Source organism: Cajanus cajan, chromosome 4, assembly GCF_000230855.2.
Source record: "Cajanus cajan strain Asha chromosome 4, NIPB_CcT2T_4, whole genome shotgun sequence".
Classification (NCBI taxonomy): domain Eukaryota; kingdom Viridiplantae; phylum Streptophyta; class Magnoliopsida; order Fabales; family Fabaceae; genus Cajanus; species Cajanus cajan.
Window position 1 is genome coordinate 66,198,615 of NC_138520.1, and position 72,089 is coordinate 66,270,703.

General features: G+C 31.4%; 4 protein-coding genes, 2 long non-coding RNA genes and 2 other non-coding genes across 10 annotated transcripts; 4 read left to right on the forward strand and 4 right to left on the reverse strand.

Moving 5' to 3' along the window:
• The first annotated feature begins 6,919 nt into the window (after nt 1-6,919).
• LOC109802076 (uncharacterized) lies at nt 6,920-9,465 on the forward strand. Its single transcript, XR_014433317.1, has 2 exons — nt 6,920-8,514; nt 8,992-9,465. It is a non-coding gene; the product is annotated as an uncharacterized LOC109802076 (long non-coding RNA).
• Nucleotides 9,466-10,267: 802 nt separating this feature from the next.
• LOC109802075 (ferritin-1, chloroplastic) lies at nt 10,268-12,984 on the reverse strand. The gene is made up of 8 exons (XM_020363285.3): nt 12,563-12,984; nt 11,883-11,966; nt 11,726-11,786; nt 11,539-11,626; nt 11,320-11,381; nt 11,119-11,184; nt 10,630-10,693; nt 10,268-10,498 (listed from the first exon to the last, which is right to left on the reverse strand). The coding sequence occupies exons 1-8, from the start codon at nt 12,856-12,858 to the stop codon at nt 10,449-10,451; spliced, it is 771 nt and encodes a 256-aa protein (XP_020218874.1). The 5' UTR covers nt 12,859-12,984; the 3' UTR covers nt 10,268-10,448.
• Nucleotides 12,985-24,183: 11,199 nt separating this feature from the next.
• On the forward strand, nt 24,184-24,254 carry TRNAG-GCC (transfer RNA glycine (anticodon GCC)). Its single transcript has one exon. It is a non-coding gene; the product is annotated as a tRNA-Gly (tRNA).
• A 1,982-nt stretch (nt 24,255-26,236) lies between these two features.
• On the reverse strand, nt 26,237-32,848 carry ILP1 (GC-rich sequence DNA-binding factor-like protein). The gene is made up of 6 exons (XM_020363442.3): nt 31,562-32,848; nt 30,086-30,253; nt 28,091-28,758; nt 27,576-27,864; nt 27,087-27,376; nt 26,237-26,675 (listed from the first exon to the last, which is right to left on the reverse strand). Exons 1-6 carry the CDS (start codon nt 32,684-32,686, stop codon nt 26,492-26,494), a joined length of 2,724 nt encoding a protein of 907 aa, XP_020219031.2. The 5' UTR covers nt 32,687-32,848; the 3' UTR covers nt 26,237-26,491.
• A 3,342-nt stretch (nt 32,849-36,190) lies between these two features.
• Nucleotides 36,191-36,261, forward strand: TRNAG-GCC (transfer RNA glycine (anticodon GCC)). Its single transcript has one exon. It is a non-coding gene; the product is annotated as a tRNA-Gly (tRNA).
• Nucleotides 36,262-36,593: 332 nt separating this feature from the next.
• LOC109802522 (uncharacterized protein At5g01610) lies at nt 36,594-40,534 on the reverse strand. Its single transcript, XM_020363919.3, has 3 exons — nt 40,367-40,534; nt 38,055-38,109; nt 36,594-37,203 (listed from the first exon to the last, which is right to left on the reverse strand). Exons 1-3 carry the CDS (start codon nt 40,451-40,453, stop codon nt 36,833-36,835), a joined length of 513 nt encoding a protein of 170 aa, XP_020219508.1. The 5' UTR covers nt 40,454-40,534; the 3' UTR covers nt 36,594-36,832.
• A 6,302-nt stretch (nt 40,535-46,836) lies between these two features.
• LOC114916109 (uncharacterized) lies at nt 46,837-50,728 on the reverse strand. Of its 2 annotated transcripts, XR_014433319.1 has the most exons (7): nt 50,096-50,727; nt 49,954-50,009; nt 49,829-49,875; nt 49,544-49,738; nt 49,164-49,209; nt 47,249-47,315; nt 46,837-47,103 (listed from the first exon to the last, which is right to left on the reverse strand). It is a non-coding gene; the product is annotated as an uncharacterized LOC114916109 (long non-coding RNA). The 2 variants fall into 2 exon arrangements; XR_014433318.1 differs by having other exon boundaries at nt 49,829-50,009; nt 50,096-50,728.
• A 15,304-nt stretch (nt 50,729-66,032) lies between these two features.
• On the forward strand, nt 66,033-69,420 carry LOC109802826 (abscisic acid receptor PYL4). Of its 2 annotated transcripts, XR_003804386.2 has the most exons (3): nt 66,033-66,728; nt 67,177-67,249; nt 69,192-69,420. XR_003804386.2 is itself a non-coding variant. In XM_020364221.3 (2 exons), the coding sequence occupies exon 1, from the start codon at nt 66,172-66,174 to the stop codon at nt 66,715-66,717; it is 546 nt and encodes a 181-aa protein (XP_020219810.1). In that variant the 5' UTR covers nt 66,033-66,171; the 3' UTR covers nt 66,718-66,728; nt 67,177-68,024. The 2 variants fall into 2 exon arrangements, 1 of the variants encoding a protein (XP_020219810.1); XM_020364221.3 differs by lacking the exon at nt 69,192-69,420 and having other exon boundaries at nt 67,177-68,024.
• The last annotated feature ends 2,669 nt before the right edge of the window (nt 69,421-72,089 follow it).

A 72,089-nucleotide genomic window follows, 5' to 3' on the forward strand; every position in this document is an offset into this window, starting at 1 on the left:
TTATTGCCGAGTTCCTCAGCTTGGCCATGAAACATGGACATCGGAACACCACATCGGCCCAAAGAGGCCACATCATCAAACAAATAAAAATATAATTTTGTCACCGTGCCACAATCACAAGGTAAAACCTTAAAAATGCCAATGTGCCGGTAGACAGTAAAAATCCTAATATCACCAAGGTACGTCTGCTATATATACGAGACGTTTACACTATCAAACACTAACTTTAACATCGGAGTCTTTTTTGCAGGTACCACCCCTATCTTGGAGCGGACAACCTGCGAACCAGTGGAGGCTCACCAATCTCATCAGAGAGATCGTCACCGATCCAATCTCAGGTGAGAACATCTTGGCGCCCACCGTGGGGCCGAAAAGAATTCCTTTCTTTCGGCCAATCTTATGTTTTCTACCTGAAGCCATAATATAAGAGTAACAGACAACGCAACTAAGAACGTGCCAAGGATGGAAGGAGATGCGACAATTCGACGTTTGATCTAGCAGATCGAACAGATGCGACGATAAAGTAGAGAAGCCCTTGAAGCTATGCGTGCCCAGCACCAAGCTGACCTGGCGGCTCTACACACAAAAAACGAGCACATTCGTGCCCAATTTCACCAACAACCCCCAACCAACCTCCTCAGCAGAACAATCACCATGAGGAGGAACACCAATCACCCCCACCGCCGCCGATGTCACAGCGATCACATGCATCGACACATCACTCTAGTCACAAGGTTAGCCATGCAACCACCCAAGCTTTCCCACATTGGTCGGGTGTCAGACGCCATCCTTTCGTCGACAGCATCATGGATACACCTCTCCCCTTAGGTTGGAAGTCTTTGAACATCGACTGTTATGATGGCTCGTCCGATTTAGATGAGCACATTGATGCATACGTCACACAGATGAACCTGTACACTAATGAAGACACCCTAATGTGTCGGGTTTTCCCAACCTCGTTGAAAGGCCCAACATTCACTTGGTACACTCAATTTCCAACAAGATCGATCGATAATTTTGAGACCTTGATGAGATAATTCATAGCATAATACGCGACGAGTCGACCTCATCACATCACATTTGTCGCCCTAGCAAACCTCAAGCAGGACGAGAACGAGTCGTTAAGAAAATTCATGGAGCGATTCGCCAATACATCCATCCAGATACATAACCTCAATCCTGAAGTTGCCTTGCACTCCATGCTCATGGCATTGAAGCCAGGACCTTTCATCGACAGCCTTTGTCGATGACCTCCTCCCGACATGGAAAAGCTCCGAGCTCACGCTGCTGGATACATTCAGATGGAGGAGCATGCCGAGTTTCGCGAGGCAATTCACGACAAACCACAAGGAAAGCAAGACCAAGGTCAGGCCACGAACATTTAGAGTTGGCGACCTTGTCTGGCAATTACGGGGAGAAGCAAGAATAGACCCCTCCGAAGGGAAATTCACAGCTAACTAGGAAGGACCATTCATAGTCACCGAGGACCTCAACAATGGTGCATATCGGCTGGAGGAACTAGGCGGCAAAGCTCTCCCAAGAACTTGGAATGCCACCCACCTCAAATTTTATTTCTCTTAAATTGTAATTTCAGGTGATGTACTATTTTTCCTTGTCAGCCTTTTTTCCCACTGAAAGAAAGAAAATGATTTTTGGTCGAGGAAGGTTTTAACGAGGCACACCCAAGAAATATTAATAAAATAACTTTATTCCCACATACTTTTAGTATTGGAACACTGGCGTTTAAAATCACGATAACCTACCAAGGTCGAGTTCAAACCTTCAAGTGCCAAGGTCGAGTCCGAACCTTGAGACTACATTTTCTTAGTCAAGGTCGAGTTAGAACCTTGACGAGCCAAGGTAGAGTCCGAACCTTGAGATTACATTTTCTTAGCCAAAGTCGAGTTCGAACCTTGATGTGCCAAGGTTAAGTCTGAACCTTGAGATCACATTTTCTTACCCAAGGTCGAGTTCGAACCTTGATATGCCAAGGTCGAGTTCAAACCTTGAGATTACATTTTCTTAGCCAAGGTCAAGTTCGAACCTTAATGAGCCAAGGTCGAGTCCGAACCTTGAGATTTCATTTTCTTAGCCAAGGTCAAGTTCGAACCTTGATGTGCCAAGGTCGAGTCCGAACCTTGAGATCACACTTTCTTAGCCAAGGTCGAGTTCAAACCTTGATGTACCAAGGTCGAGTTCAAACCTTGATGTACCAAGGTCGAGTATGAACCTTGAGATCACATTTTATTAGCAAAGGTCGAGTTCGAACCTTGATGAGCCAACCTTGAGATTACATTTTCTTAGCCAAGGTCAAGTTCGAACCTTGATGTGCCAAGGTCGAGTCCGAACCTTGAGATCACATTTTCTTAGCCAAGGTCAAGTTCGAACCTTCATGTGCCAAGGTCGAGTCCAAACCTTGAGACTACATTTTCTCAGTCAAGGTCGAGTTCGAACCTTGATGAGTCAAGGTCGAGCCCGAACCTTGAGATTACATTTTCTTAGCCAAGGTCGAGTTTGAACCTTGATGTGCCAAGGTCGAGTCCGAACCTTAAGATCACATTTTCTTAGCCAAGGTCGAGTTCGAACCTTGATGAGCCAAGGTCGAGTCCGAACCTTGAGATTACATTTCCTTAGCCAGGGTTGAGTCTAAACCTTGAAGATCACATCTACTTAACAAGGTCGAATTCGAACCTTCAAACAAAAATTGTGTTGCCAAGGTCGAATCCGAACCTTGTGTTATATCCATGCAAAGAAGGTCGAGTTCGAACCTTCCAATAAGATTTGTGTACTGGCCTAGCCGAGTTGTGAACTCGTCCCTTACCAAACTTTCAAACTCGGCCAAAGGTCTATCGACCTGACTAAACAACAAATTTGGGAGCTCCTCAAAAGTCCCTTCGCTCTTACATCACTTGGTGCTTGGGGGACAAGTGTAATGGCCAGCCGAGTTGCCAACTTGTCCCTCACCAAGCTGCCGACTTGGTCAAAGGCCTACCAATCTGACTAAACAGTGAACTTGGGAGCTACTCAAAGCCTATACGCTCTTACATCACTTGGTGCTTGGGGGCAAGTGTACTGGCCAGTCGAGTTGTCAACTTGTCCTTCACCAAGTTGCCTACTCGATCAAAGGTTTACCAGCCTGACCAAGCAGTAAACTCATTATTGTCGAGTTCCTCAGCTCGGCCATGAAACATGGACATTGGAACACCACATCGGCCCAAAGAGGCCACGTCATCAAACAGATAAAAATACAATATTGTCACCGCGCCGCAATCACAAGGTAAAATCCTAAAAATGCCAATGTGTCGGTAGACAGTAAAAACCCTAATATCACCAAGGTACGTCTGTTATATATACAAGACATTTACACTATCAAGCATTAACTTTAATATCGGAATCTCTTTTGCAGGTACCACCCCATCTTGGAGCGGACCTGCGAACCAGTGAAGACTCACCAATCTCATCGAAAAGATCTTCACTGATCCAATCTTACGTGAAAACACTAACAAAATTAAATCAATTCAATTTTCAAATTATTATCCATAATGCCTAATATTGTCATGATGAAGTACTTAATATGTCATATGATAACAAGTATTCATAACAACACTACTACTAGTTCATAGATAAGTTTAAAGAACCTATAACACTACAAAATTTTCGTGAATTAGAGTTGAAAAAATCCGAGTCTAATTAACTTGCTGGTGACTCTAACCGATAAACATAACACCCTTTACTCCTCCGGTATTTATTAACAATATATATATATATAAAATTAAAAATAAAAGTAAAATAGCAGAAAATTTCCAATTTCTTTCCTAAAATGGATAAAGGATTCATATACACAATTCAACTCAAATTCCAAATATTCTTAGTGAAAGAAATAAAAATGATGAATAAATACAAATGTCAGCCAAATATTTTAAAAACCAAAACTAACTTTAAATAATTAAAAGCACTATATTGCAACTTAGTCATTCTAATTTATATAGAGGGAATTATAAATTTTTAGTCTCTAAAAACATAAATAAGTTTAAATTTTGATCTTTATTAAAAAAATATTATTCTTTTAATTTTTTATTTTAATTCCTACAAAATATTTTTTTTTAAATTTTCATCCTCTAAAATCTGAAATCAATATTTTTTATCCCTATATATTTTTTGAAGTTAGATATATACGATTATATTAGAGACCCAGAAAATTGTAGGAGATGTCAAGAGTAAAAATCATATTACATATTACAAGCCACTTAAGATGATGATTAAACTTTTGGTTAAACACAAACGAGCATTACATAACAGCAAGGATAAAAACAACAGTTTCATATTTTGAGCATGGAAAATAAAGAATTTTTTTTTTATAAAGATTAAGTATAAAACTCATTTTATAATAACTAAAAAAATTTAAGTCATAATTTAACTTAATCAACAAATTATACTTATTTTGAGCGTGAATAAATAAGTAATTCGAAAAAAAAGATGTGCTAAAAAAGACATTGTTCAATTATATTAAATTATTCTGACAAATAATTACTTATCCATCTTTAAAAATCAAAATTTTCAACAGAATTTTCGTAGAAAGCAAAGACTGTCAAAAAAATTGAAAAGTCTGTTAGCATATTGAGGAGCCATGTTTAATTAAGAGGTGGATTACCCTTCTCAACTTTCAGGACTTCAAATTGTCTGATCTCAAGTTCAAATTTTGGAATGGAGGCAAAGTCAAAATCCATTCAACTAAACTCAATTATTCACATGACAACAAATAGTAATTGACAGTTTTATTGTTTTCGACAAATTGTACAAGTAGTTTTTTTTTCCCTATCGAATAACCAATATTTTAGAAATAATTAGTCAAATGCACAGAATTTTTTTTTAGAGATCAAATGCATAGACTTATTCTCAAAGAAAGGTGATTATTGGAATCATTCTTCATAAGAGCATTTTTAATTAATTTTTTTAACGATAATCCTTTTTGAGATTTTCTTAATTTCTCATCTCATTTAATTTATCAGTTTAATCTTTATTTATAAAAATAATTAATAAAATAAGAGAAAAATGCATAAAAAAAATAAGAAAATAATATTTGAATTATGAAAATTATTTTTTTATTAAATGGATTTGAACATTTGCCTATAATTAAATTTTTCTTAAATATATTATTTGTTCATGTAAAATTAGCGAATTTTAATTTTGAACCTTAAAATTATTTTTTTTGTTTTAATTTTATTCTTCTAAAATTTATAAACATTATTTTTTATCTTTTGTAAAATAGTTTTGGTCCTTATAAAAGATGTATGTTTTGATTTTAATTTTTATAAAATATTTTTTTTTATTACTACAAAATCTAATTTCAATATTTTGGGTCACTAATGATGAATTTAAGGTAGATAAAAAAATTGTTTTAAAAATCTATAATAAAAAAAAATCTAAAAGTATCACACACACTAACATGATATCACTAATATTTATAGGTTAAAATGATTACTAAACCTTTTAATAAACAAATAAGTAATTAAAATAATTACATATTAACATAAACTTAAAATAATAATCCTAAATTTTAGATACATGAAGAACAAAGAAATATTTTTATAAAAATTAAAATCAAAATTTGTTCATTTTACAAGATTAAAAACATATTTAACCTTATTAAAAAACATTTTATTTGAAAGTAAGCTTTTGTATTTGTTAGTTGTGTCTAGAGAACATATTTCTTATCATTTCATCTCTACCAAATTATTTCTCTTAATCTGAAAAATGAATTAGTGAAAGTTATCCACAACACCAAGAATATGCACCAAAATAGAAAAAGAAGGGAAAATAGTTTTTAAATTTATTGGTTTTTATAACATTTATATAGCTGTACTTTTCTATGTCTTCTTAATAAAACATTATATCGTGTAGTAATTTTTTTGATTTGTTAGATTTTGTGTTAAAAGAACTTTACTATCACTATTTTTTTCTTTGTTCAATCTCCTCCCTTTCAATATTTTTTCTCAATCAAATAAATTAATTTGTGAGCATAATCTAAAACACCAAGAATATGCACCAAAAATATTCCCTCTAGACGTCTCCCCCCAAATAAAACACACACACTAAGACAACAAGAGAGATAAAATCAATTTGAAAGCATATAGGTGAGATGTCATAACAAGCGGTTGACAAGCAAAAACTAAATAAATAAATAAATAAAAAGTTGCCAAACATGCCATCAAACCCCAAGCGTCTGGTTCAGCGGTAGGGGTTGATCCACGCTTAAACAAGTCAGGAGTTCGAATCTTGCTTTGTGTATGCAGCCGCGTTAAATCTTGGAGTCAATAGATACTCCAGGAATGAACAAAAAAAAAAACATGCATGATTCAATGAAAATCTCTTCTTTAAATTTTTAAGTGAAACTCATATATACATAATATGTATTTTTATTCTTTTTAATTTAAGTATTTTTATAAATATTTTTTTTCTCTAATTCAACATTTCTCTTTTAATTCTTAAATAGGTCTCACAAAATTATATAACGTTAATATATATAACATTAACAAAGAGTGTAACAAATTTTACAATATTTTATTATATAAGTTTAACTTTAATTTAAAAAAAAATTGAAATAGACGTACTTTTGTAAGATCATATAATTTAATGGGTATTACTCGCGATGGAAGGTTTTCAACAATTAGATCTTAAAATAAAATATAAAAAAAAAAAAAACTTACAGGTCGTATACATCAACCTTAATTGCAGCTTACTTAAGTTTACTTTATTTGGTTGAGTAATTACTTAATTCTAGTCGTTAAATTATTTGAAAAACGTACGTGAGTTACCACTAAATTCGATTCTTATCAATAAAAGAACAATATATTGGCATCGAAAGTGATTGAAACAGAATCCTAAAGCTTGTTCAAACATTAATCACTTTTGTGGTCCTACTAAATTGTGCCAATTCAAGCACTGTGGATGTTAAGTCTCTTCCATGGCATAATAATGAATCTTTAATTTGGTGCATAAAATAAAAGTGAAAATACAAAGGCAAAGACATTGAAGATAAACCAGCCAACCGCTTCAAAAGGGGCCCACACACCTACCTCTAATTTCATCATAGATTAGATGCAATTTAGTGAGGTCAATAAATAGGGAAAGCAAAATCCAAAACAATTTCCTCCACCTCATTATTTATATGTTGTTACCATGCACTATGTGTCATGAACTCATTAAAACACCTCCAATTACAACCGAATGCTTATCACCTTTGAATATTTCTCTTTTTTCGTGCCCATTATCATCAATTTACTATTACTATAACTTGTTTTTCTACAAATTTAACCAAACCCATATATTCTTTGATATCATTTTCAATTCAACATCTATTTTTCAATTTTTTATGCATTTTAAATGGATTTTACTATTGATTTTTCTATAATTTAAACAACTCTTTTCTCTAGTCTAACAACTTTAAAAACTTTATCAAATAGATTTTACGGTAAACATTTAAGTCACTTTAGTGATATATAAGACACCGAAATATATAGTAAATACATGAGATTGTAAATTTCAATTTTAATGCGACTTTTGTACAACCAAAAATAAAATCTCACAGCTAACTTTACACCGTTATATTTTTATATTAAATTAAATGAATGAAAACAGCTCTCTATTATACTGTATAATTTTTACTTTTATATATCCTCAAGCACAGGAACTCGAATAACTGGTGCTTAATAAGCGCAGGCTTGTTTTTCAATTTTGTATTTTTTTTTTTAAATCAAAATATTGCTTAACCGAAAGTTAAGAAATAATTATTTGAAGTATTAATGTCTATTTAAAATATTATATTTTCTTGACAAATATTTTTATGTATACATAGATCAAAAGTCGAACACTTGACGACTACATATTTTAAAAAATAAAATTATTTATCAAACTTATGATGTTGCTTTAATAACATTAGGACTTGTTAACAAATATGATAGAGATGTCCCAACATATTTATTTTAATTATAGTTTTTATGTCGATTAAAATATATTGAAAATTAGAAAATTATAGATAAAATTCATCAAATAAGAAGTCAATCTTTCTAATTCTTTTTATAAACTATAGCACTATAGCTGATAATAAATTGTGTGTATAAAAGAGTGTATACTTATCATTTGTATTTAACATGAATATCTTTACTTTTAAATAGTAGCAATATATATATCAGCTTGGATAGGATATCCAAGCAAATTTCTTGAATATTTTATACTACAAAATAGAATAATCAGGAGTACACAAAAGGCCTTGTCTTCTATTTTGTTGGCTTCTTGTTTGGCAGGATTCATCTTGTTGTTTTGCTTGAAACCATTGCATTATTTTTTGAAGGGCATACAGTTCACATATAAAATAGATGGTGGAAGGAAGAGAAAGCTATCTACTCCAGAAAATGGGGAACTGGAAGGGATGGAGGTACTTCAAGAGGCTGTCTATCTACCCCATTAAGAGTGTCCTTCGTAAAGTGACTTCAAATTTCAGCTTCAAATCCGAAGGTAAGACTACTTTGAGATTCAGATGCCATCATTCTTAAATGATTCTGGATCACAAGTATAAGCACCTTTACATATATAGTAGAAGCAACTATTTTTTGTAAGAAATTTTCAAAAATACTTCTAGAAAAACAAAACAAAAAGAAAAGATGAAATAAGTTTTGCATAAGTAGAGTATCATTTTTTAAATTTTTATTTTTTTAATTTATAAGGAATTTATTTTAATTTTATTTTTTATTTTTCTATCATTAAAGTGATTTTAGATAAATTTATATAATTCGATCTACTAAAAAAAATATAATTCTAATATAATTCTTTATTTTCAGTAAAAAAGTTCTTAAAAATTCTTCAAAGATTGCATCCAAAAATAAGTTAACTTACATCACTTACATCTGTTGATTGCATCCAAAATAAGTTAACTTACATCACTTACATCTGTTTTGTCTTTGATAATTTGTTTATTCATGGTTTTGAATACAGGTGGGAGAAATGGACTTCTTACTCTTTACAAGGACATGGAATCTTGTGGGGAATATGCAGATATCCAAATCATGTGGAAAATTATTGAATCTTCTTCTCCTAAATATGCCTGCCACAAGAGAAGGATCAATAGGTCTTCACATTGGGTGGTCTGTTTCCGGCCAACTTGAATTGTTTAGGGGTCATCAGTTAAATGGTCATAGTTTTTCTTGGTGGATGAGTCCACAGGTTGAAAGTGTGGTAGGTAGGTGTATAAGAGAAGGGGAATCAAAATTTTCATGTCAGTTCCATTCCTTCAGCCTCCACTCCTTCCATCACATTAATTTTGTTACTGAAAGATATCAAAGTGAATGATCAGAATCTAAAATTGAATCTCTTGTAGAAGCCAGTATCTGCTGAGTTTAGCCTATGTTTTGATTCTAGATTTTGCTTTTCATACATTGGAATGAACAGGAGACTCAAAGTTCATGTTTAGATTAGAGAGTTTATGAATTTCATTTAGCAAACTTGTGTTTCAAAAAGAACTTTAATGTTGCATTCATTTAGAACTTAGTTTGAAGCAAAACTTAAGCACGCAAAATTACTGAACAGGAATCCACACATATCTCCAAACTTAAAACTGAACAAAATTCAAACATATCATTAAACCGAGTTGCTTACGTGATCAAGTTTAATAAGGAATCAGATCAAAATTGATGTCAAAGTGTGCTGCTATAGATCATCCAACCAAAATTGATGTGAATTTGGTTTTGGATCCAAATATGCTTACGACACAAATGTATGTTCAAAGCAGTTGTACATAAACCAAACCTAGCCACGAGCATTACTATCGAGTAAAATATCCTCCATAAACTTTTGATCGGGAATGCAGACGACAATCACGACATATATCATCAAGTTAATGTACATGTGATCGATGCATCTCTTACCATTGCCGATATCCAAATTGGCAATTTCCATTTATGCGTCGTTTCTTTTGGAAAGCTGACAAATTTATGTTCATTTTAAACCATAATAACCTCTTTTAAGTAATTCAATGTAGCGGTATCAACAAGGAGGATGGTGCTTTTCATACTTTTGGTTCGCTGGTATAGTGGCCATGTAGCCTTCAATTTAACTTTTGGGGACATTTGCCTCTCTGGTATTATGTAGTATCAATATAACAAAATATGAAAATTTTCAAATCATCAGTGTTTGTTTCATTCATTAAGACCAAGTAGTAATTAAGGACATTATTACGGCAGAGATTAAAAGCAGATATTGCATAGAGAGATCCTTGAAAAGCAGATACTAAATGTTATAGCATAATAGGCCTGCAGCCTTTTACATGTGATACTAGCAATTACGTTACAACAAGTTCCTAAACCTCAGTACATAAGGAAAAACATTTAAATACTACTCTGAAATAGAAAACAACACAGAAATTCACAAAAGACTAGTGACTTGACTATTCAAGATCAAGCAGCATTTCCCTCGTGAAGAAGTCTTTGATCAAAGTGCCAAACACCTGCAAGCCATAAAACATCAATTGAATCAGACGCCAAAGGTATTAGAAAGAAAGTATCACACTAATGGAAAGGCGCGTCTAAGGTAAATTTAGTGGGCCAGTAGAAGAAATGATTGTAGCTATATACATACCGTGACCCTTTCCAACCCTTCTCAATTGAGCCACATACTCTGATATCTTCTTAATTGCTTCAACCTGTACAAAAGAAAACGACCACATCATTAATGAAAGCAAATATACAGAGTCAACTTGTAAATTCATGTTCAATGTTCACAGCATAGATGCACATGTAATGCTTCTCACTTTTCCTAAGCTTGTGCTAGCTGTCTTTCCTTTATTACCAGGATAACATACAACACAATAGCATGGTCAAATTGAAAGTTAGCTTTTGACAAAACCCCAAAAATTATAGTCCTGAATTTTTTTGTAAGAAAACTTCTTATAAAAAAGAAATAAAATAAAATAAAATAAAATAAAGGTCAAAAATTTGGAAAGCCCATACACACTCACTTCCTCTAAATTTCCTATTTTGACAATTTCTCTCTGTTTCTTAATTTATATTTATAAATCCCTGAAGTTTCTACCAACCCATAACTATTCTACGGCTTAGATGAATTTACCTGTTCAGACAAAAACTCACTTTCGATGAAGTCAGCCATTTGAGGGTCATTGTTGAGGTCTGCCACCTATTAGTCACAAATCTTCAATTGATTAGCCTTAAAAACTATTAGATCAAATCATCTGTGAGTTACTCAGAAAGAAAGAATTAAAGAGAAAATAAAATAAGTGCGACCAAAAGCGGAAAAGTAAAGAGGCATTACACTGTGCACATTCAGAAGTTTCTCATTCACCAACTTCTCCAACGACAAAGCCAATTCCATTGCTGAACAAAGCAATAGGGGAAAGTCAGCATAGATATTGATTTGAACAGATATGAGAAACCATAATGCACAGCTTTACAACTATACAGTGTCGATCTACAATTAGGAAAAGATGAAGGCATTGAGAAACAAAACAAGTAATGAAATCGGGAAGCTCACCATACAATGCATCCCCCTTTTCCTCGTGCTCAAATTCAGAGGGAACATTCTTGATGGGGTGAAGTACAACTCTTCCACCACGTGTGTTCTAAACAATTTAACAAGATCCATATACATCAGAACTTTAGAGAAGTTACTTCTAGCTGCTAGATCAGTAGTTAGAAAGTTATCTACAAAGTAATTTAACCTGATATTTCATAAGCTTTTCAGCATGCTCTCTTTCTTCTTCGCTAGATTCCTTGAAGAACCTGTTTTCAACAACAGCACATGAATATGAAAACCCGTTGGAGAAACGAAAGAAACATCAAGAGGAAGGAGGCATAAGGGGTTTTTATGTTAGTTACTTGGCAAGTCCCTTGAGAGCGATGTTATCCCTGTCAAAGTATGCAAACAAGGAGTGGTACACATAGGAAGCATTGTATTCCACACTGTGAAACACAAGTAGCAAAGGAGCAGCGAGACTATTAGATGACCACAAAAAGCAAAAATATAAACAAACACACGCACACAGATATATTCTCTTTTGATAGTATTAAAGGAAGATCCTAGTGCTCTATTAATAAGGGGGAAAATAAGGATCCAGCTTAGTTTCGGTCGCAGATCAGACAATTAAGAACAAATGTGTATTAAGTCGTTCAAGATTTTAAGAAAACTGATTTTGTTCCTTACATTTTAAAAAGAGTGATTTTGGTCTTTGTAATTCTGCAATGCAAAAGACTTAGCCCATGACCCAGTATAACATTTTCGTCAGAGACGGAACCCATCATATATAAGACTAAAGTTTTTGCCTTTTTGGTATCAACTACAATTGAAAGCACTCTCCACTCAATAAAGCAAATTGTTCACCTTAGAAAAGCATGCCCAAAAAGAATCTTTATTTAACCATAATATCTACCGACTTCATTTATAACTAATTTCTACATAAAAAAAATTTATGAGCACGTTTGATCAGCTTATATTAACAACAAAAGAAACTACTTTAACCAAAAAAAAATTAAAAAAAAAAAGGGGATCAAGTGCTCACTTTATCTGCTCGTTAATTGCAGATTCACAGTCACCAGCATAGTTCTGACGAGCCAACGAAACTTGGGGAGCGGTGGGAATAGCAAGCTCACCCTTCTTGACCTCTTCAAAGGGTTCAAAAATGACCCCAGTAAGAGGCGCAGTAGAGGCGGAACAAACCCTGAGGCTTCTGCTTCCGAATTTCTTATTCACGAAGCTCAAATAAGAAGAGCAAGTTGGGTTTTTGGGAACATCCCCACCACTGGTTGTGAGAGATAACCCTGAAAAGGAGGAAACTTTGGAAGGAGCGAGAGCCATGAGGGCGGAATAACCAAATGGGTAACGGAAAAGAGTCGAGAAATGGGAGAACAAGAGGAAGAAGAATCAATGGCGGCTGTGGGGAGGAGAGTTGTGTTTGTGGTGGATGAAGCTTGCGTGGGATAAAGAGGGTATAAGTAGCGGGGGTTAGGGGTAGTTTGGGGATTTCGCATGTGAGATCTGGGATTTTGGATCGTTGGATGGGAAACAGGTGGAGGGGTAGGATGGAGTGAGGAAAGGGGCGTGTGGCGAGCTCGTGCTGTGTGGAGTGTGAAAGGGAAATATTCGATCCACGTAGGAATTCTGGAATTATTAGAAAAAGTGGGGACAGGTGTCTCCCACTTTAAGGAGCTTCGCTATTGTGTTGCGTTGGCTTCTCAAGCTCACGGGAAGGGAAGGTAGGGAGTGCCACTGGTCTCGCTCATCGCATCCAATAGTTGTAGATACTTGTGACAATATTTATATATAATTTAATATTTTTTTAAAAAAATAAATATATTAAATTATTTTTAATTTTTAAATTTAAAGTAAATTTATTTTTAGTAGGAGCATGATTATTCTCTTTTAGCATCTTTTCTTCCAATTATGTTTTTTCATATACAAGACTTCAATCTAAGATCTTGTTTAAAGAAATTAAGTCCAGTATCACTCAAACCAACGACTTATTGATTATATAATTATATGAATATATAATTTTGGTTCTAACTATGTAATTATATATTTTATGTTTGATTTTAAAATAAAGCAATATTAAATTATTGGTCTATTTTTAACTTTAATTACATATTTAAATAAAAGTTTTTTCTTGGGTTTCACCCCAAAGGAATGGTACATCCTTCTTAACAAGTTCATTAAGAGGGGATGCAAGTGTGGAGAAGTCTTTTACAAACCTTGTATAGAAGCTATGAAAACTTCTAACTTCTCCAACACTCTTTGGGTGGGTATATATATTGGATAGTCTTTTATTTTCTCGGGGTCAACTTGTACTCCCTCTTTACCAACTATGAAACCCAAAAAATTTACTTGTTCTTAACAAAAAGTGCATTTTTCAAGGTTGACATAGAGGTAAATTTTTGAAAATCACCAACAATCTCAATAATTGATTATTTATAAATAATATTTTAATTATTAGTGATTTTTAAAAATTTAAACAAATAATATTATCAACTATAACTTAAAATAATTATTTATCACATGTTAATTAGTATGAATAACAAATACATCAATACTTTTTATTTATCTTTAAATGTTAAGCCAATTGTTAATTAATATTATTTAATTTTAAAAGTGTGAAAAACAAAAAAGAAATAAAAAAATTTATAGGAATAAAAATTTTACATTTTTTAAATTATAGGAATTAAAAATAATTAATTTTAGATATATTTTTAAAAAAATATTCAACTCAAATTAATCTAAATCTCTCTCTATTATATATGATTAAAAATTTTAAAATATATAAAAGATGTTCTTTCCCTTATTTTAACAAATAATTTTTTATGTCTTAAGTGGTGACAATTCACATGCCAACATTAAAATTTAAAAATTAATAGATATTAAATTAATAATAGACTAAAATTTCATATTTTTAAAACTAAAAAATTAATATCTATATTTTAAATTAGGAAGATCAAAATTATAAATTATAAAAATAGAAAGATTAAAAGTTAAATTTATTATTATTATTATTATTATTATATAATTAATAGTATTTGTGTATCATGATAATTAGTGCAATAATTAATGCCTGTGTGGTGGCTTGCTGCTTATGAGTTGTGCTTCATGACTTGATGGCTTAGTGCCTAAATGTTTCATGACTTAGTGGCTTAGTGGCTATGTATGCTGTGCTTCATGAATTGGTGTCAATGTGTGGTACTTCATGGTTTGGTGCCTTTGTGTTTCATGGCTTGGTGGTTTAGTGTGGTGCTTGAGTGTTGATTTTATAGTTCTTAAATTTTATACCTTTAGATATATTTTAAATCCATGTAATATTTATGTCTTGTTTTAGCCTGGTATAACTTTGTTTTTTTAGATCTTTTACATTTTTTTAGTGTTCTTTTTTTAGCCTATAATTCTAGTTAGTTTAAAACGTGTATTAGATTGAAATTTCATAAGATTATTTTAGTATGAAAAGTCTTTTAAATTTTAAAAGACTTTGTAAGAATATAATAATTTTTAAGTTTTTTTTTAAAATAATTATAATAAAAATTTTGTAATATGAATTTTAATGAATATGTATCATAAGAATTTATAAGTGTTGAAAGAATTTTATGAGATTTCAAAGGATAATATAATTTTTTTAAAAAATAATATAATTAATAAAAAATAACATAAAATCAATACAATTTTTTAAAATTTTTAATAAATAATTAGTTCTAATTTTATATTCTCATAAATAACATTTTTCAAATTAATCTTTTATATATTTACATTTTTTATTTATATTATTAAATTTGAATAATATATTAAAATTTATAATATTCATTAATTGATTTACTAGGCCAAGTGCATAATTTCTTCTCCAATTTTAAGCTCAGAGAGTCTGGTATGAAACAAAAGTGGTATTCTAGATTTTGGAGAGAGAGTCTGGTATGAAACAAAAGTGGTATTCTAGATTTTGGAGTACGGTGGAAGGACAGTTTAACCACCAAAGCTATTGCTTCCACACACCATCTGAAGTAGATTCAATACTAGATTTGCAGAAGTGGCAAATCATCGTTCTTCCAAGTGCACATTCTTTCTTGATAAATTTTCAGTTGTTGGAAACTTGGAATATGTCATTGTAGAACAACCTCCACATGAAAAATCAAGGTTTGGAGGAGCCACAATGTTCCAAATATGTGAAAATTTATGGTCAGTTTGATATTTCTAAATAGCTCAAGCTGAATTGCTCTATATATCGACTTCATTGCAAAGGCCCCGAAATGTTCAGGCTGCCATAACCAAGAGTCTTCCTCACCTTTTTGTAAACATGCATTTGTAAGCAACTGTTGTAAAGATTCTACTTGACTTTTGTCCCATTCCAACCAATTTCGATGCCACAAAACCTCTTACACCCACCTGCCATCAATCCATTCTCCAAATGCTTAATTAGATGTTATTGTTGTTGTTGAGAATAGCCTAGGATGATATATAGCTAAACATTCATCTCCTTCCCAACCATATAACCTGTTCTTACCGGGGATCCGAGGTAGAGATGATCCGCTGAGTAAGATCGGTGAGCCTCCTTCACTGGTACGTTGATGCTCCAAGATGGGGGTGGTACCTGCAAAAGAGACTCTGATGCCAAAGTTAGGGTTTGTGGGAGTATTAGTCTCGTATAAATAATGCACGTACCTTAGTATGAATTAGGGTTTTACTGGGCTTTGGTCCCGAGATCAGTTATGACCTGTTTGGGTGACGAGCTGACGTCATACAGCGCGTGTCCAAGGTCGCTTTGCGCTGAGATGTCGAGTTCGAGCTCGGCATAGCGGTACGGACAGTACACTAGCCCCCCGAGCTCTGAAGACCGTGGGTCGAGGAGTTAAGACCGAGCTCGTCAAGGAGCAGTGACCCTTCGCGTACGCCCGCCTGTGAAGACACCATGTGTCATAACTGTCGCTTCATTCTCGAAAACGTGTGGGCGGCGTGTTAATGAGGAGGACGATTACGCAATGATGGTTTCGCCTCATCATAATGAGTTTCATTAAATGTGTCATCAGGTGCTCTCTCTCTCTAACACGTGTCGTGGCCGTTTGAAATTCGGGGAGCCCTTTTCTCTCTCTCTCGTGCCTCTTCCCCTTTTCACTTTACTCTTTTTCGTTCTTTCAGCTTCTTGCGTACGCTGCTTCCCTCGCTTCTGTTCATTTCCCACCTTCATCTTCTCTGTTTCCGTCGCCATTTCCAGCAACTGGGTTCTCCTCCTTCTTTATCGCTCTTTCATTTGTCAAAAGGGTACCAGGTACTTCGATTTCCCTGCTCTCTCTTTCTTCTCCAATCTTTCCCTCTTCGAGTCTTTTTGTTTTCTTGATGGCTGGAGAGAGTGGTGTCGGATCTTCCGCGCCTGCCAAGGGCAAGGGTAAGGCGTGCAGCAAGGCGGTGGCTACTGGGACGGCCGCTGCCGAAAAGAAAAAGGCGGGGAACCCGCACAAGGATCTCGTCTCCGGCATTCCTGGCTACGACTGGGTCAGGCGTGACGTGGGGTAGTGTCAGAGCGTGTTCAGGTCCTTCCTGGAGGTCAATGTGATACGAAGATCGCACAGGGTCTATGATTCTTCTGTCTCCGCGTTCGTCTGGCTCGAGCCCTGTCAGCCCGACGAGCGTGTCTATATGGGGGGTCCTTCTGACCCTCCTTTCTTTTATGTGTACCAGTGTCTTTTCAGGGATTTAAGTGTCTGTCTTCCTTTCACTCAATTTGAGTGTGACTTTTTGAATTTCATCAACTCGGCTCCTTGCTAGTTGCACCCCAATAGTTAGGGTTTTTTTAGGGCTTTCCAAGTCCTATGTTCGGCCTTGGGAATAGAGGTGTATCTGCCTGTTTTTCTTCATTTTTACCAGTTAAAAATGGGTGTTCCTCCCTATGGCTTAATGTCTCTGAGTGGGAGTAAGGATGGGGGTCTGTTTTCCCTTTACTCCAAATCATATAAAAATTTCAAACAAGAATTTTTCCGAGTGGCGCTTGTAGACGTCGACCCGTTAGAGGATGGAGCATTCTATTTCGGTGGGTTGCCAAAGTTCCCCTTCTACTGGCGGCCGGTCCCGGCTAGGTTTCACGGAGTGGGGGAGTTACAATTGACGGCTTCAGAGTCGGCCGCCATTAAAAACCTTGAAGCACTTCCTCGCCCGCTGGATTGCAAGCTCGTCCTGTCGCTTGCGAATTCGGCATACAAGGAGAGGGGCTTAGAGAGTGAGTACCCCGTCTTTCCTAGATTGTTAGAGTGGATATAAATCTGATTTGTCTTGTTTTTTGTAATCTCCAAGTAATCAATTAATCAAACAACATGTTCTTGTTCTTTCCACCATAGGCCTTCATTAAATCTCACCACCATATGAGACTCTACTAATTGTTGTTCCACACATGAGTTATGTTGTCCCATACTTTTTTTTTTAATAAGTATGATATTATTTGTAAAATCAATGCCCTGATATTTTATTTTATCATCAATTTTACAATATCTTTAATTTGCTTCTTTTATTATTAAATCTATCAATTATCTTTAAAGTTTTCTAATAATTAAAACCCAAAAATTATTATTATTTTTATTTTTATTCAAATACTCTTTTATATATTTTCTCTGATTAACATTAAATTAGATTAATTAATTTTAGTACAAGTTTTTCATCTATTTTACAACTTGAGATAATTGGTATGCTTGTCAAAAGTTTAACAAAGTATGAAACTTTAGTCATTATAATTATTTATAAAAAAAATATTATAAATTTGTGTTTAATTATATGGATGAATCTGATTTAAATTTTGTTGTGCGTAAAAACTTTTCAAATTAGTGATAAACTAGAAGTGAGATTAATTACTCATTGAATGAAATGAAAATACTCATGATATGAAAGAAAAAAAATGTGATTGGATAAGATAAAAACACTTTACTCTCACATGTTAAATTTCAATAGAGAGAACCCATTCCCTAAATCAATTTACATAATTAGTTATTTTTGTTCAAACTGTGGAATAGACGACAACATTAAGTACTTGAATACAAAATTTTGTGCTCTATAATATTTTATCTCAATTCGATCGAGAAAAGATATATATGATATTAATACCAAGTATGTAAATCAATTGATCAGAATAATTTCAACTTAATTATCTGTCTCGAATTTTAAGTATGTATTAGTGTGAAATATTCTACCATGTTAGGAATCAAATTATCCCGGGTGAAAAAGTACTGTCATAAAAAACACGTGGCATCATAAAAAAAATGTTTACTTGTCGAGATTAAAGTATAAATAAAAGGAGAGATTCGTGCATGGCGAAAGAAAAGGCATTATATTCCATTGGAAAGCGATCTCCATTTTCCACAACCCTATCATTTATAATTCACCCCACTTTATATCTCCCTTTACATTCTACTCAGTTGCAGTGCCAGGTAAGTACGAGTTTCTCTTCGATATGGTGGCATGGTAGATTTTATTAATGTATCACTAATATTGTTTAGTTAATGATTATTGAAAGAAAAAAGATATTACTAAATTTAATTAAAACGTATTCACGATATAAAACATCTTAACCTTAACAGTGATAATTTTCCTAATTTTTTATTTGAATTGGTGTTCTATTTTTCCGGATGTTTGTGAATGTGATAAATTTTCTAGTGGTTCAATTGGACATGTAATCCAAAGAGTTTTAAGGAAAGATGGATGTTATTAGATGAGAGAATTAAAAAAAGAATTTATTGAAAAAAGTTAATAAAAAATTAAAGTACATATGGATTGATTTATATACATCACAAACTTAACCAAATTAACTGGTTTATAATAACTTTAACTAACTCTAATAACCCCTTTCAAGTTGAAGAATATGTGTTCATTATTCCTAATTTGCAAATGTACCATTGAAATGTAACAGTAGAAAGAGTTTTGGTAAAAACGTCAACTATTTGATGTTGAGTTTTTACATGAATCAAGATGAGTAGTTGCTTCTAAACTAGCTCACGAATAAAATGACAATTAATATCTATATGTTTAGACCTCTCATGATGGGAAGGACTAAAAGTCAGGTGAATAACTAACTTATTATCACAAAAGAGCATATGACTATATCAACAAAAACTTAAAAACTGTTTGAGTAATCTCTATAGCCAAATCACTTCATTATCTACTAAGGATAAGGCACAATATCTTAATTTAGTTGAAGATTTGGACACAGTGCCTAGTTTGACAGATTTTTAGGAAATCAGAGAGTCACCAAGGAAGACACAAAAATTAGTTGTGGATTTTTTGGTGTCCAAACAACTACCCAAGTCTGCATCAGTATATGCTGACAAGCGAAACTTGTTGTTTGTAGGAAGAAAAAAAAAAGACCTTGCCCTGGAGTGGGCTTCAAATATTGCAACAAGTGATGAAGTGCATTTAAATGAGTGGATAAAGGATGTTTCATGTACTGACTAAGCTTATGTACAACAAAGGTAATACCTGATTGAGATATGATCAAGTACATAAGTCTTCCAATCGATCTTCTTATAGTGAAGGATCCTCAATGGGATCACCATTATTCAGATTTAGTCTCAAATTTGGATCATAGGTAAAGTTGCAGGCTTACTACCTAAGAAACTAGTATCTTCAAGCAAGGGAAAAATATACTTTCTTTGACTCAAGGAGATTCTTTTGCTAGACTTGACAATTTCCAGGCCTAAAAATACTTAAGAGGACCAAGAGCCTTTAATTTGAACAATGACTATAACTTCAATTGTGTTTGATTAACATAAGTGGAATCATATCCAACTAGGATGATGTCATCCACATAAACAAGTAAAATAACCAAAGATGAACCAGATCCATGTGTGAATAATGAATAGTCATTCTTGGATTGTGTAAAACGATGTTGAAGCAATGTGGATGAAAATTTATAAAATCACTATATTGAGGCTTGCCTAAGTCCATATAAATACCTATTGAGCTTGCAAACTAAACCTTTTGAGCTGCTTTTATAACCTTAAGGGAGGTCCATTTAGACTTCTTCAAATAACTCTATTTAGGAAAGCATTATTGATATCTAGCTATTATAAGCACCGATTTTAGTAGCAACTATAGCCAATAAAACCATTACAAATGTAAGTTTGGCTACTGGTGAGAAAGTATCTAATAAGTCAATCCCAACATGTTATGTGTAACCTTTGGATACTAATTGAACCTTGTATTTGTCTACTAAATCACCAGCCTTGTATTTCAAGTTAAAAACTCATCTGTAACTCTTATAATGTTTACCATTAGGTAATGACACCAACGACCAAGTGGAATTGTCCTCTAAAGCCTTAATTTCCTAAGCTATGGCTTCTCTCCACTTAGGGAAAAGACCTAGTTGGTGGTAGAATTGAGGCTCATGAGTGGTAGAAATCTGATTGATGAAGGCCTTGTATTCTAGATTGAGTTTATGCAGAGAACAAAATTTCTAAATAGGATAAATATGTGAAGTACTAGAACAAACAAAATCAAACAAATAAGATGGTTTTTTTAGACACTCTTAAGGATCTCCTCAGAGGGGCTTCTGATGTAGGGAGATTAGTGATACTAGTGGTTGTTACAAGCTCAACAACAATTTGTATAGGTGAAACTTTTTCAATATTTGCATGTAAGTTGTCAATAATAGGTAAAGGAATTACCATGTCATCAACAAAGTGTGAAATCTCTTGATCGAGTTGTTGTTATTGCTTGGAAAGGAAATATTGTTTCACGAAAAACCACATCCTTAGAAATAAAAAGTTGTTTAGTTTCTAGATTATACAACTTATAACCTTTATAACTTCTTGGATAGCCAACAAAGACTAATGGAATAGCCCAAGGAGTGAACGTGTTCCCAGTAGATGGCAATGTTCCTGCATATGCCAAGCAACCAAAAGCTCTTAAGGACTGATAATCTGGCTTGGAACCATAAAGAACTTGATAAGGTGACTATTGTTGTAAAATAGGAGAAGGAACTTTGTTGAAAAGAAAGGCAACAATGGAGACACACTCTGCAAAATTGGATTGGCAACTTGGATAGAAAAAATAAGGTCTGCGCCACATTTAATAGATGTTGATGTTTCCTTTTCACCACTGAATTTTGCTAAGGTCTCTTCACATAAGAAAATTGATGGAGAGTTCCTTGTGTTGCTAGAAAATTAGTAAAGGTAAGTTCTTTTTCATTATTAGACCTGAGACACTTAATGTTGGCCCCTAATTGAGTTTTAATGATTTGAAAAAAAAATTGTTTTATAATAGTAGTAGCCTCATACTTGTGTTTGAGCAACAATTTTCAGGTGAAACGATTGCAATCATCAACCAAAGTTAAGAGAAAAAAATGTTTCCCATTATAAGTAGGCTTACCATATGGTCCCCAAATGTTACAATGTAGAATATTAAATAAGGATTTGGAAACGTTATTAAGTGGATTAAAAGACAATTTCTTGAATTTAGCAAAAGGACAAATTTGACAATTGGAAATAGAAAAACTATGAGACATATCAAAGGGAATTTCATTACTCAAAAGTCGAAGGACTTTATCAGATACATGCCCAAAATGGGAATGAAAAACATAAGCATTTGTATAAGAAGAAACAACATTTTGATACAAAAATAAATAAATTTCTACAAGAATTGTAAGAAGTAGAGTTACAAGCACTTGGAATGTCTTTAGAATAAGTTGAAGGAGAGAAAACATATAATCCTTCAATGAGATCACCATTGTTAATCTTCTTGGAGTGAGGCATCTTCTAAATGAAAAAAAAAAGATTTGTAAGGAAAGTGATAATCAAATCAGTAAAAGGTAATAAAGCACTAACATAAAGTAAGTCGAAGTTGAATTAAGGTACATAAAAAACATCATAAAGCAACAATTTGGAAGATATTTTAATTGTGTCAACAACTACAAGTATAACAATTTTATTTGGTAACACTATGATTTTATCAGACACATATCTATAAGATTAAAAACAAGACAAATAACATGTTACATGAGTGTTGACACCTGAATCAATGATCCAACTACCACTATGTAGAAGATATACAAAAAAAGTAGACATAATCATACCACTAGGTTCATTTGACTTTTGCGTGACATTTGATGCTTAACCTTGAAGGAGATTCATCAATTGTTGATACTGTTGTGTTGTGAGTTGCAAAAAGTGTGTGGAATCCTTGCCACCTTCCCCAGAAGCAACCTGATTCACAAAACTAGAAAAGGCTTGATAAACAAAAGTTAGAGAAGGCTTATTCTTCTTGTAATTTGGCGATGACCCAATTAGTTTGTAGCATTGAGCTTTGGTACGACCCAAAATGCCACAATGAGCACAAACTAGATGATCTTTCTTGTTCTTGAAACCAACACCATTCTTGATTGCAAAGGCATGAAAATATTTAATATTTTTTGAACCACCAATCTGCCTCTACCTCTCTTCTTAAACAATTAAAGAAAACACCTTGGTGATGGAGGGAAAAGGACCCATAGACAAAATATAACCCCTAATGGAAGAATAAACTTTATTAAGACCATGAGAAAATGCATTGCATACTCCATTTGATCATAATCAACTCCATCAATGACTCCTAAGTTGATCTTAACGTTGCATAATAAAAAGAAACTAACATTGATCCTTGCTGAAACGAAATAATATCGCGTTTCAAATGAAAGATTAAAGGATCGTTGCGTTCTTTGAAACACTTCTTGAGATCACTCCAAATTTGTTTGGTTGAAGAATAATGCAAAAAGCTCACATGCATTTTCTTCGAAAGTGAATTTAGGAGCCATGAAGCAACTATGTTATCATTATGAAGCCAAAGAGAAAAAAATAGTGGATCCAATAGTAAGTTCTAGAATGGAACCATCTACAAAACCAAACTTGTTCTTGCCAAGAAGCGTCATCTTGATTGCCTTCTTCCAAGAACTATTATTGTCTCTGGATAAAAGGTGAGAAACAAGCACCAATCCAAGATTATCAAAAGGATGAATGTATATAAAGGGTTGGATTCACCCATGGTTGCCATTGGAGAAAATTAGAGAAAGTTTCAATGAAGGAGAAAAAACTTAAAAAAGAAAGTGAAAATGGTTAATGAAAAGTAAAAGACCTATGGGTGGAAGAATTGTTCTTAATACCATATTAGATGAGAGAATTAAAAAAATAATTTATTAAAAATAATTCATATAAGAGTACATATAGATAAACTTATATACATCACAAAGTTAATAGAATATACCTATGATGATATCTCATGCAGCAACATGTTGGTCTACGTACGAGGCCTCAAAATCTTTCTTTCAACAACTAAATGATATATAATGTATAGTGAAGTGTACAAAATATTCAAAACATGAAAATTGCCATCATATCTTGTGCTTTGAAGTCAACCAACTGAAGTGAATTACTCGGCTATATATAAGTATGGTATACAACTGTCGAGTTATATAGTTAGGTTTGTATATTTGGTGATTTTTTTTTTTTTTTGGTGAATGATTGGGTCATGGTGATTGGTGATGTTATTGAGAACTCAGAAGAAGCGATTCCAATGTATATATGTTATTGGAAAAAATAAAATTGAAAGTAATTTGTTTCCAGAGGTTTAACCAGGAAAATTCCATGTTCGATAGCTTATTATTAAAACAATATCTTTTCATTTTTTATTTTAGTTTTGCAATAAGAAGCACCAGTGGTCTAGTGGTAGAATAGTACCCTGCCACGGTACAGACCCGGGTTCGATTCCCGGCTGGTGCAATTTATTTATTTTTCTTATTCAATTTTGCAAATTCATATAAACTCATCGTTCACCGGTATACTTTGACATCGAAATTACTCTCGACGCAATTAACAGCAGCCTCTAATAAATAATACTATAATTGATTACCTAAAGAAATATCGTTAATACCTGGAGAAAGTAATGGGTAGCGAAGAATGTATAAATAATTTTTGAAAGGACTTAACACGTTTTTAAGATTCATAATAAAGGTGGGATGCTAATAATTTCAATATATAATTTGTATGTAGTGAATATCAAATATAAATATTCTACTTCCACAACTTACTTTATCTATCAAATATAAAATCCAAAAGATCTATTGTGCAAGATAATTTGATCATACATGGTGCATCATACCTTACAATGCATGGTTTTTTACATTAATTCCAGTTCAGAATGTTTAGAAGTCCTTCTTAGTGTATACAATTGTTCTTCAGCTAAAGTAATTTCTGTAAAAACTGTGCAAGTATATATGTCCCCTATATACAATTAGACTACCACCATAAATCATCCCTGCCTTCCCCAGCAAATATATATATGAACACAATGAAAAGTGAGATATTTCAAAATACATGAGATGTATGATTCCTTCTCATTTTTTTTTTTAATAGACTGTTCTAACACAATTGCATGCTTTTCAGCAATCATTTTCTCATTCAAAAGTTTTGAAAATTGTTTTCTAAACTAGTGCTTTAAAAAACAAAATACTTTGCTTGGAATTGTTTTCTTGTTCTCCTGTTTTATGATTCTAACTCAAGGGCGTGGGTCATTTGATATTGTGCTACATGTAGTGAGGCTTGTACTTTGGTGTAGGTGCCTGTTTTCTTTGTTTCTTTTAAAACTTAAAACAGATCTTAAAATAAATATAAAATAAAATTAAAAAAAACAGCTACTCATCATGGAGATTCCCCTTAAATTCCGGTCAAATGAAAATCAATTAATTATAAGATTCGTTGAAATATGTATCAATGGCCTTTGCTATAATCCAAAAAAGAATTTTGAAGCTATGATTCATTTATTTAGTAGAGGTTAGAGTTCAAATTAAAAGAAAACCCCCACTACAGCACATATTTCATAGCCTGTATTCGTACAAAGGTCTGGGCAAGACATTCAAACATTAGAGATACAGACATTTCAATTTTGCTGACCAACCATTTGGTTCCCCTTCAGTACTGATTGACATGACTAATCAACAATGGAAAAAGGTGTTAATATAAACATAGTATTGAAATGTCTACTTCACCATTTGCTGTAATCTATCGAAAACATTACGGCCCCCAAGATGCACAAATGGTTACTTTCATCAGCACGGGCATAAATCAATCTTGAGCATTGCATCTTCCCTGATATTCATATCAAAGAAATCTTCTAAGCTCTATACCCAAAGCAGGAAGAACTATAAAACTCGAATCATTAAGTGCGTGTTTGATTTCAATTTTTAAACGCAAGTTCTTCATCTCTTTCCACGTCCAATTATAAATTTACGGAGAAACTACTATTTTTTCCTTTCGGTTAAACGTGAAAAATCACATTTTTCACGTTTTGACGCTGATACAAACATACGGTAAGTCATTAACAAACCAACACATTTTACAGTTCCAATGCAGTGTTTCTGCTTTTAAAACCAAAGCAAACACGGCTATTTTGCTACACCTGGGCCATATCCAGTTATCCCAATGGTAATGAGTTGATGGGGATCAGCAGGGAAGAATACCATATTTGAAAATCATAAACCAAAAGTGAAGCTAAGACTTCTACATTGTTATCAAAATCATACCCATGTTGATGGAAGTGACACAGCTTGATTCAAAAATGCACCTCTCTACTCAAACCAAAATCTTACATTCACTTGATGCACCATACTTCTACCTTCTCTGCTACCTCCCATACCCAACTAAAATTTTCTTTGGCACACATAAATAAACTTCCTAAAATGTTTTTAACACTCCATAGAAACAAATTGAAAAGAAAAAAAAAAATTTAAAAATCACCATTTAGAATTTTCTCCTTTCATAGGATCCCCAAAGGGCATGCCTGTGTGTGCTCATTCACAAGAATGATCGACAAATATGTTTTAACTAAGTCTCATAATTAATCACATGAATAGTTCGTGTTCATTTACACAAAATTGCACCTGAGAAAGGTTATCCTAGGACCAGATTCCTCGAGACAAACCAAGAGAACAAGTATAATGAAACATGAATTCCCAGTGAGCTCACAATGCTTCCTTGAGATGGAAGGTTCTAGCCATGGTCCTAGCATGATCATATTCATTGAGGTCAACAAGTATTTTCTTTAATCGACGAGCTAGATAACTTGTGTCACTCTCTGGCACATCTCTTCTCTCCAGAATCCTTCCAAGTGACAGCACATAAGTCAACAGAGGCTGCAATTTGCGGCTACAATGTGAGAAAGACAGGGGAAGTATTAGACTGCTGACCAAAAATCATAATAAAATAATAACAGGTAATGCTCTCATTGTACATATAATAAGATATAATAAATGACATCAGACCAGATTTAAATGACTTCATAAACACTAAGAAACAACTTCATTGTGGTTATCACAACTTAAACCCACATCTCTATTCAAATTCCCACCAATCCCATTAGCCCCAAAGTAGGTACGCACTTAATCAGTGTCCCTATTGCCTGTACAATACCCAATTTGTCTCTAGAGATAGTATGCATATCAACAGTAATGTGATTCAAATGAGTTCAAAGAATGTGCAAAATGTCTTTTCAAAGAAACAAATGTAATCAATGTCGCAACAATTTAACAAAGTACCACCATCAAAGCATCAACATACTTTCTGTCTCCGATGACACTTGGGCCTGCCCAGACACCAGATAGTGAAGCAATAATCCGCTCTGTTCTCGTAATTGCATCTTGAACATTTTCTGATATGATTCTTAAGTGAGGTAGAACTTTTCCGCACAAAAGCTCATCTAGAGCAAGCTTCTCTAACACTGACATTGAAAATACATCCTTCCACAAGCAAATATTTCTCAACAATCGAACCGACACACCAAACCGATATGCTGCAACTCGTGCAGCATCTGGAACAGCAGCTAGTACTAGAGGGCTCCATGTTGGGACCTACAAAGTAGACAAGATGAGAAATTTATCAACAAATGCTTCATAATTCCAAGTACCTACAATAAAATCCAAATATAGTAAAAAGAATCACAAAGCAAAACCTATATGTGCAGTGCAGAGTTTTCTAACTTTTTAAAGATAAGATACATGAAAATATACTTCTAACTAGTAAATGTAAATGTTGATTTTGGGAGCATACTGTAAGATTAGCAACAGCATCTGCCAGGCGTGTCCGAATGGAAACTAGCAGATCAGCAAGAGATTCACTTTCATGAGACACATGTTGCACAATCAATTTCGTAGCAGCAATAGCATTCACTGTTTCCTGTAGACTAAGCATATCCCAGCAATGCGAAATTTCATAGTGCAGAATAGGAAGTGCAACCTTTTCCACCAAGTTCGGGACAAGTTCAAGGTCAGCATCCCCATCATCATGAACAAAATCTTTTCCATCTTCAGAAAAACCATAAGTGAACAATAATTTATACCTGAATATTAAGAGAGAAAGAAAACCTCAATACATATTATAAATTGATTAAAGGTAAAAGATACTCATGTAATATGCATCTATATTAATCAAGCTTGGGACTGCAATTAACAAGCGTGTGACTATGACAAAAAATGCCCCTGAAAAGTTTCAAGAAAGAATAGTAACATACACACCAGCCCACACAAGCAGACACATGCAAAGAGAGAGGGGGAATAGTTCATTACCATTTCATCTCTTGAAAGTCTATACCCTTGTGAAGTGGGTCCCACCTCAGGAGTTCCAATCTTACATATGGAGAGAAGACCAGCGGAAGACTCAATGACATATAAGCATCTTTATAGCTTGACGAATACTCTTTTTTCCATTCTTCCATTCTTCGTTTGACCAAGGATAATTGACCATATTCCTCAGAAGCATCACTAAAAATCTCATCAGCAGCCTGCAGCACCAAATCACGTTGTGACTGATATGCTTGGCTCTCACTATCACTCTCATCAGTGCTTGATTCACCCTCTATTTTATGATTGTCCAATTCCATGGATGCCAGCTTATTAGAATCAAATGCTCTTGATCTCTTGCGATGACGAGTTTCGGCCCTCACTTTCATTTGCATCCGTTTCTCAAGATTTAAATCTCTACCAAATTCATCCAACTTCACTGGCAGATCTCTTTGTTTTCTTACAGAAGCAAATGCTTCCTGAGCAGCACATTTGGCAGCTTCCAAATTGTTACCTTTCTTGTTTAAAACTGACATTGCAGCTTTTACAGCTGCTTCTACCTCAATCATCTCATCATCATTGTTAGCGGTTCTTCTTTCAAAAATGGCTAATGCACGATCTTCGTGAAGTTTCTTCATCTGCTCTTCAAGTTCCTCAATGTAAAAAGCTTTATGCTGAAGTAGAAGTCATAGGATAACTTTAGTTACGGCCTCAATAAATAGTGCACAAATAAGCAGGTATCAAGTGTCAACTTTTGAATATTCAGCAATAAGAAAATACACATTCTTCAACACTATCAGAAGTATCACAGCATGTTTTCCTAGTGTTTTGTAGCATAGTAGTCAATCCCACACAATAGTGCTGCTATAGTTGTATCACATTGAGGCCCTGTTAGGAATTCTTTTAGAGGGAGAGGAGAAAAAGACTATTGCTAATATGGCAGGGAGAGAACAAATGAAAAGAATCTAACTCTGCTACTTTATTACAAAAGACTGATGCAGACTGTACAAAGGAGCACTCAAAGGCCCTGTCAAAACTATCAAAAACTCCTAGCAACGATATTACACTAATGGTTTTTATTTATAGGCTTTTTTGTAACTGCCTGCCTTCAAATTCTGACTTTTCATCATTAAGTATGAGTGTGTCTTCAATTTTAGGTGATTTTTTATTTTTCAGCATACAATTGGGATCGGAATTTCTCAATCTTTTCAAACATGTAAAAGCACACAATTTTACAAGTAGGGTTGTGATTTTGACATTTATGTACTCTACTAAGATAAACCATTTTATCATTAACTGGTCTATCAAGGAATAATCATTTTGGACAACAGTCAACCAAAAAAAATTTGAAAACAGCAATAACTTTAGCCAGAAGATTTTTCTCCTTTAAAAAAACACATCAGAAAACTACTGGTGTATCTTTCCAGTTAATTTCTTTAAGTGACCCATCCATTAAAAGTTAAAACATGTTTCATAGTTGTCTGCCTCACTATCTTTTTACATTTTTGCTTTATTACTTAATTAGTTAGAGAAGAAAGAAGTACATATAAATACGAGGATATGTCAAGACATCCTCCTCAAACGAAAGAAAGAAAAATGATCTCAAAAATGCATTAAAGCTCTCTTGTCTCCTGAATATATACTGGGTAGAGTCCCTTAAAGCAACTAAGATCTACGCACCAAAGAGAGGACAAATTCTATCCCATAACAAATCAAAGGACTAAGAATATTTCACTCTAGCCAAATACACCATAAAACTTTAAAGGTGGTATATCTCCATAAAACATTACCAAAACCATAAAGCAGCATACGCACCTCATTATCACATTATTAGTGAACACATAAAGAAGCAGGAAAGAAGAAAAAGAAGCAAAACTATTAATATGATAGTGGGGGGAAGAGAACTTAAATATACATTATACTGGAACCCACTTTATATTTAATTATGAATTATGAATGAAAGCAACTAGGAAGACAGTAGAACACAAGAAATACAATTACCTGTAAAAAGTCACATATATTTGTGACATAATTTCGAAGCTTTTGCATAAACCTATACTTCTCATCAGCTACCACTAAAGAGTTTTCAAGTGCAGTAATGTTCAAAAGGGAGGCAGACAAATTTTCATCAGTTTTACTCAATGATGACATAGTTCTTCCATGAGATTCCTGTTGTGAAAAAAAAAATGATGAGAAATTAAAAAAATATATCAATCCACTAAAAGATAAATTTGTATACGTTTCATGCCAGAGCAATATTCAAGGGCAACTGTAACACCCACACTGGCATCATTCTAGACACCTATTGGTGATTTAATACACCAAAATCTCCCAACTGTGATGAGAAACCTTACTAGTATATATTCATAGCAAAACAAACACACATGAGATCATAGGAGTGAGAACTCACTCAAATTCCAATGGTAAACTTTTCTAGCTCTAAACATAAATTTTTAAAATGTAGATATTATTATAGTCAATATAATGTTCATGCATCAATTAATAGAATATACATCAGACTCAATTGAGTAATTCGGTCATTTGAACAATGTTTCTTTATAATCAAACATACAACTGCTACCAAATAGCATCACATTTTTATGTAAATTTTTAATTTAAACAAGGCAATTCTAAGATAACATATTTCTATGGGCCCAATTTTACATCATTCAATTCATGCATGGAGATTCATATTCTATCTGGGGAGATTCAGACAGGGGTACATATCGTTAGGTAGTTCACCTATCTCTACATAACAGCTGCCCGTGATATTAGTGAGGTCTACTCGGGGGATAGCTCTGCCTCCCAGTACCAATCCTAGTACTTAAACTTTGCTTAACAAGATCATTGTGTTATCTTTTCCAATTCCCCACAAGCTTAATCTAGTAATTATTATTAAACTATGACAGATATGTCTTTCATCAAAGGTTTAAGTTATGCAGAAAAACGGGTACGAACTACAAACTCCCTAGATTTAGGTTCAAGTGATGAAATCCAAGACCAAGATAAAGTGCTCATTTACCGCATCAATTTGCAATAATAGATTGTGCTCATTAGATTTAGATACCTTGTCAACAATATATGCTTGTCATTTACCCTAATTTGTGTTAATTATGACCTGTCAAAGCTTGGTCTTTAGAATTCTATATTATGCAGAAAAGCTCCCCAGGTATATTGGTTCAGCACTTTCATTCGAGTACAATGAGTTTTACTCAGCTTATTCTCAATATTTCACATAATCTCCCTGGTATAACCTAGTCATACTAGCATTAATTAACACTATGTATTGACCAAATAACAACACTCTCAGCCTAGGAATACACATCTACACGTTTAACAAATAAGAGTGGCCCAATAACAAATCAAAGATAGGTTCTGCTACCATCTTAGAATTTAGGTTTGGGGTCTAACTATACGCAAAATCACAAATTTGACAAGTAACAGGCACAATCTTGGATCACAAATCGTAGTCCATACCTTAAGCCTCCTCACATTATCGACCAAAGCTTTTCTAGCAATCTCAGCTTGCTGCGATATAGGCATGACATCCAAAGCCGGCATCGAATCAATTGCTCCTCCAATGCTAGGACTCACCGACGCCGCTCCTGCAGCTGCACTTGGAACACCACCATAAACAGACGCTGCAGAAGGAACAACAAACTTGTGCTGTTGAGCACCTTGCACAACAGGAACATCAACCCTCCCAGACCCTTCATCCATTCTCTTCCCCAATCCTTTCCTAAACTGCTCTTCTTCCCACATCTTCTCCTCCTCATCATCCTCCTCCTCCTCCTCGCCCCTCAACCTCACATCCATCCTCCTCTCCTCCACCTCCTCAAAAACCCCCTTCCTCCCACCATCCACCTTCTCCCCAAACATCGCAATCCGGCCCCGAAACTCCGGCTCCTCGTCGCTCAGCCCCTCGGCGGCGCCGTGGTTGCTTCCTCCGTCCAACGAGATGTAATCCGCCGCGGCGGGGCGCGCCAGCCGGAGGCGCTCCCGCTTGGCCCGGATAGCCTTGATGGTCTCCTGATCGGGGAAGAACGAGTCCTTCCCATTCTGAATGCCTACACTAGCCAATTTGGCTTCAACCTCTTTGTGTTGTTCCCCTTCGGAGTCGTCGGAGTCCCGACCCTGGGGCTCCGAAGCTACGGGCTTGACGAGGCCCTTGAGGACGATGACAGGCTCGGAGGGGGGTTTGGGGTCGGGGCGAGAGGAGCTGGGAGTGACCAAGGTTCGCGTGTTCTTCTGGAGCTCCCGTAGGGCTTCTTTGGTGTAGGTTCCAGCTTGGGGTTGGACGTTGGAAGGGACCGAAGGGGAAGAGGAATGCGCGATTCGGTCTTTGAGAGTGGTGATTTTGTGGGAGGAGGAGGGTTTCGCGGTGGCGGAGCGTTGGGGTTTTGCGGAGCGAGGACGCGGGTTTTCGTTTTCTTCGTCGTCGGCGAAGCTGAGGAGTTTGGGGGCTTGGGGCTTCTTGGGCTTGGCGGCGGCGGAGGAGGGCTTGGTAGGGAGGGTGGCGGCGGCGGAGGAGTCGCCGTCTTCGTCGTTGGCGTCGGAGTCTCCGCCGCGGCGGCGGAAATTGCGCGATTTGGCGGTAGACATTGAGGGTTTTGGTGACCGGAGGCAACGGTTGAAGTGAATAGTGGGAATGCGGTGCTTTTTTCAGTTATGGTTATCAGTTCGTAAGGGTTCGGTCACTACGGTGTTTGATTTGGGCATTTGGCACGTGATCTTGATTCGTTTGGTTCGGTGATTTGATTTCTTGTAGCTCAAATCACAATCCATCATGTTGGGCCGGTTTGGACAAAATATATATTTAGTTTTTATTTTATTATAAAAAAATTGTTTTGATCTTTTATTTTTTTTAAATTTATTTTGATTTTCTAACTTTTAAATTTATTAATGTTAATCTTAAAAATAGTGGTAATTTATTATTTCAATGTACAATCTTGAATTGTTTTTAATGATTTAAAACGTGAAGTTTGTCACACCATATTTACTTAATATTTGAATTAAGAAGTTTGGGATGTTAAGTTTATAGGATTTAACTGATATTTAAACTAAAAAGTATCATATTTATGATGGAAATTATGTAAAAAGTTAGCAATTTGTAAACTGAAAAAAAAAAATTAATATTAGATTTTGTTTTCAATTGTTCATGTGATTCACTTTCATGTGATTTTATCATTCTTTGTTTTAAATATTAATTACGTTAAATATGTCAATTCATGAATTAACTAAAAAAAGGATTCAAAGTTATGTTATAAAATTGTGACAATCATAATTTCAAGAAGCAGTGTAGTAGAGAACGGTGGCTCATGTAGTGGAAAAGGTTCTACAAGAATTGAAAATTTTCAATTCCTATGGTAAAACTTATATTGTGACAACAAGTTTGCAATATCTATAGCACATAACTCAGTCCTACATGAGACCAAGTAAATGGAAGTTAACAAGCACTTCATTAGAGAAAAGATAGAAAAGGAAAAATATGTATTACTAATGCTCTTACGATACAATAATCAACAAACATCTTAAAGAAAGAATTATCCAAAGAATTCATTGAGAATATAACACATTTATCAATAGGAGAAGCATCCTATTTCATTTATTGAGTTCTCCATCAAGATCTTGATGAAAAATAAGAAACCTTATTGGAGAACTTTCCATCTTTGGCAAGTATGGCAAGTACTTATGTTGTTTCACTACATTTTTTATCCGATGAAATGATGCATTAAATACTAGTATTAGGGAAGTACTCATGTAGGAGCGACATCCTATTACATTTATTAGTAGAGTCTTGTTCCCAAAGAATAGGTTTTGTTTGTTTATGATAAAGAGCTCTTGGCATTAGTACATGTTGTAAGGAAGTGGAAGCAATACCTTTCTATTCAACATTTTACCATCCTTACAAACCAACAAAACCTTAAACATATGCTTGAACAATGTTTATCGACACCAACTCAGTATGCTTGGATTGCAAGACTTATGGGATTGAAGTATGATATCAAATACAAGAAGAGCATGAAAATGTAGTAATGGACGCCTTATCCAAAGCTTTTCATAAGAAAGTTTTACAAATTTCAATTTCCATAGGCTCAATGAAGTTATGGCAAGAAATACAAATTGCTTATGCAACTACTTAAAGAATAAATTCTTAATGATATGAATGTGTAACAAAAGTATAAAGCCGCTAAGGGGCACTATTGCAAAGGAATATGGTGGTAATATCCTAGAATGATAAACTATGGGACAATATTTTATATTGATTACATTCTTCCCATGTTGATGGGCATTTTAGTGTTCAAGTTATCAAAATATAAATTAAATAAATGCTTCACTAAGAAAGGGTTTATTACAGACATCAAAAGATTCATTTAGTCATGTGAAACTTGTATTAATGCAAATATGAAATAGTGGCGACTTTGGGCACATTGCAAACTTTTTTAATACCAAAAGGTGTGTGTCAAAGTCTATCTTTGGACTTTATTCAAAGCTTCCCAAAATAAAGTGGCAAGGACATTGTTTGGGTAATTATTGATAGATTGAGTAAATATGCTCATTTCATTTCGTCGGCTCATTCTTTTATTATCTCCAAACTTGCTCAAACTTTTATGAATCAAGTGTTCAAGTTAAAAGGTGAGCTAGCTAACATTGTGAGTAATCGAGACCTATATCCCTCCATCATTTGGGGGTTTAAGGGTGTCTTAATGCCTTTCCTCCACATATCATACATAACTAGATGGAGAAAGTGAAGTCCTCAACTGATGCTAAGAATAACACTTTGATACTTTGAGCCTTGTCAAGTTTTGCATAGAGTGGGACATGTTACCTATACATTGAAATTGCCTTATTATTGTAAAATAAATCCTACTTTTCATGTCTCACTACTCAAGTTTTGTAAGAATAAAGTGTTCCCTTAAGACAAGCCCCAATAAAATGGGGTCATTTAAACATACAAGGGAACATATGAAAATTATCGATAAAAGGATAGCTCAACAACAAAATCGAATTGTCACCCTAGTGTGAATACAATGACAATGAGACTTGAAAGTGACCATAATTTGGGGGATTTGGTTCCATAATCAATAGAAATATCATCACTTTGTTGCAACTTAGCACCCTTGAGGGTAAGGGTGCATTTGAAGGGAGGGGACTATTGTTAGGCACTAAATATATTATTTTATTTCATTCAAATAAAAAATGGAAAAAATGAAAAAGTATTAATAAATATCATTAAAATATAGAAATAAAATAAATTTTAATAATATTATTAAAATTGACAAGATCAATAAATAATGAAATAAAAGAAAGAAAGAAAGAGAAATAGAGATATGAGAGGGAGAGAGAGAGAGAAGGGAAGGTAAGAGTGAAGGGTGGAGGGAGAGAGATAGAGAAAGGAAGAGAGAGAGAGAGTGAGAGTGAAAGAGATAGAGAGCGAGAAAGAGAAAAAAAAGAAAATAGAGATATTTTTTTTTAAGTTAATCACCTATACATCGTCAGTGTAAAGTTTTTTTATACTGGCAATCAATTATATCTTTTAATTGTGTCATGTCACTATAAACACATTTACTTTTAACAGTGACATGACACAATTAAAAGATCTAATTGGTTACCAGTGTAAAAAAAAACTTTACACTAACAGTGCATAAGTAATTAACTTTTTTTTTTCTATTTTAAAAAGTTTATTGTGATAGTTTTATATACATAAAACTTTTTTTTTAATTTGAAAAAGTTAGATTCCTACCCCTTATCACAGTGTTTTTGTGAGAAAGTGAAATAAAAATAATTCCTGAAAAATTATATTTTTAAAAATCTCTTTTTTTTAAATAGTTAACAAATATGAGAAATTAAGATTCTCATTTTAAGATTTTTAGAAATATAAGAATATTCTTTATATCAAATGGTCCCTAAAATTGTTATTTATTTATATATCTAGAAATGGTTTATTAAAATCACAGGAGAAACGAAAATACTTTATTCTCTAAGGTTTAAGTAGGAAAATCCCGTAAATATCTACAATGCGTCATCCTTAACCCGTTAACATATTGGATAGCTTCTTACATGATTACGATTAACTTTATTTAGCAATCGACTACGTAACAACAAGCACCAGTGGTCTAGTGGTAGAATAGTACCCTGCCACGGTACAGACCCGGGTTCGATTCCCGGCTGGTGCATTTACTTTTGTTTTCCATTTTGCAAAATTCCAAATTTCTGTAGGTTTTTGCTCTACGCGCAGAATTGACGAAGACATGTTATGTTACATCAAACTTCTACAAATACAATTGCTATTGCTATAAACTATGTAGAATTTGTAGATCCTATTACACATACAATATTAATTGTAATCGTAAATCTAATAAAAACATTGTTACACAATTCAATACACTGACTTTTACATTTGCAAAATACAGGCAATTTATTTTATCCACTTCTCTACTATGATGTAAATTTGACAGCGTCAATGTTTCAATTGTGCCTTTGACATCGTAACCATAACAGCAGCATCTAATAATAGTGGGGGAATCAATATCCTATATAATTCCATGCACCAAAATAATACTGTGACACATTAGGAGCACAAGCAGAAACTACTACATAATCAACAAGGGGAGGAGTTCCACCAAATTCCAAGAGTCACTACCACATTAATAACTAGTAGAATAAAATGGTCCACAAGAACAAGAACAGACAATTTATTTTACTAATTGTAAAACTACTTAACAAAAGAAGCTTATTGTTAATATATTAGAATTTATCTACTGTTATACCATCTCTAGTAACCTCGTATGCTTCCCTTTTCCTTGTTTTCTTCACGCCAGCCGTGAAATGTAGCTTTGGTCCCTCAGATGAAATGGTGGTCACTTTTACCCAGATCAGCACTTTGGTCTTAATTCCCTCTACTTCTGCTAGCTTTCCTTTCTCCAAATAACCACTCACAATGGTGGCAAATCGCAGGATGGACGAATCCCTGAAGCCCACTTCACACACTTGAGGAATGTAAACGACAAGCTTCCCTGTTTCTTCATTAAATTCATAGTTTGTCGCGTCACGAGGAAATATTCCTATGGGTAGATCGAATTCCTTTAGCAACTCCGTTAATGGCTTTTGCATCTTCCCTGTGAAGCAATTGTTTAGAGTTAGAGAGTAATAGTAATAAAAAAGGGGGGAGTGACTGTGATTGAGGGGTATCTTATTTATTTTGATTTGATTTGCTAATGGGAGGTGTGAGATGAGGATAACTGGGGAAAGCAATGGGTGGAGAAGAATGTATAAATCATCTTTGAGAGGACATAGCAGATTTCTGAGATTCATATAAGTGAGATGCTAGTAAATTCAATGTGTAATTTGTATGTACTAAAGATCAAATATAAATATCCTACTTCCACTTGCATTGCCTAAGGAATGATCAAATATTAAAATTCAAAAGATTTATTGTACAAGATCACTTGGTCATAAGTCATAACATGACGATGCATACTTACAATGCATGTTTTTACATTAATTCTATTTCAGATTTCAGAATGTTATAAAGTCTTCTCAGTGTATCCTATTGTTATTCAGAAAAGAACTGCAAATATATATTTTCCTATTTACAAGACTTACCCCTGCCTGCACCCTCAACTAATATATGTAAAGTTATAAACACAGTTGACAGTGATTTTGGAGTCAAAAAAAGTTGACAGTGATTCATATCTCAAAATACTAAATTTCCAAATGTCAGTCCAATCCACTCATCATGGAGGACTAGATCTCTTAAATTCTGGTCAAATGAAAATCAATTACATATACGATTGGTTCATATATGTATTAATGGCCTTGGCTATAATGCAAGGATTTTGAAATTTCAACACATTTATTTATTAGGGATTGATTTAAAATAAAAGAAACCCCCCACTACAGCACATATTTCATAGCGTATATTTGTACAAATGTTTGAGCAATACAGAGAAATATTGTAGATACAAACCTTTTAATTTGTTGACCAGCCATTTGGTTCCCCCTTCAATACTGGTTGACAGTGACTAATCAACAATGGCAAAGTTGTTAATATAAACATAAGCAATGAAATGTCTTCTCAACATTTGTTGTAATCTATCGGAAACATTACAGCCCCAAGATGCACAAATGAATAAAGTGATTTATTTCATTAGCATGAGCATAAATCATTCTTGAGCATTGCAGTAAAGAGAAATGAACACCAGACAGCACCAAAACTAACTTTTAAGCATGCATTGAGATAATTGCATACTATTAATTGTTACAGAGACACTCACTTCTTCTAACTTGGATAATCAAAATTAACAGCATCATTGTAGGGTGGTGCATCTCTCACTTGAATAACTTATAATAGTAAAAAATTCTCAATATGGTTCTAGAAACATAATCTCGCACAAAATGGTACCAACTTATATGCACAGGTTACAAAGCTTCTCTATTCCTCTTGTTAATTCACAATCTAAATTTCCTTAATAGAAATTCATAGTCACCCTACATCTTAGAGGTGACAAATGAATTCATTTATCCATCATTCATCCAATCTATCTACAACTAAATTCATCCAATCCATCCATTACAATAAAAATAAATAATGGATCATATCCAATCCATTCATTTAGTTTTATGGATGATTAGTAATTCATCCATTACTTTTTCACAATCCATTGGATTACAATATGAGATGTTTATTGGATTGAGATTTTAAACGACTATTTTGACATAAAAAAAAAGTGTCTTGTGAACATTAAAAGACTATATAAAAATGTAATGACTTATAAAGAAAAAAGAAAGAAATAAAATATTTCAAAAAATAAAAATTATTTAATTTTTAAAATATTACTTTTATGGACGGATTGGATATCCATCCATGAAAAAATTGTTATTGGATGGATTAGATGGATTTTTTTGCTTCAAATGAATTTGATGGATTGGATTTTTTTTTTTTGTAAATTTTTAATGGATCTAAATGAATTATTTTTATCCAATCCATTATGATCCATTTAAAAAATTATCCGATTCATCCATTTGTTACCGCTAATGCATACTCCTGAAAATTATTTCCTCACATTGCCCAATTGTTATTGAATCTCATGTCCCCCACGCAATAAAAGAATCATCTGATTAATTTTCCAATGCGAAGAATTGATCTCTAATCCTGGGCCCAATGCCAATATCTCACTTACTTTTAAACTTTGGCTTATAGCTTACTTCCTATTTACCAAAACCATAAATAATGCATTAAATTCTTGTTATTGATGCAAAATCTCTGAGCTGGTGTTGTAGAACAACAATCATAGCATTTTAGTATTAAGTATCTATAATTTAAAACCCCGATATCTTACATCAGAAGCAAAATGTTTTACCACATAGAACATTTATCACACATTTATAGTCAGTGTTTCTATGCAGTTCCAATGCAGTGCTTCTGTTTCAAAACCAAAGCAAATACGGCTAATTCGCTACACTTATCTCAACAGTATTTGATTGATTAATCAGCAGGGAAGAATAATAGAATATCATACATGAACATTGGCACCTTCCCCTAGATTTATGTCGAAGATATCCCATGTATCAAAAACAGGAGAATTTGAAAGTTATTCAATCTCAATTCTCGAAATTAACTATCAATGGTTTTATTCAATAAAGAACTACTAGCAACCAAAATGGGGAAATGAACTAGCACCCACAAGTAAATTCATTCATTGTGGGTGTGCAAAAGCAGAGAATTATAATCACAATAACGAGGTACCACTTAAGATTTTAAAATTTTTATCAAAACTCATACCCAAGTAATGAAGGTGACAGCCTGATTCAAAAGGGGTGCAGTGCACCTCTCTAAACATACATAAACCAAAACCCAAAATCCACTTCATGCACCATGCTTTAACCTTGTAGTACACCTTCCACCTCCCATACCCGACCTAATTTTACTTTAGCACACATAAATAAACTTCCTAAACCGTTTCTCACACCCCATCCCTAAAAAAACCTATAAAAAAAGTCACCACTTAAAAATTTCCCTTTTCATAGAAACCCAAAAAGGGCAAGCCTGCGTGTGTTCATCCACATGAATAATCCACAATTAGGCTTCAATTTCAACCCTCAACATTAAGCAAGAAACCATAATTCCACCAATTTTTCAAGAGGGGCAAACATGATATAGCCAGAACCATAAAATCCAAGTACTTGGATGAAAAAGGAATAGAAAAAGGACAAAAAAAGAAACTTTACCAAACAAAAGGGGAAAAAATGAAAAAAGATTAAAAGGGTTGAGTTGTTTACGTTGATATCATCACCGACAGAGTTAAACTCCTTGCTGGCCTTCCGGCTGAACCAGTACGAACCCACCTTGTTGAGTATCTCATCCATTGCGTTCTCTTCTCAGAATAAACAACTTCAGAACAGAACAAAAATTCTGAGAAGTGTAAACGCTGACCAAACTTCAGGTTCAGGCTGCTTTTATTTTACCTTTATTATTTTATTGTACCAAAAATAGATAGATAGATTACTTTTTCAATTACTTTGCCATGTGGATTTCTTTCCTATTTTAACTGCCAGATTGCAACGGATTTTTTTTTCTTTTTCAAAAGGATACTTCTCTTCATTCAATTTTTTAAAAAATTATCAAAAATAATATATAAAATCACCAAAAATAATATATAAAAAGTGTTGTAAATATGTGTTGTAATTTGTAATATAGAATTACTCATTTATAATTACACGTCTTCACGATTACAATTATAAATTATTAATCCCTACTCCCAAGTAATATAAGTAATTAAAAGTATATTTTCTTAGGAGAAAACTTCTATCTTTTCAAAAACAAAATTGGGATTACTCTATTTACCGTCTTATGTAACCGCATTATTTTGTCTCAATTATTTGAAAGATTGTAATTTTTTTTTTCTGTGCCAATGCCGGTTGAAATTTAAATATTTCTTGTTTTGGTAATTGTTTTTGTTTAGCTCAACACTCCTCAAATATGTGATCTTTTATTTATCAGTTTCTTCCTTTTCATTTTAATTTATTAATACAAAAAAAACTAATTATTTTAACAATATTTATCTCCATATATTAGTTATATTTAAACTATATTTATCTTATATGTAACATTGTACATATTCTTATTATTTGTTGATTTTATTTAATTTTGTGTTGTGGTTATTTAGCTATTTTCTTGTTGAGAAACACTAGGAATTAAGAATTTTTTTATGAGTTTTAATCATTTAAGAGTTTCTCTAAACAAAAGTTAAGTTTGACCTATAAGAGAAGGTATATAATATTTTCTTTAAGACTTAAGTTCTATAAGTTCATTTTTTAAATAAATCTAAAGAAAGGTTAGAGAGATTGGGGTTTAAGCCTGTAGAGAGTTGAGAATTCGAGTTGTTGGAGTGTGCAAAGTAGTTGAGAAAACTTCGCTTTCTTCTTCTTCCTTTAATTCTTATGGATTTAAAGGTAAAGGAAGCTAGATTTTTAACTCTTGTAGAATTATTTGAGTTGTATGTTGGTTGATTTTCATCAAATTGTGGTTGTGTTGGTTGAATGATTGAGATTGGGTTTTTGCTACCTATGTAGTATGTTAAGGTGAATTTGATGATTTAGGCCAATTGATAGTTGCATGTAATGTTTTTTTCTTGAAATTTAGTTGTTTATGTTGAATGGTTATGTTATTTGTCACTACATGTTGGATTTTCTTGAGTTTCAAGTGTAGAGAGCCAAATTCGTGAATTTGCTAAAGTGCATAATTCAACATCGTGTTGGTTGCAATTTCAAGGTGTCAAGTATGATGCAGGTTAAAGGATCTCTACCTTATTAACGTTGGACATAGAATTGGTAGCGTCAGGCGTGAGTTAGAGGAGAAATCTTTAATTTAATCACGTCAAGCATGGGTTGAATGACGTCAAATGTGGATGTCCTTGGAACTCTCTAGCTTGGTTACGTTGGACCCTAGTTGAGTGGCGTCAAACTTGATTAAGACAGGGGCTTTTTACCTAGATAACATCAAGTGCCAATGTAGTGACATCGGACATGAGTCAGGTAGAGGGACTCTGTCTAAACAAGACCAAGCATGGGTTTGGTCACATTAGGCGTGATTGTCATAGAGGCTCTCTGCCTCATTCATGTCAGGCACAAGTGGATTGGCCCCAAGTGTGGGCAAGTTAGAGGTTCTTTGCTTCAATGACGTCGGACACGAGAAAATTGGCGTTGAGTGTAGGTTGCCTAATGAAAAATTTGTTATTTTTTTACTAAGTATTAAATGTAGTATAGGTAAGTAAGAATGCTTACACGTTGTATATTGTTGTACGATGCTAGTTCTTTATATACATTGATCTAAGATAATGTATATTGATGATTAAATTGTTGAATGTTGAGGCGGTTGTGTAGAGAATGCTTAAGGTATTAAGTTATGTTGAGTTGATTGACTTAGGACTAGAATATAAGTTATTTTAAAAAGTTAAATATCTCATTGTGAGGATATTATATTGTAGTGTTCCGTAAGCCTAGTTGTTGAAAACCCTTATAGAGAAATTAATTCTTGAACTGGATTGTTAAATATCTTCTAAGACCTTGTTGATGTGGTATAGAGGCAAGGTCGACTCATTCTACCTATAAGTGACCATAATATAGGGGTCAGGGTCAAGTTATAATAATTATAAAGTGACCATTGTTAATTTGTATGGGAGCCAAATCGAGCCATGTGTGCAAAGTGACCAAACCAAATAAGGTACAAGGTTATAATCCCTAATTGAGTACTAAAAAATATGTAGTATTTAGAGGGTAGTTGACGAGTTAATCCCATAGGATATTTAGTTATGCATGTTAATGTCGTTGTAGGCTTACACCCAAATTGTTCTACCTTGACAAGAATACTAAAATTTTCTAGTTTAAATGGCAAAATTTGAGAAATCATGTTATTATAGATTTTTATCCAAATTAGCTATTGATCTAGCTAGTATAAAAAGATCATGTTGTTAGTTAATTCAGTAGAGTCAAATCACCCAGACTACTCATTTGTGTTGTAAAAGATCTCTTACTTGAAATGTTTGACAATACATTTAGTTGTTTTGTGGTGCATATGTTGTTTAGTTGATGAATGATGTTGTGCATATGCATGTTGTTGTTTGGACAAGTTATAGTGTTGTGATGTTGTTCAAGTTGAATGTTGAGTTGTACTATTCATATGTCATGTGATATATGACAGTTACATGATAATGTTGTATGTTGAAAACTGGTTGTGTTGTGTAGTTGAGTTGTTTATGTGGGTAGTATAGTTGCATTTTACTCCTATACTTAATATGTTATTTTCTTTTGAATGCTAATTTACCCTTGCATGTTTCTTTATGGTTGAACTATAATGATCATACTTGATATGATAGTAAGACAGAAATAAGTTGGAATAAGAGTTCGAGTTGAGAGCCATGCTAGATGGTGTTATTGTTTTCTATTACCATTGTGTAGTAGCTCTTTAGTAATTGTTACTTAACTGATAACCTAAATTTACATTTTCAGTACTAAATTAATATATATATATATATATATATATATATATATATATATATATAGAGAGAGAGAGAGAGAGAGAGAGAGAGAGAGAGAGAGATCCACTTACTCTGATAGTAAGTCTTAATTGACTTAATTCACTCAATAATTCATATTTTATATCAAATTTTAATTATCCAACCGTTAAATTAAAAATATTATTATATAGATCAAGTTTGCAAATTTTTTAAAAATGTGAAGATCATTTGCTATTTTATTTGTAATAAATAATCATAAAACATTTTATATGTTAATTTAAATTAATGAAATGAAGTATCAAATAATTTTAAAATCTTTTAAAACTTTGCAAGCTTGATCTATAAAGTAAGAACTTCTAGTTTAATAGTTGAATCATTGAAATTTAATTTAGAATATGAGTTATCGAGTGCAATAAGTCAACCAAGACTTATTATTAAAATAAATGGATTATTTATCCTCTCTCTCTCTCTCTCTCTCTCTCTCTCTATATATATATATATATATATATATATATATATAATTGCAATTCTGTTGAGGATTTTATTTTATTATTATAGTTGTCGATGAAATTTGTACACGTGTATATAATATTGCATTTATATCTAAGTATTACTTGCATATTAACCTTAGGTAGCAATATATACTTTTTGTTGCGAATAAGTAAACCTTAAAGTGTAATAACCCAACAGATCATTATATTATATATTAAATATAAATAATTATATTGCATAAGAATATCTTTATAATTTTTTTAATGAGAGAATTTTTTAATTTTTTTTTCAATGAAGGAATTTTTAATATTTTTTTTTATAAATTATAAATAATTAAAATTAATTTTATGTCACAATATATTTATCGTAAATCTAAAATATAATTTTTATATTTGAAAATATTTATTTACACAAATTTTAAATATTATTTATATATTAAACTATAATATTTATTTGTATATATAATTTATTATAATTTTAGTTATATATGATAAAAATTTAGCCTATATAACTTTTTTTTTGTTCGTCCCTGGAGTATCCACCATCGACAGTAGTGACTAATCTCCTCGCTACGTTGGAGGCACCTCAAAGGGTGGGATAGCTGGCCCCAAGATTTAACGCGGCTGCATACACAAGACAGGATTCGAACCCCTGACCTTGCTTAAGCGTAGATCAACCCCTACCGCTGAACCATACGCTTTGGAAAAAAATAATGAATATTATATTATTTTAATAATCAATTATATAATTGATTATGTGAATAATCAATTATTATAATTGATTATAATAAAATAAAATTTTTTAGTTAAATTTGTTGTTAAATGATTTAAAGATGTTCAATTTATTTGAATAAAAAAATTATCTTAAAGAAAAAAATTATTAAAAAATAATTATAAATTTCAAAATTTTAATTTTACAAAAATAATATAATTTTTTTATAAAAAAAACTGTAAAAATTGAAATTGTTATGTAAACACAATTTTTTCAAACAACCTTTAGTTTATAAAAACAGCTTAAATAAGAGAATTTAATCTCTCCTAATACACTATAAAATACTAGTTATGATTACATTTTAAAACAATAAAACGCATAGTTATGATTCAACCTGTCAGTATAATTTATTTATTTTTTAACATAGAATTGTAACGTGTTTGGAAACGTGATACACGTTGAAAAAATTACATTAGTGTTAAGGCTCATGATATATACACCTTTTTGTTTTTTTTAAGTACACTTCCTTTATATTTTTTTTAAAAATTATAAAATATTATAATTTTTTTTTAAATCTTCTATTTTTATACCTTTAATTTTCAATTTGCTACTTTCTTCTTCTTTTTCACATACTTTTTTTCTTCTTTTAGTTTTCACGTGTTACCAAAATAAGTAAGGTGAATGAAAGATAAGGGAGTGCATGTAAAAATTGAAAGAAAAAAGGAAGATGTGTCAAAAAAATATAAAATTAAATATTATAGATGTAAAATTAAAAAATAAAAAATAAAAAATTAAGAATATTTTAAAATTTTAATTTTTTTTAAAAAAAGAAGTGTACTTATAAAAACAAGGAGGTGTATATATCATGAACCTAGTCTTAAAACTATTTGTTATGTTATGATGAGACTGAAGATTTTAAGCCCAAAAGGCTTCTTGGTCTCAATTGGGCCTGCTTGTTGTTTCTTCTAGGTTCGGGCTAGGAGGTCTCATAATTCTTGCTTGCTTTTTAACAATTTGGAAGTAAATATATTATCAAAATTGGATAGGGAACATACAACAAAAGGGTTAAACAATTTTGAAACTGGTTATCTAAACATTTTTAAGTTTTATTTAAACTATTTTAAAAATTGAAAATCGTACATTTTTTAAAAATACAACAATTTTTTGGAGTATCTAAAACCAAATTTTAAAATTTTTAGAAAGACTAAATACATTTTCCTATTTTTAATTATATAAATTAAAAAAGTAAAATTTATGAAATTACATGAGTTAAAAGGGGAAAAGTATATATATATATAGAGAGAGAGAAAGACTAAAATTAAATAATTTTAGTTATAACAATTAAAAGATAAAATTGATCAAGGCAATGAAGATGATTATTATGAAACATGTTTTAAAAAAATGTACGGTTTTTGTTGGTTTTGAATTATGAAAGAGAAAATTGGAGACTGAGAATCATCCACATTTTTTTATATATTTATCTAAGGTTTTTCTTAATCATACATGTCAGTTGGGGTGGGGGACATATAGAATCAGTCTTATTTAATTTTCATGTAAGCCATATTGGATATAACATTTATTAAATTTGGATGGTCAAGTGGAAGAAACAACGAAAGGATATAAGAGAATATGAGCTTCCTTTTTCTTAGAAAATGAAATAAACGATTTAAAATAAACATAGTTGCTCAATACATCTCAGTTGATATTAAAAAGCATGCAAGTTGTTTAAAAAAGTCAAAAAGAATGCAACTGGGATATAACTTCTGAAACCAGCAACTGATGATCGATAAGATAACTTAGCCTTATAATAATCCTAACTATAATATATTTTTTATGTTGGAAAATTACAATTAATACTTTAAATATTATAACTTTTTTGGTCATGTAGGAAGGGACGGAACCAGGAAAAATTGTTAGAGAGGCAACAATTTGTGATGTGAATCAATAATGATATGTAGTTAAAACTATATTCATATATAAATTAATTTATCTATCAAATTAAAAAACCAAAATTTGACAAAAAATGAGAAATTTATTTAAAAACAACCATGTTTTATAATTATTAACTATAGTCAATATCATGGATGCTATGAATGATCTTTTAAATGATGCTTGCAACTTATTCACCTAACTGATATTTTTAGGACACCATCAAGTTTAATATATGTGTAGTTATGGAAAATAAATGACTTAATGGTTTCAATTTTTGGCAAACCACCTTCAGAGCCTGTACCTTTTTTAATCTTCCTACTTCCAGCGGCTTGCTTCAGTTGGTTTCTTGGTTGTTCAAATTCTGGCCTGAAAGTTTTGCAGCAACAACGTTCAGACTTTTGCAAAAAATGATATGATTACATCAATTGACAATAAACATGGAAAGCAAAAGGGCATCTTAATTAATAATAAGATTCAACTACAATTCATTTTGTCGATGGTGTTTCTGTACCTCAACAATGATATATGATAAATATGCCATCAACATCATAAGTGCAACTTCACGATTAGTAGAATGCCTGTAAATGAAAGGCACTAAGTGAGGCGAATCGCACAACATCCACAAGGCATACAAGTCATATTTGTAACTCTATTATATTATTCTATAAATCTCTATAGTTTCAATAACTTTTTAAATAGATCCATACACCAGTTCTTGCGAGGTTCTTAAGTTTAAGAACTGGTTCTCATTCAGGCTTATTATTGAGGAGGCTGACATGACTTCCCTTCCCATCACAAGAACTGGTTGTAATACAAGTAACCAGTTCTTAGGATTCAAAAACATTGTGAAATAATATGTGAGACACCGAGACTTATTTCAAGTTCTTAGATCATTGTATCATTGAAGAAAAAAGTTGTTAAAGTTCTTAAATCTGATATAGCATGATAAAACCTATCAAAAGTGAGTTGAGAACCTTCACTTTAAATGCACTATTGGAGATGCTACATGGACTAACACATTGGTGTTTTTTTTATATAAAAATTCTGTATATTATCCAAAATCTCAAAGAAACCATAATGTTTAGCAACACTTAACAGCTTCAACACCGAAATCTGGTAGAGACTCAATTGGCAATTCAAGATTTTAGAATTAAAAGAACCATATTTGAGAGATTAGTAAACTAGAAGGATCTATGCAATGTCTTAACCTTGTTTATCTAATTCAAGTTGCCAGAATTTTCTTGAACAATCACACCATTTTCGTAACTTTCACTAGTACAAAAGAGGCTTTTTACGTCTGTATTTTCACGTTGGACCACAGCAAACCCGACGTAAAAACGACGCGGTGGCATTTTTGTAAATAATGCAAATTTTTTTACGTCGGGGGAGAAAGGGTCCGACGTAAATTCAAAAATCTACGTCGGACCTCAGCTACAATCGACGTAGATTTTTGAATTTACGTCGGATCCTTTCTCCTCCGACGTAAAATAGTTTTTTGAATCTATTTAATGTAGCGCCTCTCCATTCTTCTCGCGCCTCTCCATTTTTCTCTTCACTTCCCGTAAAAATACATTCTTTTCAAATTTGAAGATTAGTTGTGTTCGAGATCGATAACCAACACGTAGCATATGCATTCTTCTCGCGCCTCTCCATTCTTCCCGTTCTTCACCAGATTTCCTTCCCGTTCTCCATGCTTCGCACGTCATGGTTGGGAGCGCTCCATGCTTTTCTATTTTCTTTATTCACCAAATTACATGGTATCCTAATGTTTATCTTTGGCTGTAGACAGGAGCAGAGTATGACACAACTCTCAGGAGAGCGTTCTTTCTAGATCTTGAATACGTTCAAGTTAGGGACACGATTCTCAGTAGAATGGGCCGTTCTACTTGCAAAACGGGCCGTTCTACAAGGAGAACGGGCCGTTCTACTTTCAGAATGGGTCGTTCTACTTGCAGAACGGGCCGTTCTTCTTGCAGAACGGGCCGTTCTTCTTGCAGAACGGGCCGGTCTCCTTGTAGAACGGGCCGTTCTCCTTGCAGAACGGCCCATTCCAGCGTAATTTTTTTTTGGGTTCTTGCAACTTTTTATGTCGGTGTTTGCCCATCTCTGACGTAAATTTACGTCGGTCCAGAACGCTGACGTAAATTTACGTCTCTCGCTTTTACGTCAGAAGCTTTTCTGACGTAAAAAGCTTAAAATAGCCGACGTAAAAAGCCTTTTTTGCACTAGTGTTTGTTGTTAGTTAATTATTAACATTTCAAAGTTATCCTAGTTTATCCAAGCTTCCAAATTTGATAGCATTGAAGAAGTACATTATTCTACCAACTTGATGGGACACCTATTAACACTTCAGGAAGATATCTATTTGATTGGTTTAGTAGTCGAGTATATTGATAGTAACTTATACAAGCAAAGGAAATTCCTACCTTCCAAGGTAAAGTGTTTTATAATATAAGCACTCAAAAGGCCAACCTGAAAAGGTCATCATATATGGCATGTCAGAATAGAACTGCATCTCCACTCCCAACAATTAGTAATTTAAAATTTGGTTTGCAAGCAAGTAATAGATTTAGTAATTGGATTATGTCTCTGTAATGCTTTCATGGAGCAAATTTGATGTTCAACTTTGTATAATAAAACAGCTGACTTCAAAAGAAGAAAATATAACCATAGGAAGCACATCTGAATATGCATCCTTATATCCAAAATAAAGGATTTCTCACTATGGTTCAGTTTTTCCTCCCTGAAGTCTGGTCTAAAAAGTCTTTCAAAGAAGCACATGCAAAATTGAGCAAGTTAAACTTACTAGTATGCCAAGGCCAGTACTAGTGCAGAAGAGGTAAAGGAAAGTCCCCAACAATTTCAAGGCTGTAATAGTATCGATGCTGCTGAAGTCAAGCGATTGTACCGAATTGAAAAGAACAATAGATGTAGCATCATTTACTACTCCCTCCCCAAATACAATGTTGTAAAGGAATGGAGTTTCATCTTGATTCAGAACCTTCACCACAAAAAGGACAAGGAAGGCAATAAATGATAATATATTAATTTTGAAATACATATTTGTATATGCACCAAGGTTAGAATATACCTGCAATGTACAAACTGAGTTCGTTGCTGACAATATGGCACCAATGGCTTCACATGTACAGTGCAGGAACAATCAAAATAGAGGGACAAGTGATGAGTAGATTAAGGGCATCTTAGAAGTCAAACCTTTACTTGTGTGGCTTCTTCAGCTTGTTTGTGTTGTTATGCACAGTAACTGCATTCTGTAACGAGGAAGAATCCTATTAGGGTTTACATCATTAAACCCAAAACTAATTGAAAATAGGGGGACAAAGCAGATGAGACTCACCCAAACCTTAAACGATTTAGGGTTCCTTGCGCGCACAGTTTCAACAATGTCGCTGAAGCTTTTGCAGAAGAAGATGATGCTTCCAGAGACACTTCTTCGGGGGGAAACGGCTCGTGCTGGTCACCAAACAAACGGAACAAGATGGGGCTTAAGCTTATACGACAATGGCGGGGCGTGTGCAGTTTTGGTGTTTAAGAAGATGCTTAATGCTCTTCTCATGGAGAAGGGGCGCGAACGGGAGCGTGAAAATGGGCCTCAATACTACATCGGTTCCTAAGAGAACCAATGTAGATATATTTGTAATTAATATCTCCGCGCAAAAACGACATCGGTCCCACCCTAAACAATGTAAAATGCTCATCATCTACATCGGTCTCATCCATAACCGATGTAGATATGCTTTACATTGTCCTCTTATTTACAATTATGCCACTGCCTTCGTTTTTTACATCGTTTCTACCTGAACCGATGTAGAATTAACGATATTGATCAGCAACTTTGTAGTAGTGAGAGAAAATGTACTTAAAATTTTTGAATTTAAATATAAGCAAATTCTAACAAACTTAATCATATTTAATACTTTCATTTAAAAAATCTTTTAAATTAAATGTGATTACTCTTTCCATAATATATAGAAAGTAAAATTTAATTTTTATATGAAATCAATAAAATTAAAGAGACTTAACTAATTTCTTTAATATGTATGAATTTAGATAATTTTGTTTATATATGAATCTAGAGGGAATACAAAATTAACACAATTAAAAGCAATTAACAAACAATTGTCAACTTATGATTATATATGTTTTTAGTCTTTCAATTTTTGTCTTTTTTTAGTACTTAAACAAATCATCCTTGTTTAAGTTATTATTTAACAGATTGAAGGATAAAAATTTTAATTAGTATTTGTACTTTAATAAGGAATGGAGACATGTTTTTCGTTAAAGAAAGGACAAGAAAGTCTCTCAAAGTATGTGATGTCTCGAATAAAGTCATTTATAATTAACACATGCAATAATTTCTTTCTTTTTGTATCTTAAAGGTAATAAGTAATCTTTTTACTTAGATAAGAAGGGATAATTGGATAAAATATATTTAATGTTCGCAATTAATGCATTAACAAACACTACTCTCTACAAACAAGAATGATGAAGATAGTCGAAACAACTTGTGAGAGAAATTCAAGATTTTGTAATTGTTATCTTCATATATAAAGAAACATGAAGACTTAAAAAGAAAAGAGAACAACTATTGTAAAAATCTATTCATTCTTTATGTAAAATTCTTTGTATTTAAGTTGGTTGTATTGAAAAAAACTCAAGTCTCACACTAGAGTATACGGTTAGTTATATTCTAATAGGTTATAACATGTTTTGAAAGTAAGACCAAACAATAATTGATTTTTCCAACTTTAGCTTTGGGTTATTGTTTGAAGCCTAAGAGACTTTGTTGTAAAAAATACTTGGTCGTTGAAGCTTATAAATGTTTCGTTGTTCAAAGAATACTTGGGTAGTTGTTTGAAGAGGCAAATCAAATTAATAATAATAATTAGGTTGAACAATAAATGACTTGTGAAAAAATACATGTATTTTTGTGAAAGATAGTATGTAAAACTTGAACAAGAACTAGACGTAATTTCGGTGATTGAGATGAACTAATATAAAATACTTTGTGTTCTTTATCTTTTGCTATTCGTTTGCACTCTCACAATCATGTTACTATATCACTGTTTTGAAAAGTGTTGAATTTTTTTATTAACACTATTCAATATCCTCTATTCCAGTGTCTTTTTTTTTCTTCACAATATTGTTTATTAATAAAAAGATGAGAGAATCAGTTACTCCACAAGAGTGTGTTTTGGTAGATTTACTCCTCTTAATAATTCATGTTCTACATCAAATTTTAAGGATCTAACTATTAAATTTAAAGTTCAAAATATATCCACATGTTGAATTGAATTTCAGAATTTTAAATTTGATTTAATATAATTTGTCGTGCCTTTAAGATTTTAACTCAATTATTTATTTATTTATATATAATCAATAAAATTAATTAATTTATTAAAAATCTTATTATTTAGTTGTTGTTTTTTTTTTCATTTTCAATATTCCAACGAATAAGAGTTAATTAAGTTAATTTGGATTAAAATGATAACATTTTTCTAAAAAAAATTGACATTTCGAGTAATCGTTTTCGGTCGAATATTAAACCCCACCAATAACGATTGATTAAGTTGATCAACGAAACTCATTAAACCTTATACACATAATAAGAGTATAAACTTTTACTCATCAGTGCCTTTAATAGAAATCAGAATGGAATGCATTAAAAATTTGAAAAAGAATGTATTGATAATACTTTCTCATATATATAATTTCTTAACTAGTAATAATATTCTTGAGGGAAAAAAAAAAGAGAATATAGAATTACGTATGAAAGAAAAGTTGTAAAGCGAAATTGTCACGTGCATGGTCCCATTGCATTTACATGCCAACTTGGTAGCTGCAACAGTGAGTAGGGGAAGACATTAGACATGCATGTCGTCCTCAATTAATTTCACCTCACGTGCACCAAAATGGGTCCAAAGTGTGAAAATTTTGACCTTTGCCAGTTGCCACAGCCATGGTCACGCACAGTTTGAGACTTTGAAGATTTGAACAACGAAAACTATGAAAACAACAAAAAGGGTTAGGCTCGTCACGTTAAAGCCACAAAAAGGTCTCCTGCAAATTGAGCCATAAAGAGGCTGCGTTCGGATTGTGGAAAATTGGAACGCGTCAAACCTGTTTTGCCGCTAGGACACGCATCACTTCTATTTTTTCTCTTTTTTTTTTGAATTTAATACATTCTCTAATCAAGACTCACAAGATCAATATATGAAAATTTAATTTACAAGTCGACTTCTTCTAATTATAATTTTCTATGAACACAAACTTAATTATTACACACTATAATATGATTATCTACAAGTGTAGAACATTACGTTTATCACCATGTTCTTAGAATAGTGGATTTAAGCCTAACTCAACCCTACAAAATTAGCTTGTAAGGTGAGGGTTGCTTTTCACTTATATATTATTCAATTGTCTAATCTCTAATCGATGTGGGACTTGGGTTTTTCCCAATACACCCCTCACATCCGGTACTATTGGGTTTGATACGTGGATAAATGGTAGGCGACCCTTTTTAATGATCTAGGATTGGCGGGACTTGAGTTTTTTTTTCTCAATACACCCCCTCATGCTTATGAGGCATGTATCAATGGTGGGTAACCCATTTTTAAGAATCTAGGATAGCTCTGATACCATCTTAGATTAGTGGATTTAAGCCTAACTCAACCCTACAAAACCGACTTGTAAGGTGAGAATTGCTTTCCACTTATATACTATTCAATTGCCTAATCTCTAGTCGATGTGGAACTTAGATTTGTTCCAATATATGTTACATTAAAAACTAGGATCATATTTTCTAAAATTAATAAGAAAAGGGATGATATTGTTTATTGTTTTATCCTATATTTTTCTTGATTATGTGGTTGTGCCACTATGTGTTTAGAATTGAAAACTCATTTTAGTGATCTCTCTCTCCATATATATATATATATATATATATATATATATATATATATATATATATATATTAGTAGGAAAAGGATAAGTTGAATGAGTGATTGTTGGTGGTTACTTGAAAAATATGAGTGATTATTTTACTTATTGTTTCTTTATAAATGAAAGGTATAATGGTTCACAAAAGTGAAAACAAAAATTATTATAATAGGTGTTGTGCACATGGGGGTTTTACATACACATATATCTTCACATTAATAAAATATTGTCTACGTTAGACCTAAGTTCTCATGGTATAATTGCCAAATATGCATATATATTTTATTCAAGTTAGAGAATTATTAATATAATTCATGCTTATAAATCTTGTTTGTGGTCACAAAATACTTAATTAGTAGTTAATTTTTAACTAGGATTTAATTATTTAAATATTAGCTCTTTTTAATATTTTTCTTTGATTTAATTAAAACACAGGAAAAGAGCAATTTGAAAGCTACAAATCTTAAGGGACAACTTTAACTACAAGCTACACAAAAGACTTACCGAAAGCGTAAAATTTGCTCAAAATGATCACTCCAAAGCTCGAAGTGAACCAAGTCAGAAAGCAACCTGGAAATGATGATCAACTCACTTGAAGCAAGCAAAATACTTGCTAAGAGCAGGTTAAATTTGGTCAGAACTTGGGTTTAAGCGAGTAAAATTCGTTTAGAACTATCACAAAGAACGCTTTGCGCGATTGAAGTCAAAGAGCGTCCATAGAAACACACACAAACTCACTTAGAGTGAGCTACATGGACACTTTGAATGAGCATATTTGACGTAAAGGTTCATAAGAAATTGTTATAAAAATGGTGTCTCTAGAGGTTTATGTATCCATCAATACTTTATTCAGCATAATTCTAGATAGGTTAAAGAGAGTTCTTGTAAGGTTATCCTTATAATCATAGATCACTCAAAGGTCCCTCTTTTTTTGTATAATCCTTAGTCATGAGTGACTAAGTCTCTATTTTTTGAAATTAAAGTAGTTACTAGAATTATGTAATTTTCTTTGTATTTTTATTCAATAAAGTCGTTATTCATTTAATCAATTTATTTGTATACTTAACACTTGTACGTTATGGCCTAATCAACTTATGCACGGTTTTATAATTTTTGATTGAGATTGGAAAATCCTTTTTAAAATTATGACTTAGACAAAACGCTAATAACATTTATTACCAAGAAATTATGATAGACTTTATCAGTCAACTTTCAGTCCCCGATCTTAATGTATAATTGTTTAACAAAAATTATTAAGGAATTGAGATTTTTCTTAAACAACCTAGAATTTCTTTTTATAAGGAATAAGGGTTTAAATATAATTGTAGTTTATCAAATTACCTGTATAATTTCAACATTGAATAGAAAACTAAGAGGTTTTACATGGGGAAAGTTAGTGAATCAATCTCTGACTATTCTCATCATAAGTTTAAACTCTTCATAATTTACCATTTTATTTTATTTTCTCGCTAAATTTAATAGTTCTTGTTGAAAAAACCTACATTTTTATCAAATCATTTATTAAATTAGTACCAAAATTATATAACTCAAGTTCTTGTGAATTCAAAAACTTGGACTTCTGTTCAATTTACTATTATGATAATTGATATACTTGCTAAGTGCGTATCAACATATCTTCACATTGGTAAGATATTGTCCACTTTGGACCTAAGCCTTCATGACTTTCCTTTTGGTCATCACACAAAAGGCTTATTACCAATGGAGATTACATGTTCTTTATAAACCTTTATTTCTCCTCATAATCCAATGATGTGGAACTTTATTTATAATCCAACGAATCCCCTCAAACAAAGGATTATGGTTTAACCTTCCATTTAGCAATTTTTTTTTCATCTACGAGTATTCAATGGTGGCCTTTTAGAGCTTTATCCATACTTGCCAGCTCTAGATACTTACATCTCCATTAGCTCGCATCAATAGAACATGCCACCTGAACTCTACACTATTAGAAAGACTTTCAATACAAGGGATCTATGTCCCATTTTCAAATGCTCATTTGAGACTTTGAGGTGATCACTTGGTTGAAATCATCATCTTTGATACCACTATTCAAGGCTTGGGAGTTCACACACATGTCTTCATATTGGTATGATATTGTCCACTCTAGATCTAAGTCCTCATGATTTTACTTTTGAACATCACCCAAAAGGTCTCTTACCAATGGAGACATATGCGTGTATATAAACTCATGTCCATTCTTATGTTCTAAGGATGTGTTTGTATCCTAATAATTCTCCTCTCAAATAAAAGGTCATGATTTACCTCTTTTAGCGGAGAAGCTAATCCACAAGTATATCCTATGGTGGCCCAAAGAGTTCACTCATACTCTAAGCACTTGTATTGTCACTCCATCATTTAACTCACAATAGCAGGACACATCTCCTAACCTTTCATGTTATCAAGAAGATTTTCTTTCACATATGATCCCACCATTAGGAAGATTTTTTATACAAGAGATCCTATACTAGAATTCATCTACCAATTCTATTATACTCGTTGAGTCGATCACCTGGTCAAATAGTAGACCTGATACCACTAGTTGTGTAGTACTGGAAATTTCTACACACATATTTTTATATTGGTAAGATATTGTCCATTTTAAACTTAAACTCTCATGCTTTTTCTTTTAGTCATCACTTAAAAGACTTCTTATCATGGAGACTTTGTATGTATATAAACTTATGATTATTCTCTTATTTAAATGATGTAAAACTTTAAATATATCTCAACATGTATAGATTTTAAGAGAATTAATATTTGATAATAGATATAAAATATTCAGATATTGTTCAAATTAAAAAATGTTTTATATTCTAAATATGAAGTATACATAAGTAATCTTTTAGTCAAATAACTCGTTATATAGAAAGTATAAATTGTTCTAAAAGTTGTACACGTAAATAACATAGAAAAACTAGAAAAAGTTATTACGTAGATAATGTGTGTCTGATAAAACTTTTGTTAGGATAAGTCGATATATAATATGAATAATTATAAAATAATTATTATTTTAGTATGTGTATAGACTAAATATTTATTATATTAAATTATATATATATATACAAATAAATATTATATTTAAATATATAAATTAAAATTAAATTTTTTATAAATAAATATTTTTAAATATGTAAATTATAATTTATATTTATAATAAATAATTTATATTATAATATAAAATTATTTTTAATTAATGATAATTTATTTTAAAATTATAAAAAAAAACATTTATAGATAAATATGATAAATAAAAATTAAATCATATAAAAAAAGTTAAAAAATATCCTAAAAACATTTCATTAAATTTTTTTTAAGAAAACTCAATTACATAAAATAAAAGTTTATATTTAATATATATAGATTGATTTTCAAAATGATTACTTTTAAATATAAACATAGTTTTGACTTGATTATCTTATTCTTTTCCCGCGTTACTGGACTTAATAAATATACGTACGTCTAATAAGTATTCTTTTAGGGATAATTGAATCAAATTGTCTTTGACACTGTTTTTATAATATATATTGCATACTAATGTTATGATTATAAAAAAAATATTACTCTGCATCTACAATTTGCAGACACTGATTGCTGTCGGAAGGGGCTGAATCTTCAGTGTTTTTTTTTCTTATTTGACATGTCTATTTAAAACAATGATTTTTGTGATTTTTGCAATGGACAATTGATAAGTATGTGAATTTTTCTAAATGCTTTATATCTAACATGAACTCATAGCTTACGACCAATCCTGCAAGTTGATCATAATTCATATTTGAAATAAATCTTTCGGGTAGCATAGCGTTTATTCAAACCTTTAAAGGAAAAATTGTTGACAAATAAATAGTATCTATATAAAAGTTTTCTACCATATATTAGCAATGTCTCATAATAGGACTGAAATTATAAAATTAGCAACAAAAAATTTAAAACTCAGAGTAGAAAAAGAGAGAGAGTTTTCCTTGATTTGTCTTTCTCCTTCAGAGACACATGAAGCTTTTTACTTTTTGAAATTATTTATAAATAATATTTAAAAGGACTTAAAAATTTACAAGAAATTCATATATTTCGTGGATAGAGGAATTAATAAGTTGATTTGCACCAATATAGATCCACTTGTCCCATGTAAATTTATGTGAGTTTCATCATTCTTGCTAGCTTTTTTATATATCTATATTACAACTTGATATAAATTATTCTTCAAAGACAATACTAGTCAATATAGGACTTTTTCTGTAATTCCTTATATACAACACTTTCATGACTTCACAAAATTTCTGAACTATCATTTTAATAATGTTAATATAATTATTTCACCCCTAATTTTTTTCTTCAAAGAAAATTAAATTTTAACTCTAATGAAGATCCAATTAAATTTAAGATTTATTGTTGTGGGGGTGAAAAAGCAATAAAACTATATCCAACAAAGTATTTTTTTTACATAAGTAAAATCATATATATATATATATATATATATATATATATATATATATATATATATATTTAAATCTGTTCTTTTTTACTAATATACATTGGTCAAATTGGTGTTGGGTTGGTTTTGAAACCTCAATATAAAAAAATAAAAAAAAAATAAAAACAGTATCAATAAATTTATAACTATTCAAGCTAGATATCATAGATTCAATTGATAATATACAAAATGCTTTTTTGAAAAAGTTTAAGTGAATATTTCGCTTCGGTAAAAAAAAAAATCATCTTGTTATTTTAACAATTCCACATTATATAATATAACTAGTATAATAACACGTGTAATATTTATATGTTTAGTTATGAAATACAACTAAATATACATGTAAATAAATGAGTTATTATTGGAAGTAGAATATATCCTTATAAAGGCGCATGAATTGCAGTAATATTGATGTTTTAATCTTAATCTTAGTTATGAAATATATTACGTTTGAAGAGAAATAATGATTTTGTACTGATTTATAGTCTCTTATTGAAATTAGTCAATATTTTATGATAAATATTTTATACTAATGTTATAATTTTTTTTAAAAATAATGAATGAATTATTAATTTTAATTAAAATGAAGAATAATATAATTAACTCATTAATGTTACTACCATACTTGTAATTATTATCACTGCTATTATTACTATTAAGTATCATATTTATTATTATTATTACCACTATTTATTGTTACCTCATTTTTTTTTTTGAGAGAGTTGCTATCTCGTTTAAATTAAATACAATATAAGATAACATAATAATATTATTTGAGGTGCACACCAAACATTTTATAGATATTAAAATTTGTTCTCATCATATCATGTTTTTATCTATCTTATCATATCTTGACTATTAAATGAAGCCAAAGGCTTTTGAACATATGAATTATAAACAAAGAAGTATAGTATGATAATGCAAATAAGAAAAAAAAAAACTCCAAGAACTTACATGCTTAAAAGTACATTTTTTTTTAAAAAATATTACAAACTAATGAAATGTGTTTCTTTATAAATAATTTATTTTGATTAATTTTTTTAAAGTTAATTGAATAAATTAAAAAAAATAACATTTACTTTGTCAAACATATAAATTAACAGATTTTATATTTAATTATTCTCTCATCGATAATAATAAATTCTTTATAGGAATATATTAATGTATGTTGATCGAACAAAAGAAAATTGATTTTCAAACAATTTTTACTTGCAATTTTAAAGTTTTACTCATAGGATGTGACTTCTGTTGGTCAAGCATTATATTAACATAAATAATAAAACAATTAATCTATACTATCAATTGATTAGAAATTACAATAAGTATAATTTTAAAAATAATTATTATATAAATTAATATATTTATCATTTATGATCACTTGTGACTAGATGACTATCTAAAATTTACTTATATTATTAGTCCATGCACAATTTAGTCTATTTTAATATCATTTTTTTTACATCCTTAAGATGTTAACATCGTGTGAGATGAGAAATAGAAGATAGATGTAACATTATTAGATATATGTTGTAAGTTTAAGTTGTAAGCTTAGTTAAGTTGGATTATCTTAGAAAAAGTATATAAGATTTTCTTAAAACCAAAACCTCATAAGTTTTAGTTTTAGAAAATCTTAGAGAGAAGGTAGCGAGAGATTCTCTGGAGGACTCTGACCCTCCTTTCTTCTACTTGCTGAGAGATCTTTCATTCTTCCTTCTTGTAGCTGACCAAAGTTGTTGAAATGAAGTTTCAAAGTTTGTGAAGTTGAGGTTTAGCTTCAAAGTTGTATGAAGCTTGTTTCCTTCTCTTCTTCATCTTCTATACTTGGATCTCCAAGAGGTAAGAAATGCTTTGTGATTGAATTTGGCTTTTGCATGTTAATTTGTTGCCCTGAACATTATTATCTTAGTTGGGATTGCTTGAATCCATGAAGTGATGACTTATGGGGTTGGGTTCCTTTGAAGGGGTATTAGATGAAATATTGAATTTCTGATCATGATGAATGGATGATGTCTCTATTGATAGAAATGAGTTTCCTATGTTGCCTATATGTTGTATGTTGCAATGCATGTTGTCGGGGTGCTGATTTTCAAATGATTTGAGTCAAAATCATGTTCTGCATAAGTACATAACTGATGTCACTACTAGAAAATTGCAAAATAGCGACCAAAATTTATCAGTCGCTATTTAGCGACTAATTTAGCGACCGATTATGAAAAATCAAAATAGCGACCGATTTAGCGACCAAAATAAGTCGTCGCTAGAAATCGGTCGCTATTTCGGTCGCTAAATAAGAAATTTTTAATTTTTTAGCGACGGAATTAAATTCGGTCGCTAAATTATAAATTTTGAATTTTTTTAGCGATGGAATTAAATTCGGTCTCTATTTCGGTCGCTAAATTATAAATTTTGAACTTTTTTAGCGACAGAATTTAATTCGGTCGCTAAATAATAGTTAAAGTTAGCGACGGAATTGAATTCGGTCGCTAAATAGTAGTTAAATTTAACGATGGAATTTAATTCGGTCGCTATTTTGGTCGCTAAATTATAAATTTTGATTTTTTTAGCGACGGAATTAAATTCGGTCTCTATTTCAGTCGCTAAATTATAAATTTTGAACTTTTTTAGCGATGAAATTTAATTCGGTCGCTAAATATTAGTTAAAATTAGCGACAGAATTGAATTTAGTCGCTAAATAATAGTTAAATTCAGCGACAAAATTAAATTCGGTCGCTATTTCGGTCGCTAACTTATAAATTTTGTTTTTTTTAGCGACGGAATTTAATTCGGTCGCTAAATAATAGTTAAAATTAGCAACGAAATTGAATTAAATTTAGCGACAGAATTTAAATCAGTCGCTATTTTAGTCGCTAAATTATAAAATTGATTTTTTTAGCGACGGAATTTAATTCAGTCGCTAAATGGTATATAACTTTAGCGACGAAATTGAATTCGATCACTAAATAGTAGTTAAGTTTAGCGACGGAATTGAATTCGGTCGCTAAGTATTAGTTAAAATTAACGACGGAATTGAATTCGGTCGCTAAATAGTAGTTAAATTTAGCGACGGAATTGAAATCGGTCGCTATTTCAGTCGCTAACTTATAAATTTTGATTTTTTTTAGCAACGGAATTTAATTCGGTTGCTAAATAGTAGTTAAATTTAGCGATAGAATTGAATTTGGTCGCTAAATAGTAATTAAATTTAGCGACGGAATTGAATTCGGTCACTAAGTATTAGTTAAAATTAGCGACGGAATTGAATTCGGTCGCTATTTCGGTCGCTAAATTATAAATTTTGATTTTTTTAGCGACAAAAATTAATTCGGTTGCTAAATAATAGTTAAAACTAGCGACAAAATTGAATTCGGTCGCTAAATTGTAGTTAAATTTAGCGACAGAATTGAATTCGGTCGCTAAGTATTAGTTAAAATTAGCGACGAGATTGAATTCGGTCGCTATTTTGATCACTAAATTATAATTTTTGATTTTTTAGCGACAAAATTGAATTCGGTCGCTAAATGTTAGTTAAAATTAGCGACAGAATCGAATTCGGTCGCTAAATAGTAATTAAATTTAGCGACGGAATTTAATTCGGTCGCTAAACCAAAAATTTTGATTTTTTTAGCAACGGAATTAAATTCGGTTGCTAAATATTAGTTAAAATTAGTGACAGAATTGAATTCGGTCTCTAAATCAGAAATTTTATTTTTTTAGTGACAGAATTAAATTCAATCGCTAAATATTAGTTACAATTAGTAATGTAATTCTATTCGGTTGCTAATTTTAGATCATTTATACAGAATCTTATATGAATTCAAGATGATTTGATACTTTATTCTAGTAAAACAAAATTGACGTAATATATTCATTTCAAATAAAATATGAGCATTTTGATTACTTTTAAGTTGTTGATTAATTTTAACAAAAATTGATATAAACATATAAAGTGATATGAACTTTCAATCTATCAGTTGGATTTACAAAATTCACATTTAATATAAATTTATTGAGCGGTGTAATACTTAGTATAAAAGTTTTACCAGTGTTATTATAACCCTTCTCATTTTAAAATATATAAATTATTACTTAAACTTTTAAATTTATAATAAATAATTTAAATTGTATCATAAAATTAATTTTAAATAGAAATAAGTAGATTATTAATTATAAAAGTAAGTATATATATAAATAAAGATTAATTAAATATAATATAATTATTATTATTAGTAATATAATTATTATATATATTATTATATATTTATAACGGTCCGGATATACCAAAATGATAAGGATCCAAAAATAATATAAGTGAGATTGGATAGTTGAGGATGATTTAAATGAATTAATTTGTACTACTTATACTAACAACATGCATTAGCTTTTCGGTAGCTTATCTCATAAGAACTTCACAGTTAAGCGTGCTTGACTTAGAGTAATGTAGGGATGGGTGACCTTCTGGGAAGTTTCCAAAAATTGTGTAATAAAGGACATAACATGCTACAAACTTAAGTATTGTGAAATAAAATCCTTAAGAGGCCAAATATGAGTGGTTCATAGAGACCAAATTTGCGACGTCTATAAAATTTAATAAAATAAAAAATAAATATTTAGCGACCGATTTATTCGGTCACTAATTTGGTCCCATATACTTCAGCGACCAAAATCATTTCAACCATTTAGCGACCGAAAATTTCGGTCTCTAAATAGCTTAGCGACCAGGGTTTTAGCGACTGATTAAATTCGGTCGCTAAGGTAAATAGCGACCGATTTTTGCAATTTAGCGACCGATTTTGGTGGTCACTAAATTGCATATTTTTTGTAGTGTGTCACGCTAATCATACCTTTGTGTCATTAATGAACGTGGTTCAATCAAAGGACACTCTTTCTTGCTTATGTCTAATGTAGGATTGGTGATGTCAAATGTAAAGAAATAGGGTTATCTTAGGTTGGATTGATGTTGGGCGTGGTTTGAATGATGTTAAGCACGAGGAGGGAGAATCATCTAGGGTTGACATAAAGTCGAGTGTGCGTTGTTGTCACGTTGGGCGTGAAGTCCCAAGGGTCCTTGCTTAGTTCACATTGAATGTGAGTTGAATGATGTTGAGTGTAGACGAGATACGAAATTCCCTGTCTCAATGGTGTCGAGCAGCCCTTGAGTGGAACCAAGTACAAGTTGTATGATGAAAGTTGAGTTATTTTAAGATGTTTTGTAGTTAAATAATGATGTTAGCCATTGTTTCTAATTTTATGCTAGTTGTTGCTTTTAGCAACACCATCAACCGTTGTTTCTAGTGTACACTAACCGTTGTAATTTAGTGTAGGATCTAATCACTTAAAATGTTTACCTTAGTTATAGGAGATCTCCCTAGTTGATCTACATGATGATGCATTCATTTGTTTATTGCTATTCATGTTGAATATCATATGTAACTAATGAACACATTAAATTGTATGATAGAATATTGTTAATTTGTGTAGTTAGTATTCTCTCTACCTTAATTAATGTTGTTAAACCCTAAGTAGATATGTTCTCTCTCTTTTATTTATTTATTTATTTTATGTGTGTCATTGAACTATAGTAAATGTAATGATCTGTCAAACCATTACAATAGAAACGTAAATAAATTAATAATAATTGTAATAGATAAAATAATGAAAAAAGAAAATTTTGTATTACATAGTTTGGAAAATTATGTACATTTAAAATTATTGATTTTTATAATAATTATTTTTAAAATAAGAGTCATTTTTATTTAATTTGTAGTATATAATTTTTACGCTTATAGTGTACGAAAAATAAATAACAGAGAATTAAATAGTCTTATTATAAGTTTTTTTCCTTTGCCCCTCATGAAATAATCAAAATTAATATGAGAGCATTCCCATCCATATATGTATATGATCAGAAAGTTTAATTTTCATATAGAACCAAGATTTTACAAATTACAATACATTTTTTTTATATATCTATACTTATTATTAATAAATGATTGATTATTCTTTTTGGTATACATATTTATTACAAAACTTTATTTCTATAACTACTTCTCAAATTATTTTTTACATTTTTCAAAAGTTATGAGTGATCTTTTTATGCCAATTAATAAAGATTAAAATAAAAAATAAAAAATAACAAATTACAGAAGCGGAAATAATGCTTACAGCTATAACTCCCATATTAACAGTAGATTTGGCTAAAAATATCCAGAGTAGTTCCCTTCTATGAGGCAATGGACAATGGAAAGGTCCCAAGCTGACACTAGCTCCTGCCTGCACCAGTATAATGGCCAAAACCGAGTCTCTGAAACACACAGTATTTCTGAATCCAAGGTTCCAAGCAGATTGCAACCCTGCATAACTTAATATAATCTATCACTGTAAATAAAGGTTTTCATGCTTTTATAGGAGAGGGAGAGAAAATGAAAGAAAGACTTTAATTCTTTGCTTGGGGGAGGGGAGGAAACCAAAGAAATAAATTTTATAGAAAATAGTTAAGAAATAAAGTAAGATAGATCAAAATTTGTTACTTTTTGATAGAGTAGAATTGAGTGAGAAATAGAGAAAAAAATTATATTTTATATAGTTAAATATATATATATATATATACATATAAATAAATTATTAATTTTTTTCTTATAATAATAATAATTATTTTAATTATATTTTAAAAATTTTATTTAAAGATAAATATAAAAATAATGTAATATATATATATATATTATTAATTATGTAAAGATATAATTAAATGTGTTAATTGATTATACATTATTATAATTGTTTTATATTCAATGATGTCTATACATAATCAAATATGACAAGTATTTTTCTTGAATAAAATAAAAAATGAGCAATGAATAATATATTTTCATTTTTTTTTTGAAATTTTATGCAAATCACCTCATGTTAATAAGTGCTTATTATGTTTTATGTGGGATTTACTCTCATTCTGAACAATTTTTTTATTAAACTTTATTTACTTTCCATTCGAATGAGATGAAATCTTAAAACACTTGTATGAAATTAAAAAAAAAATCATGCAAATGCTCCCGAGCATACCTATTTTTTTTCTTCTTTTTAATTCCTTATAAACATGCTCTCTTCTCTTTATTCATGAGCGGTAAATCATGTCCACCATAAGATATTTTTGTGTGTATACAAATTTTATTTTATTATTTTATTTTTATAACTATATTCTTAAATTATTTCTATCTTTTATTCATTTTCTTTTACTTCTCTGCGAATCTCAATTTACCGCTAATAAAAAAACATGAAAAAAAGTCTCTGATTAACCATCACTTAATAATAATAATAATTATTTAAATATTTTTATGATTAACGATTTTAATAATCACATAATTATAATTAGTTATAAGTAACATGTCAATGATGCTAAAAAAAACAATAAATAACATGTCAATGTTTATAATCCAATTAGTCGGATCTTAACTTAATATTAAAAATTAAATATAGAAACATGTGATAAGGATTTAATTTCTATTCGATATGTATGAAAAATATTTGTTAAGAAAAGTCAATCCTTCAAATAAACTTTAATATCTTAAAAAATTAGTTCATAACTTTTGTTTAAGAATTACTTTAGAGTAACTTAAAAAAAAAAAAATATATTCATGTGGAAATTTGTTAACAAAAAAAAACAGAATGTTAAAAAAAATTGAAATAAGAATTGAAGATTAGAGTGTTATAAGTTTTAATGTGAGCTCACATGAAGTAGATTAGTTAGAGGAATAAGGTTAGAGAGTTTGACAAATTGAAGCCGCCGAACGCTATTGAACATTTCTCCTACAACTTGGTACTACACATTACTATATAAATAACACAATAACTGCAAAAGTAACTGAAACAAACCTCTTTGGTCCCTGCAACATCACTTTACAAATAACAATAACTCTCTCTCTCTCTCTTTTCTCTTATAACACATTAACACCAAACCATTCATTCATTCATTCATATCTACTCCAAAAATGCCACCACTCCCTCCTCCTCCGGCCACCGCCGTCCCCGACGCCGTGGCCCGGCACCACACGCACGCGGTGGCCCCCCACCAGTGCTGCTCCGCCGTGGTCCAGGAGATCGCCGCCCCCGTCTCCACCGTGTGGTCGGTGGTGCGGCGGTTCGACAACCCGCAGGCCTACAAGCACTTCGTGAAGAGCTGCCACGTCATCCTGGGCGACGGCGACGTCGGGACCCTCCGCGAGGTCCGCGTGATCTCCGGCCTCCCCGCCGCCGTCAGCACGGAGCGCCTCGACGTCCTGGACGACGAGCGCCACGTGATCGGCTTCAGCATGGTCGGCGGCGACCACCGCCTCTCCAACTACCGGTCCGTCACGACCCTCCACCCCCACCGCGCCGGCACCGTCGTGGTTGAGTCCTACGTGGTCGACGTCCCCCCCGGCAACACCACCGACGACACGCGCCTCTTCGTCGACACCATCCTCCGCTGCAACCTCCAATCCCTCGCCAAATTCGCCGAAAACCTCTCCAGACCCAAACTCCATCAACAACGATAACTTCATACACTGTTCGTATTTTTTTTTTCTTTTCTTTTTTCACCTTTTGTAATTTTACTCATTATTAGTTCTTATATTATATAATATATACACTTCATTAATATCACAAGGTTTTGTGATAATTTGTTGCTTGAGAAGAAAAACATAATCTTTGTAACTAGCTAGTCAACTATTTTTAGTACAATCTCTTTTTTACTCTGATCAACTAATTAATTACCAGAAAAAAAAAATTATGTTATGTTGATCTAATCGTTGTTCTCATTGTAGATTGTAGTATTTTTCATGGGGTTAATTAATACAATTGTAGAAATGTTTATCTTTACGAAATTAGAACCGTATTGTGATGAGTAAATGTGTTTTATTAGAATAATTAATTTATACTGGGAGGGGATATTGGACCGACTATATTTGTTATTGTAAGATGGTGATGTGAATTACAAGTTTCCACATGAAATGCAGAGGTTTTGAATATGACCTCCCAGAAATTAAGGCGAATGTGACGATGGCTAGTTGTGGGGCGATGCAACTTGCGGTATGGGTTCTATTCGTGCTTTCATTTTCTCTCACTTCTTTGGGTTAAAAACAATTCTGCACGGATCGATTTGTTTTCTCCCCTACATCATTTTTCATTCATGTAAATCAAACATACATCATGTGAATATAATTATGCTTCCTATAGTTAAGGTGAATTTTTGGAGGAGTACCTGTTGTTTGGTTATTATATATGTACTACCATAACGTTATCTAAAACACTTGGTCACTTTTAACATAATTTGTTATATATTTAAATAGATGTACATCATTGAACATATGGTAATTACTAGAGTGTTTTTAACTCCTTACTACTTGGGTGTTGTTAAAAGGGTGTTTTGATGGACTTTAAATAAATATTTTTTTTATTACTTAAACCAGATATGAACAAAGTTTTAGGATGGAAAAGTCTCAAAATATTTCATATTTTCAGACATTAAAATAATTAATTAAGTCTCTTAATGTATGAAGTTCTAAACAATGGTAAATAAAAAGAAGAACATTGAACTAAAGAAAGTTTTCTCTATATTTTTTCACACACGGAAGCTAGGGTTAAGTGAGAATTAAAATCGAAAAATAAAGAACGATGAGGCTGATGAACAATAGGATAATGATATTTTATATTTTATGGTACCGTAAATTGGAAATAACAACGGAGTTAAATCATCTTTTATAAATTAAAGTTAGCAGAACATTATTTAAATTATCTTTTTAATAACCATCCTATTTCAGAGAGTATTTCATTACTTTGAATTATTTAATTTATTATAAATTGTTTTTTTACAATTCCATCTCAGGAGTAGTTATTTGAATTCTTTTATACCTTAATCAAGAAGTTAATGGAACCGGTACGCAGCCATTTTTTTTTTTTCACTTTCTCTCACTTAATATTAAAATCCAACTTGGGCTACTGTATTAACATTAGAGCATACTGTAAGCACGGATCTACTTTATATCTTTAATAATTACACAAATAAATATTAAAAATTATAGATAATTATTCAAAAAAAAATACATATATATATATTCTTTTTACATTCAAATAATATAATCATTACTAAAATATATCTCCTTTATAATATGTATATATATTAAAGGAGCTGAGACATTTCATACTTCAATCAAACAAATATTAAAAATTATGGATAATTATTCAAAAAATATATATATATATTATAAATAAGAAAGGTAATTAATTAATTAGATTGAATTAGATAGGTAGAGAAAAAGAATTGAATAGTAGTAGTAGATAGTTATGTAGGTGGATTGGCCTGTATGATGACTTTTTAAAGGTTTTCAAAGATGTATAGTCCCTGAGTTTGAAGCCAGGTCCATGAGAAATAATAAGAATAATATAATAATTTGCAAGTTGTTGAGGCAGTGTTAATAAATTAAATTGAATAGAAAGGGATATATGACATAAAAAGAAATGTGGAGCAGCATGGGTTGAGTTTGTTTGAATAATCACCGAATGGTCGTCGGTTTATGCAAGTTGATGAGCAAGTGGGTGATAAGTTAACATTTACACGAGAGATAGATGCTCTTCATATCCTTCCCTACGTGCAACGCACCCTCTTCTACCCACCCTTTTCTTTGTCCACTTCTCCATCGCTTCATAATTATTTTTCATTTTTCATAAACAAAAAACAAATACAGGGAATTAAGGTACAATTTTTCTATTTTAATATATATATATATACTTTTAACATTTCATCGTATTTCAAATAAGGTTATCCATTAAAGAAAATGCATATTAAAAAAATAAAGTGCATTGGAGACCTTTACTCAGGTTAAATGACCTGTAATAGATTATAGGTCGAAATATTTCATAGATCATTTTATCCACCAAATTGAAGAAATTTTAGCGATTAAATTCAGGATCGGTAAGAATTGTGTTCAGAATTTATGTATGAACTTTGACCTTAGTTGAATATTGAAAACAGGGGGAAAAAAAGAAAGAAAGAAAGAAGAAGGTGAAGAAGAAAGAAAGATGTATATACAGAACATATTGGCAAGCACTCCATACAAAAGGAATAAAAACGAAAACGATGGATGATCTATGGAGATATATGATATGAGAGGCAATAAATAAATAAATGTTACTTTTGATTTGTGCACACATCCTCTATTTTATAATAAAAGTTTATCTTGACAAACAATTCATTTAAGATTTTATGTAATAAATTCTTTTATAATAAAAAGTTATAGTATAAATATTTAAAATTTAATAAGTTCTTGTATCTGAATATACATATTAATAAATATTTATATAATTTTAAAGTGTTTGGATATATTATTATTTAAATATTTATAAGATTTTATCTCATTTTAAAAATTAAAAATTAGAAATTAAATTTTGACTAAAAATAAAATAAAAAGACTTAAAAATAATTTTAGTCTACAAAAGAAGTTGGTTTTGATTTTAGTTCATGTAAAATTTTTCTTTATTTTTCATCTCTCTAAAATTGAAACTATTATTTATAATCTCTCTATTTTGTGTGATCATTTTTTTAATTACTTTTATTTATTAAAATATTAAGTGAACATCTTAAGTGTTATATACAACTTTAAGTGATATCATGTCAGTAATTGACACCTCCAAATTTTGTATAAATATAATATAATTATTATTTATTTGTCTTAAAATAACCATTAAGTACAAAAAATAATGACTTTAAATTTTAGATAGATAAGAATTAAAAAAAACATATTTTATAGAGATCAAATCAAAATTTATTCATTTTACGAGGACTAAAAATAATATTTATAAATTTTAAAAAGATGAAAATAATTTTTTTTATAGAAATAAAAATCAAAATTCTCTAATTTTATAGGTACTAAAAACATATATAAGTTAAATAAAAAGTATAAAAAAAAATTACTAAATAATTTTAAAAATAATATTATACATAACAATAATATTAAAAATAATAAAAAGTCACTAATCACAATTCACCTGATATTAGTTTATAAAAAATAAAATTATGAATAAAAAAAGAGAAATTAATTATATATAATCATGATTAAAAATTAAAAACCATAAATTTTAAAATTTAAAAATCAGTTTTATACATTTTATTAAATCATAATTAAAAAATTATTGTGTAAATATTAACAACAAAATTATTTAATTTGTGTTATTTTAGAAAAAAAAAAGTTTGAGAGTTTTTTTTTTTTTTTTTTTATAATAGGGCAACATAGATTTCAGGGGAAAGAGATAAAAAAAAATTGGAGAAAAGAAAAAAATTAAGAGAAATAAAAATTTTTGGAAGGAAAAACAAAATCCTTCGAATGGAGTAATGAAAAGAAAAATATGACTAATTTTAAGTGAAAAAAAAGGACAAAAGTAAAAATAAAAAATATTTATGTCATCAATAGGGTTCAAATTTATATATTTTTTAATAAATTCTCACGTAAGTTAAATAATAAGTTATATTAAACAATTTATCAAAATAAACTCAACATCTTATGAGCTACTCATAAGATATTTTTTTAATTTTGTCTAAATGTTTTTATAAGTACTTATGAAATAAGATAAATATAAATAAGTTATTCATAAGCCCTTCTAAATGAAGCTTACTCATTTGGATAAGTAACATATTCAAAATTTTATATAATAAACTCTTATGTAATAATAACTTAATTGTGTTATAAATGCTTAAAATTTAATAAGTTGTTGCATTTTGATATACATGTTAACAAGTAGTTATAATATTTTAAAGCCCTTGAATGTATTATTATTTAAGTACTTATAAGATATTTTCTCATTTTAAAAATTAAAAAATTACAAATTAAATTTTGAATGCAAGTAAAATAAAAAAAGACTTAAATATATTTTTAGTCTTTTAAATTTAGAATAAACTTATTTTTGGTCTCCCAAATTTAAAATTTTTGTCTTTAGTCACTATAATTTAAAAAAAAAGTCTTATTTTAGTCATTCGTGTCACCAATAATATATCTGAAAAAGTGATAGATTAAGACAGTTATGTAATATCAACCGAATTTAATGTGATTTTTTTTACTAATAGGAACATCAATATGTAGATTTTATGCAACAATATTTAACATATTCCCTAACAAAATTTGAGTATAATGATTATAATAACAAGATTTTCTAAAATTACAAGGACTAAAAAGATTAATTTTGAATTTGAGGGATTAAAAACAAATTTACCTTAAATTTGAGGAAATAAAAGCATATTTAAGTTAATAAAAAATTATAAAAAGTAACTAAATAATTTTTAAAAATTACATTATACATCACAATAATATTAAAATGATAAAAAGTTATTAGTCACCACTCATGTAACGATCTAATAAATCATTACACTAGTACTGAACAACTACTACGTAGTAGAAAACTAAGCAACATGCATAAAAAAATAGAGTTTATAATACAACTATGCTACGTAGTTCGTGAATTAGGATACATATGTTTCTTTACTTTAAGTTATTTTGGTATTTGATTTACCTTATTATGAAAATGTTTAAGACAATAATGTAACCTTTTACCTGTATGTTCTTTGAGACTATTTTAATTATGAAGGTTTTTAGTTATTGTGCTCTACTTATTTTATATTTACTTTATATTATGTGTGGGGTAAAGGATGTCACACTTAACATCTCACAACATGTTTATCATATCAATATATATACGTATACATCATCTAATGTGTTATTACACATGTCAACTACAGAGATCTTTTACATTTTATGATGAGCAGTTTAACTGGCTTGATCGTACCAAACAGTTGGTATGATACCAAAAACAATGGTTGACATTGAGGCTAGAAACAACGACTAGCTCAAGGTTAGAAACAACGATTAGCACAAGCTTAGAA

Coding starts and splice junctions, on each gene's coding strand:
- LOC109802522 (XM_020363919.3), bottom strand. CDS start 40,453: ATGGATGAGATACTCAACAAGGTGGGTTCGTACTGGTTCAGCCGGAAG. Junction 38,110..40,366: donor CTGTCGGTGATGATATCAAC/GTAAACAACTCA, acceptor ATTGTTGATTAG/TCACTGTCAACCAGTATTGA. Junction 37,204..38,054: donor GCTGGTCAACAAATTAAAAG/GTTTGTATCTAC, acceptor ATTGCTTCACAG/GGAAGATGCAAAAGCCATTA.
- LOC109802826 (XM_020364221.3), top strand. CDS start 66,172: ATGCCACCACTCCCTCCTCCTCCGGCCACCGCCGTCCCCGACGCCGTG.
- ILP1 (XM_020363442.3), bottom strand. CDS start 32,686: ATGTCTACCGCCAAATCGCGCAATTTCCGCCGCCGCGGCGGAGACTCC. Junction 28,759..30,085: donor ATATATGTGACTTTTTACAG/GTAATTGTATTT, acceptor CTTCTACTTCAG/CATAAAGCTTTTTACATTGA. Junction 26,676..27,086: donor AGTGTCATCGGAGACAGAAA/GTATGTTGATGC, acceptor CTCACATTGTAG/CCGCAAATTGCAGCCTCTGT.
- LOC109802075 (XM_020363285.3), bottom strand. CDS start 12,858: ATGGCTCTCGCTCCTTCCAAAGTTTCCTCCTTTTCAGGGTTATCTCTC. Junction 11,627..11,725: donor AAAAGCTTATGAAATATCAG/GTTAAATTACTT, acceptor TAAATTGTTTAG/AACACACGTGGTGGAAGAGT. Junction 10,694..11,118: donor GTGAGTTTTTGTCTGAACAG/GTAAATTCATCT, acceptor TCTTTTGTACAG/GTTGAAGCAATTAAGAAGAT.